Below are 69,793 nucleotides of genomic sequence, written 5' to 3' on the forward strand. Positions count from 1 at the left end.
GACCTGGCCAGGTCATGCACGCGTTGGTCATGCACGCGTTGGTTGTCCTCCCTGTACGAGTGCGAGGCCACAGGCACCTGCTCCAAACCACTCTCCTCTCCCACCCTCCCTTCCCCTCGCAGGGCCGGGCAGGTCTGCCGGGAGGGAGCCCAGCCTCTCCTCCTGCCGCCAAACGCTGGCCCCTGGAAACATCTGCAAGGAAATAGCTGAAGGTATTGAAAGGGAAGGCAGGAAACGCTCTAGTTTTTTTTTTTCTTTTTTTTCTAAATATAATGACACTAATGCTGTTTGTAAAATTAAAAATAGAAAACCAGAGAACCTGCCTTTTTCCTGTTTGCTTTGAGCTCTTGCTTTCCTGCCTGTCTCTGCCTTCTGGGGATCTGTGTGAAAATAAACCCAACAAAAAAGATCTCAACAGCATGCAAAGCAAACCCAGCCAGGTTTGGCATCTGTTCCAGCTTCTCCAAGCGGGGCTCTGCCCCCCCGGGCAGCATGGGGAGCTTCGCTGGCCTACAGCGGAGCGATGCTGCAGGCAGACGGAGAGCAAAAGGGGCCGGAGGGGAGAGGCCTGCCACACGGCTCAGGCAGCCATCACTGCGGGGCTGTGCGCCGCCGTGGGACCAAGCGCTGGCCGTGGGGGAACTGGCTGCTCTCTCCAGGTAGCCCTGGGAGCATGGCCGTGTTTCTGCACCACCCGCGCCCCGGGACAGCTCTGTCTCCCCGGCTGCGCCACCTCGGCTGTGCGGTTCACCTGATGCCGTGCTCCTAAAAGAGCCCGGTTTTGTCTGATCAGCTGCTGACCTTGCAAGCTGCTTCGTGGGAAGCAAAGTCACCCGGACGGTGCAGTCAGTGCGGCGGGAGGGTGCCACTGGTGCGAGGGGAGGGTTTCTGGGGAGAAGCCAGGTCCCACCTGGGACCACCTGTGCAAAATGCACTGGTCCAGCTCCCAACGGCCGAGGGTCTGAGCCCCAAATCCCTCTGCCCTCATGGGTCTCTTCTGGTCAGCAAAGACTCGGGGCAAAATGGCCCGCGGAACCTGGATGCATCAGATCACTGGCGAGACAGACTGGCAGAGCTGTGAGCTCACCCAACCAAGCCGAGCTGCCCTGGGACGAAGCCATGAGCAGTTTAAATGGGCTTTTCTTAGCAGCTGCACAGGCAGACTGCCCAATCCAGCAATGTCCATACCATGGCACTGATTTTATTGAGGGGTGAACCATGCAGCATCTGCCCAACGACTGGGCAGGCCCAGAAGGGAGGCCTGGGACTGCCGGGGCCGTGGGGTAAGTGCTCTTGCTGGCTGGCAAAAACCTGCCTGCACCCACGAAACAGGACCCTGGCACATGTCGCTCTGATATGCCCTGCACGTGCCGGTTTTCAGGCCTCTGAGCAGCCTCCGTCGGTGCAGACAGGATTTTGCTGCCAGTCTCTCACCAGCTCTTTAGGGAGGAATGGCCACGTTCAGCACTTGCATCCACAAATTCAACTCCCAAGCGGCTGATGGGTTCGAGCTCACTTTGGCAGCACTGGATTGAACCGATGCACAGCGCTGGAGAGAACAGGGCTCGGGAGCCTGCTCCCTGCCCCATCCCGCACGGGGAAAAGATTAATGCTGGAGAGCAGCAAAGCGACCGGGGAGAGTGTTTGAACAGCAACATGCCTTTCATTCAGGAGGCGATACCGCACCCCGGGTCAGCGTGTTTTCCTGCCTGCTGCAGGTGTTTAGATGAAAAGCTACATGTTCATTTTTCAGAAGAGTAACCCGGGGTATGCGTGTCTTGGAAGGAGGCTGCTGTCTGATTTATTACAGACTCGGCTCTAGGTGCCCCGGGAGAGTAAGTCCTGGCAGAGGATGAGAGGCGAGTGTATGTGTGGATGGATTGCAGCGAACAAAATGCGGCATTGTAGTACGACTGCCTGGAACGCGCCGAAGCCGGGAACGGGGAGGATGAATGAGTCCTCCGGCCTGATTTGCATTCCTTTGCTTTCCCCATTCCTTTCTCGCACTGGTGAACGGGGCGGGCTGGCAGCCCTGCACACTCGATCTGTCTTTGGAAGCCGCAAGGCAGACAAAGCCCGGAGCAGGGAGCGTTCCCAGCCGGGCCTGGCAGAGCCCCCGCAGCAGCGGACACGGTGGGCTGCGGAGAGCACACGGAGAGAGGGACCTGCTCCTCGGTGCCGCAGGTGCCACCCTCTGCTAGAGCCTCCTCCAAAAAGGGTGATTTTTTGCAAGGAGTGGTTTTCCGTACTCCCAGTGACAACTATTGGATTGACCTCAGGTTGTTCTTTGAAAAGCCTTTCCTGCAGCTAGCTAGAAATGAGGTGTTTAAAATGTCACCAGACTGTTTCGAGTCACTGTCTGTGCCATTTTGTACCACAAAGCCAGTTCTCTGGTGTCAGTGGGAAATTCACACTTTTTAATCTGATGTGACGTGATTTTCAAAACACCTCCCCACGCCAGAAACTTCCCCGAGCTTCCTTCCCCGCTCCAGGTGCTTTCGTGGGCCTGGCATCAGCCACAGGCACTTGGCAGCCAGCCCACCTCTCCTGCAGCTCTGCAGCTGCCCCCTCCCTCCCTTCCAGGCACCTTTAGTCTTTTCAGGGCCTGGCCGTTGGGTCTCTTAAGCCGACAGCGAACGTTCGGGCCTTTCAGAAGCAGTTTATCAGCAGTTTCCGAGCGGGCCGCTGATGCGCAAACATTGCAGTGACTCGTTCTGGGTGGGCGGATAGAGCCCGTCCTGCTCGCAGCACGCCCCGCTCGCTGCCGTGCTTTCATCGCCTGCTCTCCTGACCGTGCTCTCCGTGGCCTCCTCCRACCCGGAGCGCTGCTCAGCCTGGATGGGCTCTGATGGGGTGTGTGCAGCAGGAACAGGATCCGGTCCCTGCCGGGTGCTGGTCTGCAGCCTGCTGTGGCTCTTGGTTACTGGTGACCGGGGCTAAGCTGGAACCATCTATGGATGATGGACCTACAGCCCATCGCTGCGAGCTCCTCCCCATCGTAATGCATTTTATTTGCACAACCGCTCTGTAGATATAGCAGCGCAATTGCCCCTAATTTAGAGGCGGGGAGCTGAGTCACAAGGGCGGATGCTGCTTCCCAAGCTCTCCCCTCCTCTCAGTCTTGCTGTTGACCCAGCAAAATATCCCATCCCACAACCAGGTGTTTTCAGGGTGACTGAGGAGCAGGACATGGCCTTGGCTTCCAGGCTGATGCTGGAGGAGGAAATAACCATACAAAAAGCACTTTAGCCCTAATTTGTGTATTCAAAGTCTCATCTTCTTTCCCCTCCTTGGGCCTAGGCAATGAATCAGATATTCCCAGGCGAGGTGGGGAATGTTCTTGCTCAGGTACTTTTGCAAGTGGATCACGTTCCTCCAGCTCATTTACTCCCTCGGTTGAACTGGGGCATGTGCCCTTGTATCGCCCCCAATCTTGCTGAGCAGGAGGAGCTGAGAATTCAGATCATGGTGCCGAATAGCGACTTGTTGGATGAGTGGGTTACGGCGGTGTCTGATCTTCGACCGTTCAGCCCTGGAGCATGGGCCTGTGCAGTCCACGCCGGGCGTGCGCGGGGCTCTGCTTCCCTCTCGTGGCAGGCCTGTACCAGCAGTGCAAGTCTCGGATGATCTCAGGTGAAGGGCTGGACGTTTCACCTGCCAACTCAAGCCATTGGCTTCCGTGTCCTGGCCCCCCCCCCCGGCTCTCCCCTGCCCGTGCAAAGCCCGCTGCACGGCAGCCCTGCGTGCCTGCCCCCACCCAGGCACCTGCAGGGCCCGTGGTGTTTTGCTTGGTGCAAACACTAGTTTGTCACAACCTTGCTGTGCTCAGAGGTGCTTGGAGGTGTGAGCAAGGCCACGAGGCTTTGCGTGCAGAGCCCGTTTGTTGTTCGCCTTATTTGCTCAGCACCATTCCCAGACATTTACCTTTTGCTTTTAAGTGAAGCCTTTCTGCTGCCACCAGGGAAAAACTTATTATAGCCAGACTTGCATCACGCCTGGGGAATGACTGGAAATGAAGCCAACTTCACTAGAGACAGCTGTCTAAAAATTGAAGCTGTTTTCTCCCCAATAATCTGTTTTCAATTTCTTCTGCAGCCCTTCAAGCCAAGAACAGAACAAAACAAGAGCTCCAGGAGATCCTATAGAATATTAATTGGGTCAGGGCCCTGGATTAGATGAATTAAAGCGTCTCCAGAAATTTCCAGCTCAACACAGCGAGGATCAGTTTCTTTTCAAACATTCTTTGTTCGAGCGGGAGGCCGTGCCCAGTCGGCCCCGGGGCTCCGCGTCCTGCTTTCGCCCCGGCAGCAGCCGGGCTGCCCGCCTGTGCCTTCCCCAGCAGCACGGTCCCCCGCTCGGTGCCAGGAAAGGGCGGACGGGTGGTTTGGGCCCTCTGAACCTGGTCCTCAGGACGGGCTGGGCTGGCTGCGTGGCCGCTTGGATGGGCTGGGAGGCTGCAGCCGCTGGGGAGACGGGGCTGCAAACGCCACCTGCGGCTCTGCCGTGCTGGCACCGGCTTCCCCCCACCTGGCTGCCCTCTCCTCCCTCCCCCTACTTCTTCTCTGCTTCACCTGCTGTATCTTGCCTGCTCTTTCTTCCTCGGGTTGTACAGCACCTGACGCAATAGGGCCCGAGTGTTACTTTTCTGCCAGTGGTCTGTGAGCGCAGTTTGAGCAGTGAATGTCTCCCAGGACCAGGACCCCACTTGTAAGTGCTGTGACCTGCTGTTTGGGACTGCAAAGTGGATGATCTACAAGCACCTTGGGTGGCAACCTTGAGCTGTCACCAGGCAGGACAATTTAGGGCGCTGCTCTTCTTCCCAGATCCTAAATCAGGGCATGAAAATAGCTCCTGCACCATTCAAAACTGCTCATGGGCAGCAGGGAAGGAACGGTGCCAGGCAGTAATAGCCATTTGAGCTATCCGCAATACAAAGGTTGTTGGTGTCAATATATCTGGTGGGGAAGAGAAGATCTCCTTGTCTCCAGCATCGCCCTTAGGGAAAGGTCCTGCCACTCAGTGGGTCAGATCAGCTGGAGAGAGAGACTGGGGAGACTGAGGGCAGACCCTCTCTCAAGGGCCCTGAACCCACTTGACCGCTGGGTTTAACCGTGCCACAGGCCATGGTGACTCACCATGTTCTGCATCAGCATCGCGGCAGCCAAGAGGCAACCCCCAGCCTTGCTTCACGCTTCGGCGGTGCTGCAAGCTCAGCTCGCGTCCACCCTGCACTGTCCAAGAGCTGCAGAGCCACAGCCCAGCACCTGGATTTGGGTGTAAAAGCAGGTGTGTCCAGCCTGGACCAGGATGGAGGTGAAGGTACAGAAGATGGTGAACCATTTAGCCATGTCCACAGACTCTGCAGAGAAGACCGGGCGACCCCCGTCAGCGCTGGCACTGCCATGCTGCAGCATAAGCAGGACGGCTTGGTCAGAGGCCATATTAGTGACACTAATTAGTGAAACTGAGTATCAAACTCTGGTGGGAGGGTGTTTCTGATGGAGGGGATGCACTCCTCCCTCCTGCACCCCCGACACAGAGGTGCCTGCAGAGAGCCTGCAGGCAGCCCATGCCGCGAGCTGCTCCTTGTTCAGCCCATCCCATGAGCTGTGCCCATTCCCATCGAGCCCATCCCGGTTCCCAACGCCCTCCCCGGGTGCTTGACGCCCTCCGAGCCCCAGAGTCAGGGCCTGGACCTGGCAGAAGCGGGGGTGGCTGTCCCATCCCAAAGCACCCTTGCAATGAAGGGCCAAGAATGCCACTTTAACCCTCTGAAAGAGCGCAAAAATCTTGCAGCCCCTCCCTGAAAAATCCTGCGGATCCCATGAAAGAAACAGGCTCCAGAAGGTGCTGGCAGGGCACCCTGTGGAGGCGCGAGACCCGCAGCTCCCAGCCGAGAGCTGGGAGCAGCGGGAGCCTGGAGCAGCGGGAGCCAGGAGCACCCACGTCTCCCCGGGGGCCCACGGCAAAGGAGCCGTGGCGCAACACCGGGGCCGCTGGGATAGGAACCCACTGGAGCTGGAGCTGTGATGTTAGGCAGGGTCTGAGGGGGGCAATAGCACACTGCAGTTTCCTGCTGCTCAGTCCTGAAGGACGGAGGTAAGGTTGGATCCGGCGAAAGCATTCCTCTCTCCTTCTGGCCACCGCAGTGGAGATGGGGGCACGTGGCGCTGAGCCTGTCTGAGAAACGCTGTCCTCAGTTTAACCGTGTCCTTCAGCAGCCTGCGAGGCAGCATCTGGCCAAGCACTTGTAATCGAATTACCGGGCTTACGCCGCGCAGGGCGGCTGAGGGCTGGAGGCAGCTCAGCTCCCGCAGGACACGTGCAGACAAACCCCGGCCTGCTGCCACCTTTCTGGGTTTGGAGCCGTCCGCTCCTGCTGTCCGCAGCTGCCAGATGCGTGCGTGCGTGCAAGCCCCTGGGAGACGGGTCAGGCGGAGCCCTGTTCCCTGGCCTGTCACCGTGACTTTGCAACTTCTGGAGAGCACTTGGACGTGGGACAAGGCGTGAAACACAATCTAATTCCTTCGTGGCCGGAGGAGCCCGTGTGGGAGCTGGCAGGATGCAAACCCGCTCCCGACCCCGAGGCTGCCCCAGGTAGCGGGAGGAGGAGAGCTGCGGAAGCGCCATGGCGTTGGGTCTGTGGGGCTTTGCACACGTGTGACACCGCACGGACCGTGGCTCTCCGCGCCCTGCCTTGCAGAGATACGATCAGAGCTGGCAGCCCCCGTGTCTCCCGGTCCCGAGCTCCAAAAGTGGATCTGAATAGGGTCACGCACTCGCCGGCCACAGCTGGAGTTGTACTCAGCCTTCTGGGTTGCACTCGTATCGCTCTGCTAAAGGACCTCCGTGCAAGAGCCAGGCAGGTCCCCAGGCTTCCCCGTGGCTGCCGGCAGGCTGGGATGTGCTGGGGGGGCCACCGGCAGACACAGCCCCCAACGCAGAGACTACGCAGCTCTGTCCCCCCCAGCCCCTCGCTCCTCCTCCCTGCACCTGCATATTTCTGCACGCAGTATCAGATCCGCGCTGTGCCTGAGGGGTGTCCAAACACCTTCATGACCTTGGCTTAAATGAAGTTCAGTCTGCTGTTTGTTTCGGTATTTCCTAAGCAAAAGCCTTGCAGGGAGGGATGCATGGGGGAGTCGTTCCAGGTAGGATTTGGCATGTTTCCCTCTGCTCCTCCCCTGCCAGCAGGATGGTCCCAGTGCAACAGGCTGCTTCGCCCTGATGAGCCGGCCTGGACAGGCTATTCCAGCTCTCTGGGAGGGTCAGCGAGGTCTGAGCAAGGCTCCAGCACCAGGAAGACCATCTTCTAGCCCCAGCCTGGACACCAGGTTGCTGCGCCTAAAGAGGTTTTTATCTGCAAGGTAACCAGGCTAAAAACCCTCAGAAGCAGCACATTGCACCGGGCTGGGATGAAGCTGTGTGGGTGCAAATCTTGGCTTCTGTTGGTGCACGGTGTCTACACAGAGGGCAGTTACTGCAGCACAGCTAGAAAGGCCTAATCTCATGTCCCTGCAGGACTGTCCCCCTTGCTGCCTCAGTTTCCCCTCCTGTAAAATGGCTCTGCCCTGCCTTACCCGTTGGCTTAGCTCTGAGCGCTCCCAGAAGGTTTTGCTCAGAAGGGCAGCAGCAAGTCCCAGCTCTGTTACACAGAGTGCCTTTAAGAGGAGATGCACTTGTGTATGAAACAGCAAAACCCAGAGGAAGGTGACCCGGCCACGAAGCCAGCTGCCTTTCTGCTGGGACTCAGACAGGGCTGCGCCGGGACCTGCCCGAACACGGCGCGGGGCTGCATCGGGCACCGCCGGAGGTGCCCCGGCTCACGTCCCGCTCCCGCGGGGTCTCTGGGCACCGACGCGGGCAGCAGGCAGGGAAGCGTTCCCCTCGCCAGCCGGACTGGCTGCTTCCACGCTCTCCTGCCCGTCGTCACTGCTGGGTTTGGGTCCAGCCTCGCAAACGGGTCAAGCTTAATAACTCCTGGATAACGAGGCCTTCCTTCAGTGCCCAGAGCCATCAGAGCGGTGAAGGAGGGTGGGTTTCCTCCCGCACGCTTGGATGGGAAAGTCTTGTGCTCCCTGCTGCCTTATCTCGGACCCTCCTCAGGCTGCCTCTGGCTGATAACTGCTGCCCTTAAAACCTGAGGAGGGGCCTCGTCCCGGCAAGGTTTCTGTCTTAGCTGCTGCAGCCGGTTCAGACTTCTCCAAGCTCCTTCTCCCAGCAGCACTGATACGAGGAGGTAAGGGCCGCTGCTGCCCGAAGCATGCGGATGTGAGCCCTGCTTCCATTTCGTGCTTATACCACGCTTGGCTTTTAATTTACACGCTTGATTTTAGGATCGTGAAACAGGCCAACAGGGAAGTACAAACTTATGTAATAAACGGGCTCTGAAGAAACCTTCCCGCGTGCTACGCTGGGGCTCGCGTGCTCACGCCGGAGCAGCGCCCAGGGGCCGTGCGGGCACAGCCTGGCCCGTGCTGTGCCTGTGCAGGAGGTGAGCAGGAAGGGCAGAGCGAAGGGTATCGGCTCCGCTACTCTTTTCCATAGCACGTAGACCTGCGCCCACTGCTCTTTGCCCCGAGCAGCGGCACTGTGTTACTTGGCCTTTCCTCTGCTGTACCACCTTCGAGGATCACCTCCATCACCTGCGTTATCCTGATGTCCTGTGGGCCCCAGAGCAGCCTGAAGCTCCTATAGCACAATTCAAGGGATCCTTCTAGTCCGTAACGGGTAAACCCTAAAATACCTTAGCACGGCCTGATGTACAGCGCTGAATCAGGACCTTAGCCCTTGGTGTTATCATCTTAATCCAGTTAGGGGATCAGCACGGCAGGCTCACAGTGGCCCACGTGGCTGTGCAGACACCTGCATCCTGAGACGCCACCGTGAGCAGGACCACCCGTGTGATCAGCACACTGCGATCCAGCTGAGCGCACACCAGGGCTTCCTCTGTTTGTCTCGGAAATGCCCCAAAAGGGGAAAATGCAACCTGTTCACAGGGTAGACTTGTCAGGGCCCAGAGGGCACTAATAAGCCTTAATTGGCCTGACCAGGCTCACCTGGGGCCCCACCCACCCCTGCCCATGGCCCAGGAGCTCTATTTAAGCCCAGCCCAGGGCCCTCAGCTCCTGCTCAGGCTGTGTTGGAGCAGTGCTGTTCTCTAGCCCTGTCACAACTGTGGGCCCTGTTGATCCAGACCTTGGACTTGCCTGGCCATTGCTGGACCTGACCCTGACCTGCAGATGGACCTCCTGGCTTGGCCTTGGACCTGCCTCATTGCCATTGGGCTTGCCCGGGGATCTTGGCTCTTGGTTGACCCTGGCTGCCATGCCTGGGTCTGGCCTGCACAGGTACTGTGGGGCTGGGTCCTGGCTGGTGGGGCTCCTGTCCTGCCGGCTATGTTATCTGCTTGCTGCCCACCCCTGAGGGAGCTGCTGGCCCTTGCTACGCCTGGGCAATCCCTGGGTACCCTTGGGCTTTTTCCACTGCAGAGATGAATGGGTTTTCTTATTGCTTGCAGACTGGTGTTGTGTTTAGTGGCATGAGGGTTGTGGCTCCTTCTGGAGAGGAGCTGGACACTGTACTGGGTGCTAGCCCCCACTTGGGTCTGTGTGGTGGCTCTTGGGCATAGCCAGGTAGTCACTGGCCCTTTGGGGAGGTGCTCTGCTAGTAGCCAGTGGTTGCCTTAGTGCCCTGGGGGCTGTGGTTGAGTAAGTCCTTCAGGAAAAGTCTGTCACCTGCTCCTGCCAGTGGAGAGCTAAGGGAAAGTATCTTAGACTGTGTGCAATGTGGCTTCTGCTTCCATGGGGGTCAGTGTCTGGTCTGCCCTTCTCTCCTTTGAGAGTAGAGGGGAAATGAATTCCCTTTTGGGAGACAGGGTTGTTTCTAAGCTGGATTTTTTTTGCCTTGGGGCCTCCCATTAACCACAGGGTCCTGTGACTTCTCAGCAGGAAGCAGTGGGTCACAGCTGAGGTTTCTGGTGTTAGCTTTCCCTGGGGCAGAGGTTTTCTCTGCCCTGCTGAAGAGCTGCAGAAGTTGGATGGGAAATGCTGATATAAGAGTTAAGGCTTCATTTCAAAGAAAACTTGCAGAAATAACTGATGTTTGGGCCAAGAGTTTCTGTTCTTGCGGAAATAACCAGTACAGCAATATTGCACACTTACACACAGTGCTTATAATACTTTACTGACAGAATTAGTCTGAAAAAGCTTCCCCCCCACCTTAGCCAATGGGCTGTAGTGTGACACTTGCTCTTTGGGTCTGATTAAAAAAACAAAATGGATGTGGAACAAACTGAAAGTACTGTTTTTTCAAAAACCTAAGCCCAGCTACAAGTGCACTCTTCAGCAGTCTTAAGCTGTTTGCAGGGGAAGCAGGTGCCTAATCACCCCTCTCACAGCTGGTCTTGCCCTGTGAGGGCAACCAGGAAGGAGCAGATTTTAAATATAGTTCTGGGGAAAAGCATTAGAGTATCTACAAAGACCACTTTTACTCTTAATATGCTGCCTGAGGTTTTCTTAAAAACATAGAGAAAGAATTAACACCAGATCCTGGAGCCATGGGCAGGCTGCAGAGATGAGCTGCTCCTTCCTCCAGGGATGGCCCCAAGAAGAGCCTCCTTAGAGCTGTGCCTCTTGCTCGGCTGGACCCACTGCATCTCATGCACTGTGAGGCTTGTCCCTGTCCCTCTTACCCTTGCCACTAGACAGGGGTGGCTTTCACACCCCTGTAATGCAGCACTGGGGGCCTCTCACACCCACAGCCCCTCTGGTGTGTGCACTTGCTCACTCACCTGCTCTGTTCCAGCTCAGCCCTGTCCCAGCAGCCTGGTGGAGGAAGCGGAGCCTGATGGTCCTGCGGCTGCCCCAATGTCCACCCTCCTGCCTGCATGCCTGGGATGCTGCGTCTCCTCCTGCTTGTGCAGACTGGGAGAAGCTCTGCCAACTCAGGGTGGAGACTTGAACTGAGTGCAAAAAATCACATTGGAGCCCTTCCTACCACGCTTTCTCCCTGACCTGTCCATAATCAACCTGAGGCTGCTTAGATCAAATGGATTCCCAGCTCTTCAGCACCACACAGGTTTAGTCAGGACTAAAACTGCTTATTGTTTGCTTTCTGTTCCTGCTAACAGCAAGGCTCTGGGGAGCATCTGTTCTGACAGAGGGGGGTTTGGTCTCTGCTCTCTTGCTTGCTTCAAAAGCACCATTCCCTGAAGCTGAACCAAGCACAGGGATACCTCTCTGCAAGTGACTGAAAAGCAGGACTGAAAATGGAAGGGAGAGCAAACAAGATCTGAAACTTGGGGCGGACATAATTAGCCAGCTGATGAATGAAAGCAAGTGCTTGTGGTGAATGGAGGCCTCTGGCTTCCTGGCATGAGTATATTGCTAGAGCTGGGGAGCGCTGTTCTGGGCAAAGCAGGGATGAGCACTAGGGACTGGGTGCTCACTGGGAAAGGTGTTCCAGTCCTGCTTGTCTGGCAAGGAGCAGAGTGACCACATCTTGTCTGTGGTCTGCATCTCCTTGTGCATGGAGGATCAGTTTTTCAAGCTGCAAGAGCCTTATTTAGCATACTACTGCATTTCAGTTCAAACCACAGCCAGTGTGTGCTACTTAATATGGATTCTTGTTCTTCTTTAGCCTTCCAGACTGCAGAGATGCAGTGTTCTTGATAGGAAGAAGTTGGTTTCACATAAATAGTACAGCAGTCATAGCAACCACCTGATTAAGGCAGTGATAAAGATGGATAGACTGGGTCAGGATCAGGCTAATTAAAATCAGCCTGACCCTGAACCTTATTTTTAAGGCTCCGCAACAGAGTTGCATGCTCTAAACAGTGAGCCTGATGTTGATGTTCTCCTGGGAAGAGCTGAGGTTGTAGCCCACACAGGTACTCAGCAGAAAAATCTTGCTCTACCACTCCCTGTTCTGTGGGGCCATTTAGCTCCATTTGCTTCTTTTTGATCCTTGCTAACAACTTTTCTCCTGATAGAAGATCACCCATGTGTTATTTTTACCTTGTAATGTCCTTTAAATGCAAATAAAGACTCTAACTGAACTGTGTTCCTTCTGTTGTAAATGACCTCTTTCAAGAGGCTGTAACCACAGAAGCTCACTAAAAAGCACCATGTATTTGTGCCAGGGCTGTCTGTGATACAGATATTATGGACTGCAAGTCAGATATCCAAAAATGTGATGTGGGGTGGCATTCTCCAGTGTTTTCAAGTGGATGCTAAAAATGCCCATGCCTGGGAAGTGAAATGGCTTATGTGAGCCAGAGCTCACCTTGCTGTGAGGACAGTGTGGTTTCATGCCCTGTTGCTAATTTGCACATTCAAATATTTGGTTTCTGCCCAGAAACTCATTGCATGCCTAAGTCCTGAATTTAGGTAAAATTCCCTTATAAAGTTTTGGAAGCCTGGAAAATTTCTTTTGGTGGCTCAGGAAATCACAAGCTTTAGAGCAGAAAATACCTGCTGCTTATTCCTGCTGTTTTGCTACAGGCCTGGGGTAGCACCTCTCCTGCGGCTTCATCCCACTGGATTCTTGGGGGCCTGAGCTGCTGTTTCCCTGCTTTCCATGAGAGGAAACCCCAGAGCAGCACTGTTAACTGACCTTTGCGGGTAACTCCTGTCCCCTGCCAGCCACTGCTTTAAGAATATTTTTGACTGTTAAATGTGGCTAATGTGCTTTTAGCTGTACAGGATGGATTCAGAAAGGTGTCAGGGAATTTCTGAAAGTTAATACAAGAAAATAGGAATAAAATAAAAAAAATTTTGAACTTTGTTCCCCAGCCAAACTTTGTGCCTGAGACTGTGCTTTTCTTGCAGGCTCTGCTAGAGTGCACAAATTAGCTTGGGTACTGGGACCTGAGCCGAAAAATTGCTGGTTTTTCTGTGCCTATGTGACAGAAATCCCATTCCTGCTCTTAGGGGCAAAAAGGAGTGACTGGAGGACTGCTGTGCTATTTCCCTGAAGAGCAATGAGTCCGCAGCACTTGCTATGTTTGCTAACTAGTGTCTAGCATCACTTGGCTGCCTCTGTCTTCAGAGCCACTTGCTCCTCTGGGCTCTTTCACATCACCTTTCCACCTTCCTAGCAAATGTGAACTGTGGCTGTGAAGCTGCTGCAAAAGGCACTGGCTGGAGGAGCACCAAGGTCTTCCCCATCTCTGGTGTGCAGGGCCCTGGCGTAGCTAATCCCCTACAACAGGCTTTTACAAACAGTGTCCCTCTCTGCTGTAAACACAGCTGGAGAAGAAGAGGAAACTATTCTCCAACCATTTGTGGTAGTGCTCCCACCTCCAGGCCAGACTGCTTTCTTTGCTTATGTACCAGCATGAGTAATAATGTTTTACACTGATATTGTGACTTTCATCTCCAAGGCTCTCCATGACCTGGGGCCTGGGTTAGGGAGGGCCTCACCTGAGCAGGTGAATTTGAGACTTGCAGAATAAGGCCATCGTTGCCTGGCTCTGCAGCCAGTTCAGAAATGTTGCTGTTTGATTAGCACCCTGCGGGTGGTTTGGGTCTCATCTTCGTTAGACTACTCCAAGGACCTGAGTGACTCCCTAAAGCTCTCTCTGGGGAGCTCTTCCACCTTACAGTTTGTAGTGCAGATTTGCTGTCAGCAGCTCATGGGGCTGAAGGAGCAGTTTGTCCCTCAAGATGCAGGCTGCCCTGCGCATCCCCAAGCACCTGCCTGCAACAGGACACCCTCTGTACCCCCTTGCCTGCACAGCGCCCCGGGGACATCATGTCTAGGTCTGAGGTTTTGTAGGAATAGCTCAGGCTGAGCCAGGGCTGTCCCCCTGCCCTGAAGGATGCAGGAATAAGATCCTGGGAGGGGGGGTTGATGGTCCTGTCTGTTGTGTGGTGGGAGAGATGCTCTGCTGCATCTGGGACTGTGGGAGCTGGTGCTGGAGGCTCTGGGGGAGATTGGGAGGGGAGGAAAGGAAGCAAAGGAACAGCACAGGAGGTGGCTGGGTCAGTAAAAGAAGAAATGAAACTTGGAGCCTGAGATTGCAGGAGCTAAAAGCAGGTGTATGAGGGACTAAAAAAGCCCCAAAGCTATCCGATGAAACACAGGAGACGCTGAGCAGCAACCTTACAAGCAGTGAAGGGGTGAGGGATGATTGCTCCTCAATCTAAACAATTAAATCCATTTTAGGTTATAAAAATATTGTTGTATGACTTGAGACCACAGAAAAATCCTGCAATTGCATGCCGGTTCTGCGAGCTAAGCTATTATTTTATCACATTATATTGTCCTTTGACGTAACCTTCAGAGGAATAATTCTGCCCAGAATTTCAGCTGAAGTTTTGGGTTTGGAGTTCCCAAGCGAAACGTGAGCGAGAAGGATTAGCGGGCTGAATTTAGGAGGCGCCTCGAGGCGGTGGCTAAGGGCCCCAGGGTGCGAGGTTTGGCGGCGGGCACAGGCCTTCGAGCAGCGCCGAGAGGCGCCGGAGCCGCGGGCCGGGCCGGGCCGGGCCGTGGGGCTTTGCCCCCGCGCAGCCGGGGGAGCAGAAGGAAGCGGCGGCGGGGAAGGGGGCGCGGGGGACGCGGGTGCGGTGCGGTGCTCGGCGCTGCACGGGCACCGCTTCCCCCCCCCGCGGGGGCGGGGCGGGGCGGGACGGTCCCTGCCGGGGACGGACGAGGCGCTGCCGGCGCGGCGGGAGCGGCGGCGGCGGTGAAATGGAGCGTGTTTTCGGGGAGCCCAAGGTGAGGCTGCGGCCCCCCGGGGCGGGACCGGGACCGGGACCGGGGCTGAGGCGCCGTGCACCGGGCTGAGGACGCGGGTGTGCCCCGGGGCTTAGGCGCCGTGCACGGGGCGGAAGCCGGGGCGTGCACCGGGAGTCGGAGCCGGTGCATGCCCGGGACTCGGCCTCCGTGCAGGGACGGTGGGAGCCGGGGCGTGCACCGGGAGTCGGAGCCGGTGCATGCCCGGGACTCGGCCTCCGTGCAGGGACGGTGGGAGCCGGGGCGTGCACCGGGAGTCGGAGCCGGTGCATGCCCGGGACTCGGCCTCCGTGCAGGGACGGTGGGAGCAGGGACGTGCACCGGCAGTTGGAGCTGGTGCGTGTACGGGGGCTGAAAGCCGGTGCATGGCCCGGGACTCGGCTTCCGTGCAGGGACGGTGGGAGCCGGGGCATGGCCCGGGGCGGGAGCGGGTGCCCGCCCCGGTGCCCCCCGGCGGCGCGGGCGGCGCGGATCGGCGCGGCGCTCCTCCGGGAGCGTGCTTGGATCTGGGGCCGGGTCCCGCGGCAGGGAGCTCCGCGGGGAGGTGCTGCCTCTCCGCGTTAGCAGGAGCCGCGGGGGCTGCCCCGCGCACCCCGGGCTTCCCGCTGCCGACAGGCGCTGCCCGTCCCGCTCCCCGTTGCGGCGGGACGTCCCGGCGCCAAGCCGGGGATGTGCTGGTGACCTGGCTGCGAATATGGATTTTGGGATGTTTCTGAAGGATCCAGCTGTGTAACCATTACTTTGTTCTAGTAAATATACATTTTACTCTTGGATTTATTTTTTTTAATCACTTAATTCAGTTATTCTTCAGACACCAAGATACCATCTCGGTTACTGCTGGTATGCTTCTCCAGTGTTTCATTTTCACCATTTGCTATATAAATACATCCAAAGTAGGATCATATAGCAACATTTTTATTAATCAGATTATAAAAGAGGTGAGAGGGAAGAAGACAAAACAGGCTCATTTAGTCACAACAGTGTGTCTCGTGGGAGAGCGCTGCGTTAACTGGAGAACGCCCCTGTGCTTCGGCTGTGGTCTCAGGTAAGCTGCAGTACTGGGGAGCAGGTTTTCTCTCTGTTTGGCTTGCTTTGGACTTTGCCTTTCTTCGTTTGCTGGCAGCAAGACAGTGCGGCTCTTCGTGGGCAGCGAGGAGCTGGGCGCAGAGCAGCCGCGGGAGCAGAGGAGACAGAGAAGGTGGCGTGAGCATCGTGGTGGGTCTCACCTGAGAGGAGGCGAGCGCTTGCAGCTTTCCAGGGCAACAAGATTGCCTCTGAAACCCAAAGGGAAGCTCTGGGGCCATTTGTGTCCACTGACACCTCCCCCAGCCGTTTATCTCTGAGTTTGAGCTCACACCAAAAAAGTGTAGCGGAGCTGAAAAAGCCTGTTTATGTGTTTTTAATTCATGTTTCATTCCACTGCTGTATGAGGTTTCCCTCTCTTGGGAGGTTATCCATATGATAGCAGGCAAACCTTGATACTGAAATCCAGGGAGCATTAACGTCTGCTAATGGTTAAAGCCTTTTTCAGGCCACTTCAATTTAGAAAGATGTTCATGGCATTTCATCAACTCCACTAAGAACAGAAAATTATTGGTTTACCCTAGTGATTTTAAATTTTTGGCTGTAGGAAGCATGTTAAGTTCTTCTTTCACTTGTGCATCCTCCTACTTTTCCAATCTAGGGAAAAGTAGGATGCAGAAGAGAGACCTAGGAAAAACTGTGCAGTTTTTCTGCTAAGATCAGTCTTCTGTTGTCTGGCTGCCTGCGATTGCGAGACTTTGGATTTCATGAGTCAGGCAGTCCCTTTCAGTCCTGTGAGCCTGCTAAGTCGGGCTCAACAACAAAAAAAAATCAGCTCTGAAGGCAGAGAGTGAACCCTGTTTGCCCCCATTCATTCCCCAGGACCCTCTGCCGTTGGGAATGAGCAGTGCTGTGCTTTAGAGACGTTTGCTGGTGACCGGGGCAGCTTTCAGCCCCGCTGACATGGGAACGGGGCTTGTCAGGCAGGAGCTAGCTGACTTCCAGCTGTTGCGGCGGATGAAAAGGGAGCTGCTGGGGTTGCAGTAGGGTGACTCTGATACATGACAGAGCAGAAGGGACTGCGGTTCCTTGGGTGCAGACCATCAGCCTTTTTCCTCGGAGGCTGGGATCAGGGGGTCTCCAGAGCTAGAGCAGATATTGTGTCTCTCCCCCGGGGCTCCCACGCCTGCCGAGTGCTCGCTGCTGGCTCCTCTTTGCGCCAGTGCCCAGACCCTTCGCGAGCCAGCCCGAGCTCGGGGAGTTTGTGGCAGAGGGCTCTTCCCTTCTGCAGGCCAGTCTACACGTGCTTTTTGGGGCCACCTGGGTACTTTTCCTTTTGTTTGCCACCAAAACAAGCAGTGACGCGCAGGGGCGGGTGTGCGGCAGTGCTTCGCCCGCTGCAGCTGAAATCCCAGCCTGCTGGGCCTTGCGCAGCACTGCGGGCGTGCAGCACGGGCAGCAGAGCTCGCGCTGGCTGGGCAAATACACGGCAGCTCGCTTGCAGTGCACGTTCCCCCGGTGGTGCCCTGCCTGCAACGAGTGTAGGGGCTACCTCTGCTGCACAGAAGAAACACGTTGCCTCTTGCTGTCACCGGCACAGAATAAGGTGTTGGTCAAGGCTTGTCCACCTGGTACAAGGGCTGCTCAGATGGGCAGCAAGGGTGAATAGCAGCGGTGCGGCAGGCAGCCGTGTCAGCACCTCGGCTTCTCCATCCCACCAGCGAACAGCACAAGTGGGCAGAGCGTGGGATGTGCATGTAGACATCTGGTATCAGGCATGTGCCTTCCCGACAGATGATGTAGCACTGCCGTTGGGTCACTGTTTCCAAAATAAACTTGGGCTGCTGCTCGCTTCGGGCAGGTTTTCCCACAAGCTCTTGCAAGGTTCATTTTATGTGTTGGAGACCTTGTGGGGGCCTGTCCCCCTTCAAGGTGAGGCACAGGGCTGGGGTGTGAGGAGGGGTGAGGAAAGAGCATATGGTGGTGGTTGCATCAGAAGCTAGGCGTTCTTTACCCTTGCTGCGTGATTGTGCTCTTCAAACACTAATGGTTTACAAGAAAGCCACAAAAGGGCAGTTCTCAGCACCAGTGGACAGACCTTGTTGTCAAGGGAATGATACGCACTGGGCTAAGGTATGGCCATCCCTGATATGTCCTTTGTACCTGGGAATGAGGAGGGAGGGCCAGAACTTGCAGTAGCTGGATGTGTCCCTCGATGGTTAAGAGAGCTCCTGATGACCAAATCCAGATGTCAAGGTGCTAGTTCTGCTGTGGCTCACTGGCTTTATTCCGAGGGTTTGGGTGGACACTCTGCCCCTGCAACCCAGTGGCCTTGCTGAACAGATAATGCAGGTATTTGCTCTGGGTGCAAAACTAAAAAAGGGTTCCTTATTGTGGAGAGACGTGAGTGTTTTCCCAGAACTCACTGCCTGAAGCCCCTTGCCATGGCTCTGTTTTTCCTGGAGGAACAGCCACAATGCCAATAAGCTGTCGTACTGGCTGAAGTCTCAGGTGGTTGCACGGAGCCACGGCTGTTAGCAGGAGAAAACAGCTTTAGCTCCTGGTGTCTGCTGTGCAAGACTCGACAAAGCACTTTGGTCGCCCTGCCTGGGCATCAGGATGTGACGTGCTCGACGTGGCGTTTGCCTTCGCCCCAGCTGATTCTCACGCCCATGCCAGCCCGCAGCTTGAGCGCGGTGGCTCTTTGTGCGGGTTGAAGTCTGAGTGTGGGCAGCATGTGTGTCCGCAGGGACCAAAGGCTGCGTTTGGGCTCAGCCGTGTGCTTACTCGTTGCTGTGGCTGCTGATAACTTCACTAATGCAAGGCAGAGCAAATTCTTAGATTACCTTCCTGTCTCTGCTTATCAAATGGGGCAGCAGTAATAAATGCGGTTTTGGTGCTCGAAGTGGAAGGTCTCTGTTTTATTGCTCGGCAGCATTGCCTCATTTGGAGGTGAGAGGTCTCCAGCAGCTCGGAGTGGGGATCGGAGCCCTGCAGTCCCTGCTGAAGCTCTCCCTGCAGTAGGGGAATGCCAAGCCTCCTCCTTTTATTAGTGTCCTATGGCCTAATGGCACTGGGAGCCTTATATTGAGGTCTAAGGACAGAAGGTGCCGGAGGAGGCTGAGTGATTGGTGCCGAGAGGAGTGGTACTAAAGATTGTACCATGTGACTGCTTCCATAGAAAGCAGGAATATTTTTTTTTGCAGTGAAGCAGTATGTTGTGTGGGTCTTGAAGTTTGCCATCTCCCTCTCTCTCTTTTTCTTTTTTGTATGTGTTTGTTGTTGTTGTTTAGACTCGAACCCCCATCCTAGTGTTTGGCAAATCTGTCTGTCTAGAAATTCGCATTTGTGCACTTTGCGAGGGCGGGGGATAATACTGCGTCTCTTCACTTCCCAGCCCTCTTGATCTAGTCTCACGTGTCACTTCTAAAACGAGGGTTGATGGCAAGTTTATGCTGCAGATAACAATTTACATAGCTCCTGATAGTGTGTTTTTATAAGAACAATTTTGGGGGAACACAGGTCTTCCTTTTTGCAGTGGCTGGCATTCATCTTATCTCTTGCCAAGTGTTGACCCTTGTTAACATTTTTCTGCTTTATTTCCTGATTATTCAATAATTGACCAATGACATCTATAATTACTCTATTTTCCTGTTATTGAAACCAATACAAGTAACACGCTCTAAATTATCACCTTTTAGTGTGCTGATAAATAGTCCTGGGCAAAGTCACTGATAGGATTTTGAAATTATGCAACTTCAACAACTGCATGGTTTATCTATTAACATCTGCTGGAAATGGTCAAAATAAAAGGTGAGGTTAGTTTTGCTTTTACCATGCCACTAGGGCTCTGCAGGTTTTGCAGTAATCAGTTGCTGGCTGATTGCATTCACAGTGTATTTAAAAAACAACAACAACAACAAAATTGAACCTAAAAGAATGAATGCCTAATAAGTAAACTCCCTCAAGTGAATCCGCCTGGATGGTGATTTCTTCTGCCACATAATAGGTAAATTGAGCAGTTAACTGGTCTGTCATGATTTGCTGACCAAACCATAGAGTAGGAGAGGAAATACTGTTTGGGCTGACTACAACGGAAAATATTTTGAATGTTTAGTTAACTTTTTCCCCTTCGTTTCACTAAATTAACTCTAATCAAGCTTGAAAGAAACATATTTGTTTGGACTGAAGTACCTCATTTTGTGTTTGAATTTTTCTGAAGCTTGTTAAGTTTCAAATAAAACATGACCATGTTTTAAAGACAGAAAGGTCAACCCAGAATCATTAAAGCTTCTCTTTTCTTTTAAGCTGAAACCATTTGCTAGTATCTGTGCTAATAGGTCAGATGCTGTGGTTTATCTAAAACTTTTCTGGCAGAAAAATGAAAAGCCCTCTCTTTCCACTGACAACCTTGCTGGGAGTTGTCTGTGCTGAGGATACATGTCTTATGGTATCTTACATCTCTTGAACTCATCCTTCTAGCTTCGGACTCCTTTTTAGGAAAACTTAGATATTTTAGCGAATTGCACCAGAGTTTTGTTACGCACCAGCAGGTCGGTAAACTTGCTCTCAGCTTAGCACTGCGGCTGCGCAGAAGAGAGGCTGAAGAGTGACCACACCATGCCAGGCCTCTGCCAAAGGTGGCCTCAAAGGTCCTCCCTGCAGCAGGGGAAGAGCAGTGCTCCTGCCCTGGGAAAGCATTTGAGATCTCTGATCCTTTCTAGTTCTTCATCAGAACAAATGTATTAACTTTCCGATTTGTTGTGAAAACGAAGGCCTCGCTGGCCGCGGCGTACTTGGCGGTGGAGACCTCTCTGGCTCCTCTCCGAGCGTCTGGCTGGCGCAGCCTCTGGTCCCAGTCAGGTCCTGGATCAAGTACTGAGATTCCCATTTAATCTGTGTGCCTTGGCTCCCTTTCCAAACAAACCAGAGGACTTGGGATGAATCTCTGTGCACGCTGAGAGCAGAGCACTGGAAATGCTGCTGGGCACCCGTGTTCAGACATAGCCTGTACGTACTTCTGTAGTTCTGCTTGTTCAGGCATCGTGTCACAGAGCCGCAGTTCAGTGAAACTGTTGGGTTTTTTTGTCTGGGTACTTTCCTTGACTTGAAGCAAGGTCATGCCCTCCACTTATATCTGGGAAAGTCTTGTACTTCAGCTCTCTTCTCGTGTGTTTGTTTTGGATAAAGCATTAAGTCTGCAGCAAATGGCCTCTTACAGCATGGGAAACCTGCAGGGTTTGCAAGCAGTGCCTCTAAGGGAGCTGGGTTGCTCCATTTTGCCTCTGCTGATTTCATCCATCTCCAGTGCAGGCTGTCTGAGGAAACAGGCTACAGATGTGTCCTTAGTCCTTCCTATGTAGGCACACCTCCACTGCTTCTGCTAAATGTCCTGCAGTAATCTGAGTAGCCTAGATCAGCTAGTTGCCAGCTGCAGAAAGGACTCCCTTTGAGCACTGATCCTAAGTAACCTCTTGGAGTTTGGGTTACACAAGAGTTTCTTATCGCTTCTGTGACTGCAGTTTAGGTACCTCCAGATGCAAAGAAATGGGTGGCAGTGGAGGAAGAGCCTCTTCCTCGAGTCGGAGGGGAGCCTTGCTGCTTTACAGGCACCTCGCCTGCAGCAGCGGCAGAAAGCAGATGGCTTGCGTGTATGGACACCATTTAATTTGCTTTCACGTTAAGTGTTTTGCATGCTAGGATGTTTTTGCAGCAAACAATTTGGAAATACTTGGAGTGAGAAGATCCTGTCGATTCAGCTTGCTTGGTTTTTATATCCAGCATGAGTGAGTAAAGCCTGTAACTCCATCAGGAGGTCACAAGGGTTGTTAAAAACCTTAAGGAATGGAGCTTACATGGTTTTGAAATTGGACTTGGAGCCCATGAGTGTAAAGCGTTCCAGGCTTCCACATCTGGTGATGCAGATCATGTCCATAGCCTGTTATTTTCTGCTGCTTCTCAGGACATTTAGTCCCAGTAAGCAGAATTGCATAACTTGGGGGAAAGATCAGATTTTGTCCTTTTAAAATCTTCATCTCCGTAGATTCAGATCGTGTCTTAGGAGTAGGAGAAGTAACAGGGATATCTTCTTACAACCCGCTAGCAGAGGCATGTGTGGAGGCACTGGTAGGTGGAACGAGAAGCGTGACTGGGAGAGGACTTGCAGGGAAGGCCGTCCTGGAGGTGATGCGGGGCCCTGCTTCGCGTGGTCTGAGGCAGTGACTGCAGTCCTCTGGGTCTGGCTGCATGAGACTCTCCCATCACAGTAGTGTGACCCTCTGCAGTGTCACTTTTCTAGTGGAGCTGAGCTGTCCTTGGAGAGCCCAGCAGCATGGAGAGGGTGGTTTGTTTTTTTTTTCCCAGGAGGGAACTAAATTTAGCCTCATTCAGAACTTGCAAGTCAAGGCAGAAGAAATAACTCTGGCTACAGAATTTGAGGCAATAAAAAGAAAAACAGAACTGTCATTCCCATGTACATTATCACTGTGTCTGTGTATTTAAATGAACTGTGGGGTACTTACCATCATGGGGATATTCATGACGCCTGGATTTGCTGATTGTAACGAAGATGCAGGATCAGTACATCAAGCTGCGGTGAGCCTGTTATCTGCATTTTGCTCTCCAGCCAGCACGCATCTCCAGTGACAGCCTCATGGCCTTCCTATGTAGGTGGCCTGAACCCGAGCACTGTCCCACTCCTGTAGCGACGGTCTTTTGCAGCAGCCGTGGTCAATGAAGACACTGATTGTGAATCAGACGTGTGCAGAAAATGGGTCTCTTCCCGTGCCTGGCAGGAGTCTGGGACCCCTGGAAGAGATGGGGATGGGTGTGAGCTTTCGGGTCATGAGCGCAAACTCCAGAGACGGCAATTGGCAGCTCCAAGCAGGGTGCTGGGCCAGCGTTGTTCCTCCTTCACCGGCTGGAAGCAGTTGCTTCAAAGGAGGGCGGAAGGGCCTTGAAGTGGACAGTTAAGATTTGGCCTGCTTGTAGGGACTGCTTGCTTATTTTTCTGCCAGCTTCTCTCAGTTATTGTTTGATACATACCCTGGCACCAGAGGGTTTGTAGATATTAATGAGTAACTGTGGGTGGTTTAGTTATTCATACAAATATCCAGTCCTTCTCTGAATCCTACTAAATTCTTAACGTCCTGTAGCAATTATCTGCATGGAATAATTTGCACAGTGTTATAACTAGCAAAAGCTTTGTTTTTATTTAAAGTTGCTGCTTTTCAGTTTCATTGGCCATTCTCTCCAGTTTTTGATAGACTACGTAAGTGTGCTTGACTTGCACGCAATATTAAAGGACTAGAGAAAGTGCCCCCGTGTTACCCCACATTAATCTCTTCTAGATGCTAATGGCTGAAATCTTGTCCCATGCAGGTGTGGCAGTCGCTCTTTGGGCATCTCAGTACAGAGATGCCCCATTTCATCCACATCTGAAAGACCTGGAGGGAACGAAACCAGTCTTGTAGCCATTGCTTCCCAGTAACTGATCAGTGCTTCAGATTCTCCTTCCATTTAAAGAATAATGAAAGAAAGAAAAAAAGTTATTTTGTAGGCTACTCGCTATCCTATTGCTTAAAAGAAAACAGTTCTGGAAATAGGAAGACCCAGCTGAAACATCTTACAACTAATGTTTTCCTTCCTAGCTTTACTTCCAAATGACATTTGTTAGGTTTTCCTTGACTTTTTTTCCAAAATTCGTTGTTTCAGCAATAATCTGGAAACAGCTGCAGAGTGATCTCAATCACTGTCCCATTTTTAATGAGTCAAAACTGAAGTGTTGTATTTTAAAACCAGCTTGTTAGCTCTATGGGGCATCTTCTGTTCCTTTTATTGTTTACAGCACCTTTTGCCTCTGGAATCCTTGTGCAGGATTAAAAGCTTACATGCTGCGATAATACCAAGTAATTAACAATATAGCAGGCATTGATTCTTGGAAGTGAAGTCAAAGTCCTCATTAAATAACTTCTGAAAAAAATTAATTGATGCTTGAGGGTCTGTGAGTTCCAGAAGGAGCCATCTGGAAGGCAAAGGTATTTGGGGTTTGGTCTGTTCAGTCTTCCCAAACTCCAAGCCATGCAAACTTCATTAGAATAGGCCAGTTTCTAAAGCTGTGTGAATATTACTGAAAATAGATGAATTTCTAAAGATCTGTTAAATGTGTGAGCTGCAACGGGAATAAAAACAAATATTGGGACAATACACAGATGTTCAAAAATAAATTTTGTGATATTGGTTTTCAATCTTTTTTTACTTCCTTTTCATGACTCTCTCCCTGTATTAGCTGCATTTATACCTGTGTTAGCACCAGCTGCTTATCTCTAAACTTTTGCTGTGGCTCTAAGAATACATCACTGATTTCTCTTTATTTTATTGTAGGTAGAACTTCATGTCCACCTGGATGGAGCCATTAGACCAGAAACAATCTTGCACTTTGGCAAGTGAGTTGGCGGTGGGGGAAAGCTCTGGTTAGCTGTGAGTAATTTATTGCTTCAGTGTCTTGAGCAGGGTACCTGCACTCCTAACGTGCGCCTGGATAGAATGACTTCCAGGGAAGGAGACACTCCCTGGGTTTTGCCTTGCCCAAACCCTGATTATCACAACGTGAAACATGTTTTGGCTAGCAGGTTCTAACTGTTCAGTAAAAACACCCTGTTTTCATTTAGTGCATGGGACAAGCAGTCATACAGATCGGTACCTACTCCCGTGCCTTCTGTTTGTCCAGTTCGAAGACAAAAAGCTTGTTTTGGCAGGCCAAGATAGGCCTTTCCCCATGTTTGCAGGCAGCAAACCCGACTGGTCAGACTAATCTCTGCACAGATCGGTCCTCTGGCTGTGTACTCTGGAAAGCGCTCTATTCTCACACCACAGTGTTGCAGCTGGGCTGAACTGATAGGAGGTGTGTGAGCAAGCAGTGACCCAGCACAGCGGTCATCGGTCTGCAAGCTGGACAAGCTAAGAGGAGCCGCCCATGATGAAAGAGAAAAGGTGTCACATAAGGAGAGAGCTATCTGCCTTGGATGTGTACCTAAGAAATGACACAGTCAGGTTTTACTTTATTTTTCATTTCTTTTTCCACGTTCCCAATTGTAAAATTGACTGAAGTGAAAACTTCCTGGGAATGTCCTCTCAGTGGTGGTATCATACCATAGTCTTCGGAGGAAAAATTAATTTGGGTGTTCCTCTTTCACCTGCTGATGCGGGCATTTAAACCCCAGACTGCTACTGTTCAGCATGGCTGTTTGTTTGATCCTAACAGTCAAAAAGTCATGCTAATGTGAGGGTGACCCAGGAAAGCACTCAGCAGTGACTTAATACAGGTTGCTCCCTTGACTGAGCCTGTACTTGCCTTCTTGCTTAAGTATGGCTTATGTGTGGGAAACACCAGGGTAAATGATTAACTGGTGCAAGAACCTGGCTCCATAGCTGGAAACAAAAAAAGCCTCAAGACTTCTTCTAGCTGTGAGTGTTTGAAAAGCTAATGGGCACTACCAGATACCCTCATATCAAGAATGTGGCAAGTTTAAAGATCTCAGGAAACAGTTCATAGGCCCAACTTGGGTAACTTTGGACAAGAAGTCATTTTTGAGGAGGAAAGGAAATGGTTATGGCATCCTGTAAGCCCAGTAGGCTCCAAGGCAATGTGTTTCCAAGAGGAATAATCTTTCTAAAGCTTCTTCTCCAATGGGCAACCAGACATAAACTTTGCAGTGCTGTTGGAATAAATAAGGTAGATCAGAAAAGTCAGTCTCATTTATTGCAGGATGTCCATGTGGGAAGCTGAGTAAGGATTTTTCTCGGTTCTGCCCTTATCACAGGAGTTAGCAGGCTGAAGTACCAGGGTAAAAGTCCTGATGAATGAGAGTTACCCACTGTTCTGGCTTCCTCGGGGCTCTGCTCAGTCCCTGTCACCAACGTAGGAAAAATGCCTGTATGGCCCCCAGGAGGGTCTTGGGAGCCCTGAGGCCCGGGAGATGTCAGCCCTTTGACGGCCCCACATTTCTTTCTTGCTTAGAACTGGAACCTTCGTTGCTCAAGTGTATGCTGTGTTCTAGCATATTTTTAAATAGCCCTGCTGTCTCTTGGAGCTGCCAGCTGGTGGGTTGCAGTTCCCTTGCGTGGAGCAAGTGTGTGCACTGTTCATGGACTTTCGATGGGTGAACATGAACCTAAAAGCAATGGGGCTGCATAGGAGACTACGTCAGCCTGGGCATGGGAAGCTGCTTGTGGTCTATTTTTAAAGGTAAAGAGCTAGAAGTAAGTTTGTCAGATGGTGGCTGACCACATACAAATAACATGAAGCTGTTGGGAGGTATAAGCCCCCATTGGCAGTGGCTTAACTCTGCAGTTTTTAGAAACTTTGGCTCGAATTCGGTCAGGTATGACTCTGAATTTTCACTCCCTGCCTGGCCTGCTACGCAAAAACATTTAGAGCAGTGGCAGACCAGCTCGTGGGATGGAGCTGCAGTGGGCTGAGCGTGCTCCTAGCCAACAAGCAGGGTGACCCGGGGGACAGTAACCCCAAAAGCCATGTGGCTGTGTTCATCAGAGCTCGTCAGACAGGGGCCTAATCCAGTGTCTCTGTGTGTGGATCGTCCCAAAGGGCTGCAGCTGTCAACGGCATGGCAGCTGTTCTTCGGGAAGCGTTTGAAGGAAGTCAGGAAAACAGCATTGCTGACAGGGCTCTGGGAGGAAACCTTCCATAGGCAGGTGGAGGAAGATGCGGACACAGTTACTGGAACAGACGGAGGATGTGTCCCTGGGCTGCAAAGGGCAAGACGGGGAAGAAGGCCCGTGCCTTGGCAGTGGCAAACATCTCCTGCTGAGTGTCAGCAACTTAATCTCTGCTGATTGCGTTTGAACGCTGAGCGTAAGGCTGATTTCCTTCCGGCCCAAGTGGGGAAGTGAGCAGTGTTTGCTTAGCCCAGGAGCAGTGACATTTGGGCTGCTTTCCTGCAGTTTGCTCCTTGGGATGGCTGCTGGCATCAGGAGGCTAAAACCGTCTGTGGTGCTTTGTCTCTGTTAGCAGAGAAACATACTTCAGTCAACTCTAATTCATCGTGGCAGGATTGGGAAGGAAAGAGGATTAGAAAGCAATGTCTAGTTATTATTCCTAATTTATGTTAGCATTAATATGCAAGAAGACAGTGGCAGGAGGCTGAAGCCTGCCTTGGAAACATGCAGCAACCTCAGCAAACAGCCCCGTCGAGCCAGAGCGCTCAGTGGAGGGACCCCGGCTGTTCACGGGGACACTTTGTCTGCCTGAGACGCGTGCTGCTGCCGGAGGTAAAGCAGGCTCTTCTCTCATGGTAGAGTTCAGATGGGCTTTACCATCGCCATCTCTTTGGCAAAAGCAGTCGCTGGGACTGCCGTTCGCTTCCGAGTGGAAGGGTGTCCCCATCGGAGGAAATGCCGCCATGTCCGCTTTCCGCCAGCTGCCTCCGGCTGAGCCTTACTCCTCGGGGCTGCCGGCAGGTAGCCACGGAGAGCCGCCGCGCTGCTGTCCGCACGCCCCGTGCCTGGGAGCTTCTCTGCAGCGTGACAGGCTCTCGAGGCTGCGCGAGTGGAAATTAACCTCCCTGAAGTATTTTGGCAATTCTGCTTCTAGGACTCGGAAGCGCCAAGAAATAATCCAGAGTCTGTTTAAATGAACTCCCTCTGAAGCTGTAAAAAAAAAAAAACGTGCCCCAGCTCTGTTCCTGCTGGGTCACGCTGGGCTCGCTGCATCGCGATGCGCTTGCGTTTGGGTGGCCTCCTCCCAGTGAGGTCCAGGCCGCACCCGTGGGGAGGTTTTGGAAGGACAGCTTGTGCCGCATCGCTTCTGCGAAGGAAGGGTTTAATGCTGCCAGCTCAGGATATGTCTGCTCTACGCAATAAGCTGATTAAAAGTGCGATAGCCTTTCCTGTCAGTGAAGTGTGGCTTCGTTTCTAGGAAAAGGGGCATTCCTCTTCCTGGCAGCACCGTCGATGACCTCTTGAAGCACGTCAGCTACAAAACACCCCTGACGCTTACCCAGTTTCTAGAGAAATTCGATCACTACATGCCTGCGATCGCGTGAGTACCCCGCTCTCGCCCTCCCCGGCCCGCGGTGGCGGCAGTGCCGGGCCTCGGGCCAGCCGTGGCGTCGCGGGGCCCGGGGCCCCCAGCTGACGCGGGCGCCACGGCCCCTTCCCCGTCTCCGCAGGGGGGACCGCGAGGCGGTGAGGAGGATCGCCTACGAGCTGGTGGAAACCAAGGCGAAGGAAGGCGTCGTCTACGTGGAGGTGCGGTACAGCCCCCACCTCCTGGCCAACTGCAAGGTGGAGCCCATTCCCTGGGGCCAGCAGGAGTGAGTGAGGCCGGGGTGGCGCCAGGCCGTGCCGGGCTGGGGGGATCCATCTTGGGGCAGAGGGAGCTTGCCGCAGGGCCGATCTCTGGGCCACGGTCGTGACGGGGGCGGGCGGCCGGGCGGGCAGCCTGGGTTACGGGGTAACCGAGGCCTTCTCTCTCCTCCACCGCAGCGGGAGCCGGCGCTCTTCCATCTCTCTTCCCCATCAATAGTATTTTTTTTCCTCTCGTAATGTCTCTGCCTCGCTTTGGGCGCTTAATTCTGCATGCGTGAGGCAGCTGTGCTTAAGCTCTTGGCTGAAGCCGCTCTGCGTGAGGGAAGCTGGAGTTCAGGCGCGGACTCCCTGCCCGCAGCATGTAAACCTGGCGCTCAGTTCTTCATCTCTCCTTTGCACGCTGCCCCCGCTTTTGCATGTGTCTCCGACTAAATCGATGCCGAGCTCCGCGGCCCCTCGCGCAGCAAGGGGCGATAGGCTTTGAGYGCACTCGCGCCGGCCGTGGCTGCGCGAAGCTGTGCACCATGGCGAGAGAGCGGGTGCCGCTCCTCGGCTGGCACCCGCCTGCGTTTACTCGGACAAACGGCGATCGAACGCTTGGTTCGCCAGAGCGTAACTCCCGGCCGAAACGCAGCCTGCGCGCTCGGCAGCGCAGCCTCCCCCAGCCCCAGCGGTCTTCAGGTCTGTAACCGGGAGCCGCGCCAGGCCTGTTTACAGAGATCTCCGGCTGCAAATGTGCCTGGGCAGCAGGCGTATCTCATTGCCTTGAGGCTTGTCTCCGTCTTAGGAGACTTCTTCGCATGCTTTTGCGCCTGACGTCTTGCAAGTCTGGGCACAGAGCAGTGTGCAAGGCACTCCTCGGCTCCAGGCGGTCCCGGCGAGAGCTCAGCTGCTCCCCTGCCCGGGCGGTAATGCAGGCGGGACCCCGTGGCAGCCTGGGCTCTGCGGGAGCCTCCCGCGCGCCTCGCTGGCAGCGGCGCTGGGCTTTCCCTGAGGTGGGCCTGCAGCTCCTGCATGCTGCCCTGGTGGGTCTCCAGCACTGTGCCCTACTGGTCTGCTACTGACTTCTCTTTTTTTTCCCTCCTCCTGCAGGGGAGACCTCACTCCAGATGAAGTTGTTAGCCTCGTTAATCAGGGACTACAGGAAGGAGAAAGGAAGTTCAACATCAAAGTCAGGTCTATTCTATGCTGCATGCGCCATATGCCAAGTAACGTATTGCAGCCCACCCGCTGCTCTGCTCCCCCTTTCCTGACTTGTTGGGTGTGTGTGAAGTCCCTTGGGTTCAGGTCCCCGCAGAAACGCTGGGACAGCATCAGTCACATGGCTCTGGTTTCCCCATGGGACCAGTGCTGTGGGCAAGTGGTGACTGTTCCTCTTTGTGCAGGGGAGACGGGGCCGGGAACGAAGGCACTTTTCTTAGTCAGGGACTTCGTGCTCTCTGACTGTGAGGAAAGGGTCAGCTGGATGTGAAAGAGGGGATCTGTTGACACAACCAGTATCTGAAGAACTAGCTAAAGGGTCTTGCTAAAGAGACAAAAAGAGTTCTCTTTTCCTCTGCTGCGGGAGATGTAGTTTCGGCTAGTACCTCGCTCCCTGCCCAAGGGCTGGGGCTTTCCTCAAGCCACTTGAAGCTGCTCTCAAAGGGGAGGCCAAAGCAAGCGGCTGCTGGGCCGACGGCAGTGACTGCTGGGATGTTCCCTGGGTCTTTCGGGGCACCCAGGACGCTGCGTGGGGTAAGGGCATGAGAACAAATGGTCACCAGAGGAGGAACAAGCATGAAATCTAGCACTTCCTATGGAGTTGGAGAAATGAAACTTTCCCAGCTGGAGATCACGCACCTACAACAGTATTCTGCTTAGTTGGTCTTACTACGGGTTAGCCAAAGAATTGCTGGTAGCAAACTCTGCTGATTTCAGCTCAAAACACATGTGAAATATACTTAAGTTACATTTAAGTATGTTTGATAAAATCAGTAACCCTGAACTTCTTCAGTAACTGGTGCTATTATCCAAAATAGGCAAAAACAATTTCCTGTGTTTCACTGGGTTGCTGAGCCCTGAGAACATTTTTATCTAGGGAAAAATGCAGTCAAAATGAGTTTGTGTTACAGTAGCTGCCTTTCATAAATGAAGGTTTTATATATATCTTCATATCCTCACAGGTTTCAGGTAGGCTTAATAGGGTAGATGGTGAAAAGATTTGCTAATGAGTATGTGGTTAACTTGTGTCCAGAAATTTGAAAAATGATATCCCTGGAAACTGGAAGATTTGAGAGTGCTTTCTTTTTTCAGCCTTGCACAATCAACACCAAACAATAGTTTGAAAACTTGACCTTTGGATTTCCTGCTTCTAGGAAAAGGACTTCTTTCCTTGTTTGTAGAAACTAGACAACTTTGTGTACTTTACACCTGTTCCTGCAGTTACGGTTCCTGCAAACACAGAAGTGGTAAATGCAGAAAGTGGCTGGAGCAGTCAACTCATGTAGAGTGCACTTGAACAGCAATAGGAATTGCTCTTGTAGACACCTGAAAATGTGGTGCCAGGGCACAAACTCTTACCTGGAGTCAGTGACGTGCTTAACACAAGAGTCTTTAGTGGCAGCATTCAGGACATGCTGCACAGTGAGAAGCCGCCCTGTAATTTATGAAGTGTTGACAGAAAGGCAGAAATGCCAGCCAGAACTGGCTCATATTAAACTTGTCAATAAAATAATGGCTCTAACCTGACAAGTATGGAACTGATGAAACAAGGAAATGAAACTGTATGCATTTTCTTGTATGTTAATATGACTTCTGAATCATATGTGCACAACAGGTGCCTGTTAATTATTAATACTAGAGTTTATCTCTGTTTCTTGGCCTTTTTGCTAAGGGTGAGTGCTGTATCAGCTAATAGATGCCATCTCCTTTCTCAGGGATCATAATCTATCCTGATCAGAGATAACTCTGAGGTAGCTGTTGGGCACTTATTACTCTTGTTGTCACTGAAGCCATAAAGCTACAAAACTTTGTGAGCATTAAAGCTCACTCTTCCAGGTGGCTAAACAGCTCCTTTTTGCCAGATGTAGCATCCATCATCTTGGCTGGGGGAGTCTAGCATGCTTTGCAATGGACTAATGATGCTTGTACAGAGGACCTCCAGAGATCTCTTCCAACCCAAATCATTCAACGATACAACACTTCTGACATACCAGTTCTTCCCTTTCCCCTCCCCTTGCCCGGCTTTTGACTGTGTGAAAGCTCAGGAATGATTTGAGGGACTCCTCCCACACAGCATGTTACTGCACTTGTTCTGAAGAGTTCTGAACTGAACTCTGTCCAGTTCAGCTTACCTTGGGTCAACTGCAGCAGTCAGCCACCACTTCTGATTTTTTTTTTTTTTTTTGAGAGAAAAACATGATAAGACCAATTTTATAGCCAGTGAATGTACTTTCTTCCTTTGAATCTTTAGTAGGCTAGTCTGTGTGCAGCATTTATTTGGCTGAAGATGGCAGATATTTCTAGGATTTTGTTAACTTCTTCTTTTTGAGCGTTAAATTTTAGAAAACACCAAAGAAAACAGCTCTAGCATTCTAATTGTATGTCCAAAATTTGTTTAGAAACGTGCTCGGGACATGACTCTCATGAATGCTTCCTCCTGAATCTTGATGCCATCTTTTCCAGGCTGGTCTCCAGAGGTGGTGGAGCTCTGTAAGAAGTATCGAAACAACTCTGTGGTAGCCATAGACTTGGCTGGGGATGAGTCACTGAAGGTGGACACTTCTTCTGAGCATAGGAAGGCTTATGAGGTTTGTCAAATAGGCTTCTTAAAAGAAATTATAAGAAATTACAAGAAATTATGACATTGAGTTCTTCCTGGTTAGGGGGCATGCAGCACTTTATTCAGACCCCAAACAGCTGATAGAGCTTAAAAATTCGTTGTGGTTATTAAAAATGTTCTGTTAAACAGCAGAAGTATTACTTTGTTTATATTTCTAAATGATTAATTGCAGACTTGCTTGCTTAAGCATGTCGTTAGAGCTAGAGTTCAGAGCGCTACCCCGGAGTGAAGCCGAGTGTCAAATGTGGGGCACAGAGCTTGTGTTCCCCTCTGCAGAGGTGCCTCTGACTCCTGTTAGATGGGGTCTCCTCGTGGTGCTCTATGAAACCGCAGCTAAATATGGATCTGACTAGTCCAGTCTTCAACTGACGGAAATCACCTAAACAATATAGAATAAGTTGAGTGTTTGCAGTTCTTTTACTTTGTGTAATCATCTCAAATGCAAGCATCGAAATGACTTCAGGAAGCTGATCTGAGGTTTCACAAGACCTTAGTGTTTTACAGTAGCTTAAGGGGAAAACTTTGTGCCTCTCTCCTCTCCCTGGTAGGAATTTAAGTTTGTGGAGTTGTTGGTTATATAACTGGCTCCTGTAGGTGAGTGGGAGGCAAGAATGTGGGTGTCAGTGCTTGAAAGAGTTGTGGTTTGAAAACAGGGTGCAGGACTAAAGCGGTAGGGGGTTTTCTCGGGGTCCATACTGCTGTAGCCTGCAGTGGAGGCCCTAACACGGATGTGAATCTGGAGGATGTGGGGAAGAACTGAATGTTATTTCCTATTGGCCTCAAACACCTGTATTTTCCTGTAAATACTTAATGTTGCTGTCTTTACTGTGGTGTTTCCTCATTCGCCATCACCTTGCAGCAAGGCACTGAAGGATGATGCGGTGATGACTGACATCTCTCAGTCTACTAAAATCTCAATGCTCTAAAGTATGAGCAGTTGGAGCCACTGTAAGGCCTGTCTGTACTGCTATGCTGTGTTATACAAGATGAACCGAGCAGTTACAAACTGGCATGCAGGAATCTTAACAGGGTTTTATTAACTGATGGGCAGAATGTTTCATCCTGTCCTGTCTGTGCCTGAGGTATCCCAGTCTTAAGGATACAGATTCTTGTTGCTATGCCAGTGGCTCATTAAGGCTCTTAGATACTGAAGGAAACCCCATTCCAGTCCATCAGCCCCTCTTGGCCTATGTGGTGGTGAAATGCATCCCTGAAAGTCCTGCTGTTGTGCTCTGTAGGATATGTAATAGATCTGAGGGAACCAGACACATTTGTGATGACATGACCAGATGTTTCCCTTGGGCTAGAGTTCCTGGGGTGGCCGCGTTCTGCCTGGGAGCTTTTGGGGACTGCCGCTAGAGGGGAAGTAACAGATAACAGTGAAAACTTGACTGTGAATGCTGGCTGCAGAGAAGGACTGAGGATGCTGGCTTAGGAAAAACTTACAGCTAAGGAGTTAGACAGCAATGTCCAAGGAGAGAGGAGGCAATGATCCTTGGAGGAAAAGCCAAGGGAAGCTGTCAGGTAGCAGCTCTCAGGCACAAAAAGAAGTGTTTGTGGCACAGCATACAGATGTACTTTGCTGTCTTTGTTGTAAGCATGTAATGATATGGAAGCCAAAAACACAAATGGGTTGAAAAAAGTCCCTCTGGGGAGGACATATCTGTATCTGGCCATTAAACACGAGCTCCCTCCTGGATGCAATGGATGGGGACAGCTCAGGGAGTCAGATTTCCAGAAGCCAGGAGGGTGAGCGGTGAAGGATCACCTCCGTGTGCTCTTCCCAGCCCCTTCCCTTGCATCTCTGCTCCTGACTCCTGTTGGGGTATTTAGGGATGGCTGTCTTGGGAGTGGGGGGAGGAGGGTTTCTTGGAAATAAGCAGAAAATCTCAGTGTTGGTGTGAGTCTTCTCTCTAATACTTGTCCAGTGCTTTGACCAGACAGATTTTGTTACTAAAATAATGAAAGTGACAAAACACCAGCTGTTGAGGAAAAATCAACCCTGCCTGGAATTCAGGGAGCACAGCCTGCCTTGCAGGTAGATGTGTGCAGGGCTCTTCTGGGGGCATCCTAGGTAAAGCCTGGCCTCACCATTGCTGGGCCTGGGCATGCAGTAGAGGAGGAAGTGAGAAATCTCTTAAGTAACTCAAAAAACCATGAATAAAAAGCTGTGAAGGAGTGTCTGGGAAGCTTGTCTGATGCAAGCTAGGGCTTGCAGCCTGCTCACAGTCGCTGGCTGCGTGGCCTTTCTACAGCAAGGCAGGTGCCAGGCTTCCCCCGAGGCCGTGGCAGGAGGGAGCTCAGCTTCCAAAGGCCCAGGCGGTCCCTGGTGAGGATGCAGAGGGTGCATCCCCGGAGGTTTGTCAGGACATCCATGGAGAATGGCTTGAAACATGCCAAATCCTACTTGCCTGGAGTCTGCAGAACCTTCCCAGCCGCAGAGCTGGCTGCAATGGCTTGTCCCCAGCCCCTCGCAGAAGTGAGGCATGCGGGCTATGGGTATCGCTTTCTTTCTACCCCGGTAGCTTTTTAATTCTTTGTCAGACTTGGCTGCAGTTGGCCAAAAAGGTAGAAGTTGCAAAGACAGGAATTCCTACAAGTTTTATGTATAAAGGCAAGTGGGTGGCGGAAGGAGAGCTTCAGGTGTGTTCTTCTCTGGAGAGGAGACAGCAGTGAGCTCAGTGTTTATTAAAAGACCCTGGAGAAGCCTGGCTGGGCTCCATGTGGAAGGTAACCAGGCTTTCTAAGTTTCTCTGCTTGTGGTGTTATTGGTCTTCTCCTCTTTTAGCCTGTGCTACAGCACAATCCCAGCCTGGGAGAATGCAGCCCTCGCAGGGTGTGGAGCCTGCAGTTTGGGAGCTCTTAGCCCAGAGCCTTGTTGATCTCGCTTGCTATGCCACCAGGGTGGTAGTCAGTGGAAAAGGTATCTGTTGAAAGCAGTTTGCTGACCTTGCTTTGTGTGATTGGACAGAAATGTTTCCTGTCTTACTTTTCAGGAAGCTGAAAGATGTGGCATTCATCGAACTGTCCACGCTGGGGAGGCTGGACCAGCTGCTATGATCAAGGAGGTGAGAGGAGATCCTGGCCCAAGGCAGAGCAGAGATCAGCAGGGCACTGGGGCATCCTTGCATTGTAAGATGAGCAGCAGGGGTGGGAAGAGCCCCCTACTCAGTAGTATTTTGCAGAGGGAGATGCCCAAGTTCTTTCCATATTCATAAGGGAGCAGAAATCTGGGACCCGGACAGAAATCTAGCTCCGACAGCTCAGAAAAGGATCTTCTGGGAGCTATTTCAGACATACAGGCTGCAGCCCTGGTGGGGCAGGGACCTCTTGGACCAGGCAGAAGCTCAGCCTGTGCTCAGAGGCTGTGTTTTTCTGTGCTCTATAGGCAGTTTACCTCCTGAAGGCTGAGCGCATTGGCCATGGCTACCATGTCCTGGAAGACCCCGAGCTTTATAAGGAGCTGTTGAGAACAAAGATGCATTTTGAGGTAAGGATGTATCCTGTGGGTGTGACTGCCAGGTAGTTGATGTCTCAGAGTGGAAAATTGGCCCTTGCTTGGTCTGTGCTTCAGCCAAGCACCCCGAGTACAGGGTGCTACCTGATACCCAGTACTGACCACATCTACAACGCTGTTGTTGAACCCAGATGCCCCAAAGCTCCATAGCAGAAATGCAGTGACACCTGGTGACATGTTGAGATCTTTGCTGTGTGAAGCCCTGGAGCTCACATCAACTTGCAGGAATTGTGGAGCAGAGAGGAATGTTCCTGTTCATGTTTTTTTTTCATTTCCCCCTCCCCCTCCCTCCTTCTTATTTCAATGGTTTCTTAGCTGTGGTCTACAGACCACCAGTGGTTGGCTGGCAGTGGAAAATGTCCCACCAGCCCTTGCACATTCACTGTAGCAGAGGCTGTGGATTTCTCCCATTCGTGATTTGGGATGTACGTGGTCCTGCCAGCTCGGAGAGGGGCTGAGGGATAGCAGTGAACATAGCTGTTGTAAACCTACATCCTGCTTTACCAGCATGCTTAGCTATCTACATACCCAGCAGTATTTCAGATCTGTATGGCTGATTCTGTTTTTTTTTGTTTAACTTCCACAAACAGGTTTGCCCTTGGTCCAGTTATCTTACTGGAGCATGTCTTCCAGACTTCAGGAAACACCCAGCAGCACAGTAAGGCATTTAAATAATGTATAATCTTAAAGTAACCAACTCAAATCCTAGTTATTTATAGCTGCTTTATTGCTTCGCAAGGGAAATACAAATCTAACCACTTAGGAGAATATGGTACGTCCTTGCTCTTCCCCACAGAGGAATCCGGTGTAGCTGGAGTAAGTGTGCGGCCCCTCTAGTGCGAGGCCTTCCTGTCCTGTTCCAGCCCTGCTCAGGGCTGCTGGGCATCCAGAGCTCCAGCTGCTTCACATTGGGCATTAGCTTTAGTTTGTGCATGAGAGCTGAGGTGGTTGAACCTCTAAGCAACAGGCATCCCTGACACCCTGCTCCTAGCTCTGCTGAAGAAGTAGATCAGTGAAGAGCAGTGGTGAGACAAGCTGAGCAATGTGTTTGTGTCCAGCAATGTAAGCTACAGGGACAACTAGGTGTTTTTTTTGCTTTTACTGCGTTTTTATCCTGAGAAGTGTGTGAACAGTGCCACATTCAGTATTTACCCCATTCTAAACTCTGCTTCTTTACAGATTTAGGAAGGATCAAGCTAACTATTCCATAAACACCGATGACCCCCTCATCTTTAACTCCACTATTGACAAGGATTACAGCATAGCAAAGGAGTACATGGGCTTTACTGAAGAGGAGTTCAAGAGAGTGGTAAGTTGGCCTCAGCTGGGTGCTCTGCAGATGTCCCAGTGCAGCCCAGAACAATCAGCTTTTTTTTTGCTTTTTTTCTTCTTTTTTTTTTCCTTTTTTCTTCTTCTTCTTTTTTTTTTTTTCTTTGTAAGCTGAAGAGTTTTCACTGGAAGTAAGAAAATCATGCATTTTCCTTGTAAGCAGCAGGCATCAGTTGAGGATAGCTGCTGGAGGGGGGACGCCAGGAGCACTGCGGGATGCGGTCAGCTGGCTGGTGTAAATGCAGAGAGCAGGAGGGGATCTGAAGGTTGCTTTGTGCAGCATGGTCTTTAAAGGTGTTACACATGTCTTGGGCTGACTGCTTTGGGCTTTATTGAGAACAGGTTAGAGTGGAAAGTGCCCACTGCAGTCCTCAAGACAGGTCTGAGTGGTAGGGAAGGAAGGTGCTTGTTGCCTTCCCTCCCCCCCCACCCCCTTCCCCTGGATTTGGAATTGCAGGTAGTTGATTTGAAGGCCTGGCCCCAAAGTTAGTTAAGATTCAGCATGTGCAAAAGCATTTGTGGTTTTTGCACATATAACATGAGTATGCAACAAACATGGTATGACTGACATACAACTGAACTGAAAGCAAAGTGACTGTTGGCTTCAGTTTTGGCATACGCAGTCATTTATGGTCTCAACGCATCCTAAAAACTGGCTCTAGTCACTTACCTAAGTCAAACTCCCAACACTTACCCTGTCCTACGGTCTTATCTGAGTACTAAGTAAAGCTTTCCTGGTTAGCATTAGAGCCGTGCTGATTTGATAGCTTTTACTTACATGTCTCTATAGACCATCTGTGATCTTAGCTACTGTCTGGGAATCTTTTCTTGGAATTGGAAATTCAGGATGTACTTTATGAGAGAGCATTAGTCCTGCTCTGAGCTCTGGCTGAAGGAACAACGGAGTCCCTCTCTCCCATAGACATGACTTACGCTCTGGGTCTGGGAGGAGGAGCAGAGGACAGCTCTGAACTCTGCCACCTTGGGTCCAGCTGCTTTGCTGCCAGCTGTCCTTTTCTGCTCTTTAAGAAGCCAGGCTGTTTCTGTGTAATAAAAGAAATGTCCCCGCACAAGAAAGACAAGCATGTTAAATCGCATAGCGAGGCGGCTTTGTCACAGCAGCAGCATGTCGGGCTGCTGCCACCAACTGTTGTGAAAGGCCCCTTATCCAAAGGGAAGCCTGGAGTGTAGGAATGACTCTAAAGTGCATATCCTTAAAAACTCCAAAGCCTTTAAAAACCTCTTTGTGCCTGCCTCCTTCCTCTTAGGATTGTTGCTAGTGGTGGGCCAGAGCAGCTGTCTTGTAAAATGAAGCCATGGAAGTGTATCTTGGAATGGAGAAGTTACACAGTCCCTCTCTTGTTGATGCTCAGAGACAGATGTTTGGATCTGTACAACCACATATTCATGTCTGATGTATCTAAATGTCTCCTTTCTGTTCCTCCTCTGCCTCCCCAGAACATCAATGCAGCTCAGTCCAGCTTCTTACCTGAGAAAGAAAAGCAGGAACTTCTCAATACACTGTATGAAGCCTATGGGATGGTCCCCAGTACATCTTGATGCAACTCTACCAGCCAGCATGGAGCAGTGGCCCTTCTTGGTTGACTCATCTCTGTGCTGGTGGGAGCACCAGGAGGAGGTGCCCAGAGTCGGTCTTTATTACTGGTACCCCTGTAATAACCTTTTTGGCCCTAAGCAGAATCAGGCTATTATCATCTATCCCACCTATCACCCCCTACATACCATGTCTCTCCCAAATGGATATCCGGCTTCCTATACTGCTGTTGTGCAAGCATACTAAAACTGCTTCCTGGCCTGACTTTCCTCCATCTGCCAATTTATCTGTAGAGTAAATGAGAACAGCAGAACCTTCCCTGTTTCCCCCCTGCCCTGCTTTAACTTCAGTGCCCCATTGACCTGCCTTAGCCCTTGTCTGCAGTACAGAAATAACCGCCTTGTGACTGTGGCCAGGGTTAACCTTTACCTTGCTAGGGAAAAGGTGAGTTAACCCTGAAAGGGAGTAAGCAGGCGACTCAAACAGAGGTTTATTCCCAGCGATGCAGATAAGAAAGTTTGGCCACAACTGTATTTACCTATGCTTAGTCTTGTATCAAGAACAAGCTAGAAGCTGGCACACTTATCGATACATAGGTCTGAAGGGCACTTAAAAAAATACTCTTTTTTTTTTTTTTGGCATCCTTTCTTGGATAAGGAGCTCTATGTATCAGGCCTTACAATGTCACTGCTACAGAAGCACAAACCTTGGGCTCAGGGCTCCAGCTGTGCCCGCAGCTGCCCGTGAACATGCTCTCGCGTGCATAGGACGTTGGAGAATTCTTTTACCATTTTGGGCCAAAACCTGCATTCTGGGACTTCCCCCAGTTCTGTACTCAGCCTGGAGAATTCCTGTGAGCTGCATTCTGCTCTTCCGGTATCTTTGTTTAGGACTTACAAACATGTGATTGATGCCTCTTTAACCATGCTGCCCTCTTCTTAACTGGAGGTAATCTTTAGGCACCATTAAAACTAAATGAATAAATTAATGAGCTAGGGCCCAATATCAAATACTGACTCAGGTCTCATCTTAATTGCTTCTCTCATGTAACCACAGCACTGGCGCTAGAAGTCAGATCTTCAGTTTGGTGAAGAATTTATTGGGAAATATTCACCAAAATTCCTAAGCGCGTTTGGTGCATTATAGTGTTTTCACTTAATATGTAATAGAGCCATGCCACCAGAGAAAAGCCCATAATTTTTCTGCTGTCGAAGACCATCTCAACATGTTTGAGGAGGGAATGTAGGTGTGTGGTGTGCTTTAATATCTCAGGTGTCTGCAAAGATGCATACTCCAAAGATACTATACCAAAAGTTGCCTTTGACAAAGGGCTGTGGTCACCATTACTACAGATAGTGTCCGAGACTGACTGCTCCAGTCTCGACCAGCAGCGATCTCGTGCTGGGAATACTTCCATTGTTTTGGGGCTTCCATATTTGTCTTCTAAGTGAGTGAAATACTCATCTCTGAAATACATGGTGCATATATACACCTATATGTATATATAGATATGAGAGAGTGAATTTGTTACTTTTATAAGGCAAAGGATAAGTCATCACTTTTAAGAATGTGATTGCTGTTAGACCCAGGTTTTTTGGATAATTTTTCTCCAAAAGTGAAGAACAGTTGTTTGTTTGGATTCTGGATAGTTGATTGTTAATCCTGTTTAATAAAATAACAAATTTATATTAAAATAGAAATCTTCTTGCCTCTCTGTTCAAGGAACACTGTTTGGAACGGTGGTCCATGATCTGCAGTGTGACCCATCATACCCCTGGTATGGCAAGAGGGTGATAGGGAGGTGTATAGGGAGGATATAGCGCTTTGGCAGCCCAATTCCTACTTTCTCCTTTTACCAAGCCAGAATGCTTTGGAAGTTAATGCTGGGCGAGCAAGGGGGAAGGTACCTGCACTCCCTTGCTGGACTTGCAAATTGTGCTTATTGATGCAAGTTGTTCCAACCTCACAAGTCACTTTTCCTTCAGTAATCAAAGAAACACGTGCATCACTGCTAGAAGTAGCAGCATTATGACTGTGTGCTGTGACTTTTTCTGGCATGTATCAAAAATAGTTTACAATCCCCCCCCMCACACACACACTCTCCTGAGGTTTGGACGATAGTTTGATACAGAGTCAGAAGTGGTACAGTCTCTGGGCTGCACGGTTGTTAGGCTAGTATTGACCCAGGCAGGAGACGGTTTCTAAAAGGCTTTTTGATATTTGGTGTGTGGTTAGTTTTGGGAGGTCCTGAATGCTTGTATTTTCCACTGAAATTAAAGGCTCAGAGCATCTGTGTGGTCAGCAGCTTTGCGAGTCAGGATGTTACTGGATTAGTCTGATGCCCTTGGTCTCTGAGCACAATCAGTGATGGCAGCTGACTTGGCTCTTTTGCAGGGGAAACCTGATGCTTCTTGCCTGTCCTCTAAGGCTAGTTGGCAAACATGTCGCTAATGCCCTGGCTAAATATAATTTCGGAGCAGACGCATTCTGACCAGGGAGACCTAAGATTAGCCTGTGTTCGACTGCTTGGGTCTTGTGTGATGCACAGTCCCTCTGCACTGCCTTTCAGCTTCCTTGTTGTGCGTGAGCCAAAAATACTGCTTAGTGGAAATGAGGAGAGCTGGAAGAGGGGCTTGAAAACCAAACTGTGCAGTCAGCCAAGACCAGGAGGTACCTGCTGTTTTGTCCCTGAGTGTGGGGAAATGGGAGCAGGCTTTTGGATGCTGTTTGGGAACTGAGTGGCAATAGTATCCAGCAGCTCAAGGAGCTGAGTTTGTTTGTAGTTGCCAAAAAAACAGATGTAGCTTCTACCTGGCTGCCAAATTCTTGTTTCCTCTGAGGGATAGAGCTATATACATCTCTGTCCTGGCTCTGCAGCCATCACTTCTCAGAGGCCCACAGACAATTCTCCCTCTTTCTGGCAGCAACTCCTCTGCTTATTTATGGCCTTGTTTTCTTTGATAAGTCTCAAACTTGTAACATTCCGTTCTTTCCTTGCCTGTCAAGGAGATGTTTGTCCTTGTGTCACTATTGGAGAGTATTTCTCAGGCCAGCTCTGCCTGGCCCCTGCCTCAGTCTGTCCAACTGCTTCGGCAGTAGATCCCAGCTGGGCTGTAATTGTCTTCCAAAGTTCTGGCTGAATTCTTTCTCTTTGGGGTTTGGAATTGTACTGCCGTCCTCGAGCTGTGTGCCGCAGAGTGAGAGGACACCTCTCCCCACCAGCACCGCTTCCACCAGGCCGCTCTGCCAAGCCCTAAGCCAGCTTTGCTGTGCTTGACTTACAGGGTGGTAACATGGAGGAGCAGTGCTCTGACCTGTAAATTAAACACCCATGAGAAAAGAGCTGCCTTGCAGCAAAGCTGGGGAAAGACGAGGCCGACTTTCAGCATTCTCTGTGCCTGGCTTTAGATCTGCTTCCAACGGGCTGCTGCAGACATCGGGGGGTTCATGGAACCAAACAGAAGGGACTCTTCTGTCACAGCTCCCTATCTCCTTTTAGCATAAGCTGGTGTAACCTCCCTGCAGCTCAACCTGTTATAAGGCAAAATGGAGGAAGAAGAGAGATCCAGGCAGAAAAACACCTTCAACTTCAATACTTGAAGGCTGTGTGTTATTTATTCCAACAGCTTATATAGTTTTATCAAACCATCTTTAACACAAAACATGTCTCCTAAAAGAGAGTGGGGTGAGATCTTTCCAGAGATAAACCCTTCTCAGCTAACAGCTTGCATGGGTAAGCCTCGATTTCAACAGTCAAAACAGGAAAATTTTTTCTCCCCTCCCCTTAACAATACCTTAAAATGTTAAAACCCAAAGAAAAAGATGCCTGTGGCTGATGCTGCTGGGTCTGTAGGTGGAGCTCGTCCACACGTCTGCGCTTTGGTCCTTTTCTGATAGCTAAGTGGCAGCAGCACAGGTGAGTGGTGCTTGACATGAACACGGCGGGACTGGCCGGGTCCCTTCCCCGCTGCCCACCGTGACTAGGGGCTACACGGACAGTCTAGGGGCCAGTTCAGATCTAAGATGCAAAATGAGGGTAATGCTTAGAAAACACCAAAATCTAAGCTCCTAATCTATGGAAACAGAGAATAAATAATAGTCTAAATTTATGAAGTAAGAAGGTACCTTGGACAGGAAAGTCTGTGTATATTATTACTGAAATTGTGTTTTCCTATAGAGGAAAATTGCAGCTAAGGCATCTTGAGAATGGCTCATATCACTACAACCACTGCAGTGTTCTAAGTTGTTAGGGATGGGAGCAGAAGTCTTTTGGAGGTGCCAGTCCTTGCACAGCGTCCTGCAGCTCTCTGAACCAAATTGCAGCAGAGGCATTTGACAGAGCACTTGTTCCATGTTGGCTTTTGTCTGCAGATTCAACAGTAAATTCTTGTTTAAGGTTTACAGCAAGTCCCTCCTCCTGCCCCATCCCACCCCCTGCACGCTCTCATGGGGAGGGGCTGTTGTCTTGCCCCTTTGGTCTTGCTCCAGGGTCCTTCTCAGAAGAAGTGGCATCTGCTTGGCTTTCTGCAGAAGGGAGGATTGGGAAGAAAGCACGGTTACACTCTGCTGAGGACAGAAGTGATCAGTAATTGCTACAGGCTTACTCAGATTGCCAGCTGAAGAGCTTCCTGTGACCAGATATTTGGCCTAAGAGTATCAGGCTCTCCCTTCAAGGCCCCAGAGTGCAAACACTTCTCAAGACAGAATAGCTGGTGATGTTGGGAGGGAGCCTTGGGAGGTGTAAGGGAGCTGCAAGGATTTTATATGACCGCAAGGTGCGTAGATACAGCAGTCCTACAATAATCTCTTTCAAAGCAGGGGTGTGCTCTCCTTGTCTAAACTGTAAATGCAACTTGTAAGTGCTCCTGGAACGTCTTTAAGACATCGCAGTGGTTAGCCAAATTGCTCTGCTAGAAGAGCTCTAATTTGTTCTTGGTTCTATTATCGACATTAAAGGGTACAGCTAGGGTAACATGTTTCAAAGCATTTTATAGTTACAGATTGTAGTTTAGAGAGGCAAAAGAGAAGGGGCTAAAAATGAGTTTACTCTCTGCGTCTCTGCTGTATTTTTTGGCTCTAGTTAGTGAAAACAGACTAGATGGTTTCCCTACGCTTTGAGCTGAGGGTTTATGCTTCCTGACCAGTCAGCTGGTCAGCATATACTGAGCAGGGTGACATTGCTGCCATGTTTGGGCTACAGGGAAAGATTTGGAGATGGTTGACTGGTTTTTAAAATTATTTCTATTGTTACCTAAAATACTGTGGAAGTATTTTAAGGCTAATTTTCAACAAAACAAAACAAACCTGCCCAAAAAAGTCTAAGGTAGGTCTGATGTGTAATTTGCCCTGGGAATGCTGTTGGTCAGTCCTTGTCCTGTTTAAACACCAGTGCCTCTGCAAGCCAGACTAGCAAAGGGGGTGTCTGGAGCGCACAGTGCTCGTGTGCCGGGGACCCCAGGGACCATCGCGTTCCTTGCAAGGGGCCCTCGGTCTGGGAGAATCGCCGACTGGCCCAGTACCAGCTGAGCAAGAAGCACAGATTAGCCTCCCAGCAGTTTCGCACCTTGCCCCCTGGCCTAGGCTCCAGCAGCTATGCTTACTGGTGTCCGTGGCAGCTCACCTGCTCCTTCGATGGAGAGGTCACTTATGTCCCCTGTCAGCTTGCGCATGCTGATAGCAGTTGCATCTCCTTGGATGTCGTGCACAGCGTTCCTCCGACCAGCCCGATCACAGGAAATAAAGTCGGTGTATGTGGTGGACTCTACCTCCATTGCTGGTCTTGCATTTCCAGACGCCTGCAAATCCCTGGGGAGAAAACACAGTTCTGAGGTCAAGGATGCTCGGCAAGCCTTGAGGCATGACTCTGTTCAGGTTAGATTACTTTATGGAGTTAAATTACAGCATGAAAAAATAGTGGCTGTAATTCTGCTCTGGGTCCTAGAACAGCGGCGACTGAAATCTCAGATAACAACTCAGTCACATGGGGTGTCATGTTGGGTGACCCGCACTGTGCCAGGTGAGAGCAGGTAGGTAGGAAAGATCCGTCTCGGCAGCGTTTTTGGCCCCTATTCTGCCTTCCCCATCCAGAGGCGAGGCAGACGAGGCATTTGTCTCTCCTTTTTAGTTTTCAGCCTTCTCCTTGACAAGGCCACAGCAGCAGCCAGGGCCTTTTCTACAGAAAAAGCATTCGCTCTGCTGCCGCCAGCTTTGTTCTTGCAGTGAGTGAGTGGAGACGGCGTGAACGAGACACGAGTCTGGGGGACGCTCACGGCGGCGCCCTGTCCTTGCTGCTGCCCTGCTCCGACCGCGGCAGCTGGCTCGCTGGCACGCAGACCCTTCCCTGGCATCTCACTTCTCCCTCCTCTGCCCAGCCGCCCCGGGTTAAAGGCACAGCACTCGCCTCACCCAGCGCCTCTTTTGCACAGAGGAGCAGGGGTGGTAGCAAAACCGAAATCCCTGGGACACGGCATGCTGCGGCAGGCGGTTTCCCTGGCACGGCAGAGGACATGGAGGCTGTCTTGATTGTAAAGCCCTGAGTCCCAGTTTGATGTCAGCGTTGCCCCAAGGCCCCCTTCTTCCTCAAGCTGCCACGGGTGCTTTGGATGGAGGCCACTTTTGGCTCTTTGCCCTGGGGGTGGGAGGGTTGAGGCAGCCTGAATCTGTGAGCAGAAGTGATCGGGGCCTCAAACGGATACGAGTGTGAAAGCTCTAGCAGGCAGATGAGTATTTCATAGTTCTTGGGCTTTGGATCTGTACTGACCTCAGCTGGCGTATTTGTCAGATGCATGTACCTAACTGAAAAAGGGGTCAGTGAAACTGCTTTGAGATAAGCGCTACCATGTGAAAAACAAACCTCCTGCGAGATTTTGGATCCCTTCGCCCTAGGCTTATTTCTGTGCCAAGCACAAAGAAAGGGTTAGAATGGCCACTCGTAGCCCCGAGAGTAATGCTGCGAGCCAGCTCTTATTCCAGCCTGATTGGTATTTATGTTGTCGGTTTTCATTTTAGCTGGTGGTTTTACTTGCCAGCATTTGTACAGTACAGACCGTCCAGGGATCTCAGCAGCTCTGGGAACATATCACAGGCATCTTGGCTCTCAGGCACAGAGCTAGTTATTACATGCTGCCTTTGCATTGGAAATCTGGTGCTCTTGGTTCCTTCCCATGTTTACAAGGCATTTAGTTTGTTTATTTGCATGGAAGTTGGAGATTAATAGTTTTCTTATCTCTGATTTTCCCCACTGTAAAGAATATCCTTAACTACTGATGCTGCGAATACTTGGAGGAGGTTCTGATGAGAAACATGCTGGTGTCCAAAGAAAAATTCAACTTCTTGCCATTCACTGCTTTTGTATCTTGGGGTTAACGTCCCACAAGAGGCTGAGAAATTCGCTTAGCTCCTTTACAAACCCTGCATAAAGTTGCTCTTCTGAGGTAGGAAATCTGCTGTGTTCACACTGCTCCCTGCCGGGAGTTAGATACACAAAAGGAGACAAACCCTGAGACTGGACCTGCGCTTGCTTGTTGTCCCCCGTGGTAGGGACAGCCCTGCGCTGTGCACGTGCTGGTCCTGACCTGCTCTCCTGCATTTGTCCTTGGAGAGCAGGTGGGGGTCACGCTCGGCGGGGCTGAGCCCCTGCCAGCAACGCTGCCCCGGTAGCAACTTCTGCTGCAAACTCGCAGGCTCAGGGAGCCTTTGGCAGCAGCAGGCTGGCGTGTGTCAGTCCAGACGTCCCTGCAGCCAGGTGGTGCTATGAAACAGTGCTTCTTGGGCTTGAAAACTGAAAAACAGTTGTGAAACTCCTGACCGATGAGATGTTTAAAGGAACAGGGCTAAAAAATGACTGCTCTTTACAGAGCTTTCACCTTCAGCTTTGCAAGTACATCCTTCCCTCTAAGTCCTAGCTCCTGCCAGTGGGAAAAGCCACACCATGGGGACTGGTGAGCTCCCTGGGTGGAGTGCACAGCACAGTGGCTGCATGCCACCATCCACTGGCTCCGCGTTGGTAAGCCCTGAATCCCTCCCCGAAGCTGGGGTGGTCCCATCAGCAGCGCTGAGCCTGGGCTCCCATCCGACAACCTCGTCCTGCAGCCAGCAGAAATGACTTGCTCCCAGCGTGGAAGGGGAGAGCCCTCCGGCTCCAGCGTGATTCGGGCTCTTTGCATGGATTACCAATGAGCACTGGATATGGATTTAGCCAGCAAAGGGGTAGCCAGTCTTGGCTGAAGCATCTCTCTTAGATGCTTATTTGCAGATGCTGGGAGAGCCATCTGGTGCCACAGGGGTGGTGGAAGCTGGAAACCACTAGTGCTACTCTACTATCACTTCAGAGCTGCATGAGGAACCGAAGTGCTACTGCATGCTAAAAGCCAATGTTTCCTTCCCTGCAGGGCCTGCATTGAACACAAGATGCCAGACCCACAGCTTGTAGCGCAACCATGCAGCAACCTCACTCACATTATGATGGTAGAAAGAAAACAATGGAGAAGATGTGATAGGCCAGGATAAAAAGAGGTTAAAAACCTCCCCTTGTTCTGAGATTTAGCAGGGTGCAGTACCCTCAAACCTTCATAAATCCAGCATGTTTCAGCAGCTTCTGGGACTCCTCTCTTGGTGCTAATGCTAGCTCAGGGAACGCTGGCGTCGGCTCACTGGTAGGATGTGGGACATGGCCCACTGCAGACCTTCCCAGAGAACTTGCTTCTTGAAATCCAGCCCTTGCAAATGTCCCCCTCCTCTCAGGGCTCAGCATCCCTCTAACACATGTTTAACTGAGCAAGGGGAAGAGCTGCAGTCTTCACCCCAGAAAGAGATCCCAGCTGTTGTTCTTTCCTTCATCTTCCTTTCTTCACAGGCCTGTCCTTCCCAGGAAACGGCACCCAGTCTGGATGCGGCAAGCTGGCTGTCCTCAGCGAGCGAAGAGCCTTTCCCTGTGACGGGATGAACGTCTGTCAGTCCTCGCCAAGTCTTACTTTCAGCTCATCGGGACCCAGAGGCTGCTGACCCTCCACAGCTGCTCTGAGTCTTTCTTGGTTGAACGCTTAGCAACGCTGATGTGTCTGCAGCTGAAATCAAAATTGGAGGGGGCAGAGGAAATGAATATATAAGCACGAATTAACCTTCAGACTGAACGGGGGAGAGGAGAGCCTGGGAAAGCCTGCAGATTCAGGACCTTGACTCTGCATTAGAGCGTGCCCGTGGTCAGCCTGCCTCCTACCGCTTCCCAGGCATCCTTGTTGCCTCAAGAACTGTGCAGTAGCGGTGGGAGAAATGTCACATGCTGGAATAAAGAAGCTTCTGCAAGAGCGGGCCAAACAAGCATGCGTCTATCTCCTCAAACCATGAAGTGCAACCAGTTCAGATGTGGGCTGTGCGGGGGCCCTCCTGCCTTTGCACAGGGGCTGCACTGCCTGGGCTTAAGGGTGGACTCCACAAATCAGGGGCAGGAGCCCACAAGCCCGTGGGATGAAACTGTTTCCCGGTGTTGCTTGCTGTACCTGTCATAGGTAGATCCACTTATCTGCGGCAATACCATGCCAAATGACTGAATGTCCTACCACGTGGGAAAAGGAAGGGACCTTTCTAAAAAAAAAAGAGAGGGGAAAAAAGAAAAAAAAAAAGAATATGTCTGCAAAAGCATGTCCTGGTGTGGGGGGGTTTGGGTTCGAGCTCTGCTGGGTGCCGGCCGGGAGATGGCGCATTCGATTTATTTTCCATTGCCGGGCAATTTTGTGCTTGGTGTTTAGGATCCCACTGCGAAGAGATGGAGAGGGGCAGATTTTGAGCAGAGATGTCGAATTTGCGCAGTTCCTGCGGGGGTTTCAAGGTGGGCAGCCCTCAAAAGCCTTGCGGGCAGATCCCTCCCCGGCTGGCAGAGGGTCTGGCCTTTCCATCCCGGGGAAACCGTTGCACTGAGCAGGTAGTGGGAGTTGTCACCTCAATTTTCTGTGTAAGACTTGATTTTTCAAAGAGCATTTCCACATTTCCAGGCAGGTGCAGAACAGATCAGTGGGTTTTAGTCAGTGGAAACATCTTTTTACATGTCAGTGACAAGAGAGGAGCCAATTTCCCTCTTACCCACGTAGTTCAGTTCGAAACTGCGTCACCGTGGGCAGTCATTTAGCAGTGGTAGTGGCGTGCAGAAAGTGCCGTGTTTCACCAGCTGGCTCCTCACCTTCTGGTTTTCATATTCCTGTGGGCCGACAGGGGAGGGAGGAATCTGCAAGCTCTCGCCAGGCGTTCCCAGAGTAAGTGCGCATTCGGTTTTAGCAGCACATTAAAATGCAGTGTACAAGTATTTCCAGGGCACCTTCTCTGCTCGCTTGCCTTGGTGAAAAAATCTGGCTTTGCCAAACCTGCTACTTCGTCTGTACTTGTTTTTCCTTAGTGTTTTTACGAGGACTGGAATGAAATAGAAAATCTGGAGTTGTAATAGCCTCAGTTCCGCTGGTCTGGATTTGGCTTTTGGAGCTTTTTTGTTGTTGCTGTTGGACCTCAGCTGGGCTCACTGTCATTTTTTAGGGAACTCGTACAGCAGCTGAAGGAGCAGCTGCCTCTGCTCTTTCGGGCTCTGAAATTTTGTGGCTTAGATAAACTAGCCCTACTGGGCCCCACTGGGGCTGAATTTTACCCACTTAGATGGTGTCTGGCAGGTAATTAAAGGGTTAAACGTTTCTGCCACACGCTGGTGTGCAAGAGAGCCAGAAACTAGGGCATTTCCTCTGAGTCAGCTCGGTGCCCCTCTCCGTGCACCTGACAGCTCGGCAGCTGAGTCCCGTTTCCCCTCTCACCTGCTGCTCCGTAAGGCAGTCCCCGGGCTCAGCGGCTAAGAGCAAACACGTACTGCAAATACTACGAGTGGTGGACGAATGACCCGGAAACGTCACGGGAGGCTTAAACTCAGCCTAGAGCTGCGCACCTGCAGAGCAAACACAAGCCCCGTGACGCAAGCCAGAAGCCCGGGTCTAATTTGGCGGGATGGGGTGGATTTTAGTCGCGCCCAGCCCCGGACCCGGTGTCAAGGAGTGCCTTTGCAGGGCGTTTCGCTGGCCCCTGGTCTGCCGCCTCTCGTCTAGGTAAAACCGTAAGCTTTTTACGTCAAGGAAGAGCGATTTATGGGCTGCATCCTGATACCGGCTATCAGCAGACCACAGACCTCGGCCCGCTCTCCCTGCGCCGCCGGCCTCGCTCTCCCCTTCTGGCCTGCCTCTCTTACCTCTCGCCCGCCTCAGGCTTCTGCCCTCCGTCTAACCCGGCCTCGCAGCGAAGGCAGAGGGCCCGCGTGTCAGAGGAAGACCTGTTCGTCTCCGCGTGGCATCGGCGGCACTTTCTGGCGTAAGGCAGCTTGGCCTCGTGCTTAGACATTCTCGCCCCGAGGGGAGCCAGCGCGGCCCGCGTGCTGCAGGGAGGGAGGAGGCGCGGCGGTTAAGCTCGGCCTCGGCTCTCCCTGCGTCCCTGTTCCCTGCTGCCGCCCTGCTTCGCTTTACACAGASGGGGGCTCGGGCCCGGATCTTGCTTCCCCGCTTCCCCGCCGTAGCGCTGGACGGGGTAGGTCCGAGCAGCTGCTGCCCCCCGTTCGCTCCGGGGCGACACGGAGACCTGCCCGTCCCGCGGGGGCAAGCGAGAGCGGCCGCAGGGCTGCTCTGCTCGACGCGCCGTCCCCCGTCCCGCCGGCGAAGGGGGCCGTGTGCCGGGGCCAGCGCGCACCGACGGCGGCGGCGGGGCTGCGCAGAGCCCCGCGGCAGCACCGTTTCGCTGTGCGGGCGGCGCTGAGCCCCGAGATGCCCCGGGGCAGGCGCTGTAGCAGACTCACGTCCCGGCACGCCGAGGGCCCCGCGTCCCTGGCGGTTGGGAGCCAACGGCCGCGGGCCTCGCCTGGCGCCAGGTTCTGGGCAGAACGGGGCCCCGGCACCCCATGGCCACCGGCACCCTGCCTCCCGCCGGGGCTGGGGACCCCGCCGCGGCCCCCGCCACCGCCGCTGCCGCCGCCCTGGGGCTCGGGGCTCCGCGAGGCGCAGAACCCAAGCCAAGCGCTCGCGGTGGGGCGGAGGGCAAGGGCTGCGCTTCCCGGCGGTGGGATGGGATGGGACCTCGCTGCTGGCCCCCGCACGTATGAAATCTAAAGCTGCGAGGCCACGCTAAACCCTACCGTTTTTCCGGGGTATGTTCCTGCCCCACGCGGTGTCACGGTTCCCTAGGGGAACGGGCTTACGACCGCCTATTTCTGTTCAGCACCACATCCTGCTTCGCGTCCCTTCGCTGCCAGCCGGCGGGACAGGCGCTAAGCCGTGCGGTTGTGCCCGAGCTCTCCGCGCGGCGCTGAGCTCCCCTTGCCCTTTCATTCCATGGCACACTCGCTATTATTAGCCCTCTYCCGCTGGGGCCAGACCCATAACAACAGCAAAACATACTCAACAGCCCTGCTGGGCTTTTAAAATATTTACGGCGTAAGATGGTTTACTGCAGAGGGGGGCCTGGTAGAGCACAGAGACGGGAGCACCAGGATTTCTGTGCTCCCTGTGGGTCTGCTGTGAGGTTCCCTGCTGTGAGAGTCTCATCCAGGGAGGAGAAAAAACATCACGCAGGGCAGAAGCCAGCACTTGAGGTCAGGGGGTTTCCACCAACTGTCTGACAACTTCCAGCTGGAATTTCAGCAAATTTTCCACTAGCTCTTGTCTGGGAACAAGCGTGAGATGTGCATCAAAGAAGGAGGGCTCTGTACCAGGGCTGGAGAGCGCTGGTAGAGCTGCGCTCCTGTTTTCAAGGCCTAGCTACGGCCCAAGACCCCCCTGCACTCGAGCTTAGAGCCACAGCCAGAAGCCAAACTGAAGCTGCAGAAGTCCTGTGTGGAGCCCAGTCTTCCTAGTTGTTACATATGTGAAAAGTGTTGGTAAGGCTGGTCACAGACTGGCCTACGCTGACCCAGGCACAGAGCTCCCTGCTTTCCTGGCAGGCATACATCCTCCAAAACGTGGGGACGTGGTGGTATTTGTCAGACTTGACGTGGTCCGAATTGCCGAGCCCCAGGTTTCCTGGCTGGGAGAGAAAACAAGCAGGACGAGGGCTGAAGTGTGGTTTCCCACCAGAATACGTGTGTCCACCTTAGTACATGTGTCCAGCTCATTTGTTCGGAGGCTCCTTTCCAGAGCAGAACAGCRTGAAAGAGCCTCACCAGGAACCCCTCGTGTCGCCAGAGTTGGAGTTATACCTCACTGGCTTTCCAGGATTTCTCTCCCTCTCCTTCAGTTAGTGGCTGAAGAGATGTCAAAGTTGGGCTGTTGGGCATGTCTCATTGCCCTTTCACCCCAGTACCTCTGCTGTCCCAAAGTGCCTCCTGCTGCTCCAGGTCCTCCTGGCCATTGCCTTGCTCCCAACTGATGTAAGAGATGCTCCAGCAGAATTCAAAATTACGGACAACCCTTGGCGTCTAGGGCAGGATGGCTCCCTCGTGCATGTGCGCAGCAGTCCCCAGGGGAGCAGGGAAGGCCTGGGGGCGAAGGTGGGGAGGTGGGAGGCCATCGCTCAGTTGCTCCAACTAACAGCACCCTTCACTTCATTAGCGCAGTCTGTGTTGATCTCTCTGCTGGCCAAGGCTCTGGCTCCAGCCCCGTGCGCGTGTTAGTGGCTGCACGAGGCTGTTAGTTACGTTCGCATTAATGGTAAAAGGCTCCAGCTAATCACTCGGAAAGGCAACAAGCAGCAGCCTGCTCCAGACGCCCGGCAGCGCGGCTGGGCCCGGTGCTGTGCGCATCGGTCTAGTCTGGCCGTGCAGCTCTGCCGGTTTGCACTAGCTGAGACTCAGCCCTGTGCAGGGTGCCTAAGGCACCTCTCCACCTGCACTGGGGCAGCATCACCTTCAGTCTCCGCAAGGGACAGGTGCTTGGTGTAAGCTCCCCAGATCCTCAGGGATAGTAGGAATCACAATATCCCTTGGCAACCAAGGTTTTATGAAGCTCTCTGCTCCTCCCTCCCCCCAGCATCCAACCTTGGCTGCATTTTAAGCCTCTTCTGCGCTTCTCACCAAGTTGATTAATGGAAATAATTGGTCTCTTCATGCATCTGGAGACAGTTGCCGTGACAGCAGTTGTATTTTTGTTTTTTGTTCCCAGGTTGAGCTTGTTTTTCACATCCCACAGCTTCGAGGTGCTAATGAATCAGGGCACTTAAGTTTCTCCACCCCTCGGAAAGCCGCACGCTCCTCTGAGCATCGGGGGAGGCAGGGCAGAGCGAGCATCTGCATCTGGGAGTTAAAATTAACTGTCTGGCTCAGAACCCGCGACAGATAAAGCCACAGGACGAAGCCAGTGCAGCCCCTTGCTCCGTGCAAGACGAGTGCCGCGCATCGGGGGGATGTGGCAGCCTCCGCCGGCCCGTGCCAGCAGCGAAGGCGGTGGAGCAGCCTGCCAGCCCCGTGGGAACTCCCCACCTCTGCGGGGCAGGGAGCCGAGCTCCGGGAAGGGCCCCTCCGGGGAGAGGGGCGGCAGCGTGCTCGTCCCTGCCGCTGCCACGCGCAGCCACAGCTCAGAGCAGCCGTCGGGCCAAGCCGGCCCCAGGGCAGGGCAGGCTGGCACATCTCTCTCGCTGCCTTTTTGCCTCCTAAAGCCAGGCCTCGTGCTAGTGCTGGGTCAACGCTGGTCTCTGACTGTTGCACAGCGAAGAGAAGCAAGCCAAAGCCCTCGTATTCAGCCAGGGAGCTGCTGCATGGCCACTTAGCGCCTTCCTCCTTGTGAGCCGGCCCTCCGTGGGCCCCTGCGACCCTTGGAGGGTAGGCTTCGAAGCCGTAAGGAGTATGAAGGTATCAGTGTGTTCTCCCAGCTTCTTATTTACCTGCCTTTTCATGTGAACCTGCTTTTTACACAAACAGAAGTGATGACTGTGTGGAAGATCTAATACTGGCTGAATTTGCAAGACAGACTAACCACAGAGCAGTCACTTCACACGCCTCGGCTGTAAAAATCTCACAGCTGCTCCTCTCACGTTTTAGAAGGGCTCCTGTATTGTCTCCGCTTATGACGGGCACAGACATCCCCATCACATCTGGGCCATTTAGTGGATCCCTTTTGGATGTGGATGGCCTGTGGATGCAGATCCTCCTGCCTCCCCCCAAATCACGCAGGCCCCTGAAAGAAAAGTCCCTGCTGTATTTCACATCAAAGGCTGGAAATTACCCAGTAGTCCCACAGCTCTTCTGGTCGCACCAGGGTATTGCTCTCTCAGTGACCATCACCTACTCAGCCCACCGGCCTGGGGGCTCTCACCCACAGCACAACCTCCCCTTCCCTGACAGACCCTCCCCAAGCAAGGAGCAGACACAGCTGGGGCATATTTTCTAGCACAGCTGCCCTTGCCATGTATAAATGGAGGGAGAAGGCAGACTGGCTCTTGATGGCTTAGCTGTCTTTTTGGGTGCAAGAAGAGCTTTCTGCAAGGGGAGAGGTAAGCAGGGCTGGGGATTTTTTTATATGCTAAAGAGGGAAACAAATAAATTGTGTGCAACTTTGCTCTGTTTTCTGAGGGCAAGAATTGATCTCTGCTGTTGTGTGAGCATGATGCTTGTATGCCTGGGAAGGGGGAGTTTAGCTTGGGAGAGGTGTTACACAGGCTATAGCAGCAGCTAAAACTACATAGCTAGCTTGGGGAGACTGCTTAGCACGGGGTCCATAAAGCTGATGGCCACCTGTGCTGGGCCTTCCTCACGCAGGCTTGTACAAGCTTGTAGAAAGTCACGTTCAGCTTCCACGTAGTCCTTCTGCCTAGGTGCAGTGCAAGGGCCTGAGTGAGAAGCCATGAAGCCTCCCGAGATGCGAGAGCCCTGGCAGCTCTCAACAGTCCTAAAAATAATCAGGGCATCTCTTGAGAATGTCACCATGGAATAAGGCAGGCTGATCAGCAAAAATGGGCTTAGCTCCGCTCCCTGGGGCCTGTCTGACCTGTTCCTCCACACCACTGCACAGAAGAAAATCACTGGCATAACTCACAGCCTAGAGCAGGGGTGACGTTTGCCTGGAAAGTTGGGGGGGGGGGAAAATCTGTCTTCTGGAGCTATGACAAGAATTAAATGGCTGAGATGCTGCTGTTGGTGCTTTACATACAATAGGAACGAAAAGTGTTGGAGTTAAAAGCAGGCCTGCAGTGAGATGTGGCTAAGCTAAGTCCTTTGGTGTGGCTCCAAAGCTGCTGTTAAATCAATAGCTCCTTTGATCGCGCTAACTCGCTCAAACCCCCACCTGAACAGGGAAGGCGGCACTGGGCCTGCATATACCTTTCTCTGTGCATTTCTATGGTGGGTGAAGAATTTTTGTACATCTGTGCTAGATAGCAACTTCTGCAACCTGCARGCAGGTTAAATACCCTCTCAGTAAGTCACTGGGGAGAGGACACCTAGACAGGAACTGAAGTGGTATTCTAGAAACGTGCCTGTAAYGCTACATCAGGGAACCTCAGAGTGGACATCACCGAGTTATAGCCTCAGAACAGGGGAAGCTCCCAAGAAAACAAATTGCCAACTATTTTATTGTCCACTGAAATGCAGCCTGGGCGTGGGAGTACATGGGATGTTCCTCAGATCTTGCTGGGCTGACTGTGCATGCCGGGCAAACCCCACTGATGTGGCTATCTGTGGGCAAGCRTCATTCCCATGCAAGCATCGGGGCAGCCCGTAAGAAAGCAGGCTTTGCGCAGGACGCGTTTCCTTCCCGCTGCTCACAGAGCGCACTCGGTGTGCGGTAGCGCAGTTTGCTGACGAGGGAGAGCCACGCAGCATGGTTTGCGTTAGTGGCTGCCCTTAGCGTCAGCGTTGCAACACGACTTTGTATAAGTACGTTGCCATGAAGTATAGAAAATACAGCAGGAAAGTCATTACAGCAGAATTGCGGATGTTCATTTCCTCTTAGCTCTGGGTGTCTTTCTAGCAACTAGTAGTTCAGAATACAGGGGCAGGTCAAATGACTTTTTGCAAAACGGAAAGGAAAAAAACCCTTTCCTGCTTATATAATACTTCCCTGTGAATAAAAACCATGTTGGTCTGCAKTGTGAATCCCTACCTGATTTAGTTGACTTTCCTTCTGGACATGACTTCAGATAAGCTTCATACACAGCAGGGCAGCAGCTTCTGGGGATGGAAGAGAAAATAAACATAAGAAAATGTTGCCTGTGCTTTTGTTTGGAAGCACAAAGCTCAGTTGCTTTTTCAACTGTCTGAGTGTAACAGCAATGGGAACGTGGGGTCTGGCAGGGCTTTGCCCAGGGGGCTTAGCAGAGCTGGGCTTGGTGAGCGCCCAGACAAGAGCTGCGGGACTCTGGGACAGTAGGTGTTTGCGAGGCCCATGCTCGGGAGGATTTGCACTACTAGTGGTTTGGCCTGTTAAGGTCTAAGAACAAAGAAAGTTTAGCGAGAGGCCTGGCTTTCACCAAAGAAGTTCTCTTTGGTTTTACTTCTCCTTTTCTTCGCTTCATTTGGGTGCGCTGGGGGGCCTGAAGCAGCTCACTTCCCCTGCTCCGGACCGCCGGCAGGCTCGGYGCAAGTCAGTGGCTCTGTCGTGAACGTTAACAAATGTTGGTTGGCACCTATGTTGGATTTGAAGAAGTGAAACTTCCACGTCTGGCTGTTTGAGACGAGGGGAAGTTTGATCGGTACTTCTAGTTGCCTTGCTTAGTTTATCTTGCGTTACTTGGGTTTCTTTGCTGTTTGTGCTTGTGTACAGCTGTGCATTTTGTCCCCAAACCCCACTCAGAGACATTTCCTCTGTGGCCTTAACATCTGTGGGTGAATTGTAATCTCCTGACCTGCAGAGCCCAGCCAACAAGACACTTGCTTATTTTAGCAGCTGTTTCAGCTTTCAGACTTTTTGGAACATCATGGACTGTTTTTTTCACTCTGTCCCAGGAACAAATATTAGCAGAATGAAAAGCAAGAAGTTAACTGTTTAATAATATAAGCAGTAACTAGTTCTGTCTAGCCCATCAGTGTAGCGTACCCCTCTGCTATTACGTCCCATCAGTTTCCAAACCAGAACAGATCGAGGGCCTTTCTCCTTACTTTTGACCCACTTTTTAAAGTGCCTATTTGGAGGAGCCGAATATTCCTTGCCGGCTCCGTCCCTGCTTCAAGGACAGGGCACTTGCTGCTTTTGTGTGTCCGTTTCCCCATCTGTTCAATGCAGCTATTAATACTTGCTTCCCTCACTAGACATTTCAAATATTTGTAAAGCACTTTCAGACCTGCAGATGACAGGCCTACAGAAGTGGAAAATACTAATTATGATTGGGACAACATCCAGACAAAGACACAAGGACTGAATGATACAATTTTGTTAGTGTTTACTGCATTTACAGTGAAGGGCTCATTGGAAACACCAGACCGGAAAAGAAACAGGATTCCCACAACTCTGGGAATATGTATAGCCCTTTTGGGGCACCAACCAGGCAAACAAAAGCAGGAAGGAAGAAAGCCAGCTTTGACGATCCATGACTCTTTATTTTCCTCCTTTGCATTCCTGCCTCCTCCTGGCTCATGTGTTACACAGCCCAAACAGTTAAAACCTCAGCACTTCAGATTTATTGCAGGAAAAAAAAAAAGCCATCAAAATATATGGCCCTGTGCCAAGAGAGGCTTAAAGCAAATTGGAACAATGATGCTCTGAGCTAGAAAAGGAAGAGTCATCCCTGAGACAGCCTGTTCCTGACGTGATGTGAGGGGAAAACCCCATAGTCACTCAAAGGAGTGGACTCAAGAGSGAAACTCTCCAGCAACTGGTACTGGCCTTCCAACACTGCAGCCTTGGYTCCAGCTGGGTGTTTCTCCCCACAGCCCCGGCTTGGGGATTTGGAGTTGCTGTGTCTGCAAAAGTGACGGTGGACACCTTGCTCCATCGGTGAAGGCTCCCATGCCGCCCTGGGCAGGCCTGGCCCCACAGCTCCCACTGCGATGGGCAGAGCTGTGAAGGCACCTCTGTGCGAAGGCTCGGGCCAGGCAACCTCCCACRCTGGGTGTTTAAGGGTGCTGAGGTGGTTTAGTTGGTGCAGTGCGACTAAGGATGGGCAAACATATCATTGTTAAAGAACGTTTTACACTTCCTAATCTGATGCCATAACCCAGCAAGGTACCATGAATTATTTGGGCACCTCTGGAAACATGCATTGGATAGCTAAACATCCATTCCTGATCAGGACAGAATTACAAGGGCATTGTCATCAGCAAAATATACATCATTTGGCACTCAGATTCCTTCCATTTTTATCAACTGTTGCTCAAAAGGAACAAACATATGAAACAAATGCAGTGTTCTCAGCATTGTTTCAAAATGACTGCACATTCCAAAAGACCCAGAATGTGTTTTGGCAGAATTCAGCATTATTCTGTACAGCAGATGATGTGGTGCTGCTTTTGATCCAGAAAGGAAATCCTTTTTGGTTTCAGCCATGGTGATGGTGGCAGAGAAAAGGTCATCCTCATATCTCTTGACTCATGGGTAGACAACAGGCCAAATCATTGCTGATTAGAATATGAGAATTGTCCCCCCAGAGCAGACTAAAAGACTGTCTCATTTAGTATCCTGTCTACAAAACAATAGCTGGCATTCTTGGCCTCAGAGGTGCAGGCAAGCTTGTAATTGTAATGCAATATTTTTCATCAGTTACTAATTGCCCTGAAACAGAAGGTTTTATAATCCTTAAAAAACAATATCTTCTTAATTATAACCAGAGTAGTTTTATTACCCAGATAAGTACATTATCTCTATTTAAAATGCCTTCTGAAGTCTTAGTTCCAGGGATATCTAGTGGCAATGAGCACCACAGATTAATTGCACATTGTGGAAACAGTAATTCCAGTAAAGTTGATGACATTCCACTGAGGATAAGTTTGGCCTATTACATCATTGCAAATATCAACAAATGTTGGCATTTCAGGGCTTGCCTGGGAGTTCCCGAGGCAATGGCTTGTGACCAGTAGTACGTCTGCATGAAAGCAGGCATGGAGAAGCAACACAAAGAGCACCATGCTTCTAGGGAAGAATTTAAGAACTTGTAGTGCGAACCAGAAACCAGTGGTGCAAAAGTACATATCCCTGCAGGCTCGAATGGAGCAAAGGTTTTGCAACAGGGGAATAAACAGTTCATAGTCCAACAGGGCTGCTCTAGCACAAGAGGTCTCAGACTGAGTCCTGGAATGGTTTCTCTAGCTATCTGTATCTTCTGCCTTGAGTAGCTGGGGACAAAGCACACGCCATAGCCTAGCGCTCCCAGTTAGTTTCAGTCTCACTGGCTCATACTGGTAAGCTTTTGGTAGCAGCTCCCTTTATGACTTGGCTTTCTCTAGTCACAGATTAGAGTACTGGAAACAAGTCTTTTCTCTCATTCTGTCTCAGAAATGGATACTGTGGTGAATGGTTTGTCTTGGTCCTCTGAATCGGTGCCTGTATACAGCTTTAGTCACACTAAGGAAACCCTTAGCAGCAGAGAAACCAACAGATCTTGGCTTTGAATGTGAAAATGAGAGACTCTGAACAGGAGCATAGAAAGGCAAACAAAAAGCTGGGTTGTGGCTTCTCATGTTCCTCATTGAATTTGGAGCTGTAGATTCAACCCAGCAATTCTGCCACAGATCTGTGTGACCCCAGGAAAATAATTTGATCTGTTTAGTTTCTGTCTATAAAATAAGAGCCTGTGATGGACTGCCCGGACAGGCTGGAGGGATTAACTCATGGCAGAATCCTCCAGTAACCAGCCCTGAAATGAGGGAGGTCCCGAAAGTGTTAGCAACTCAGAAAACATTTTTTGTAGTTATATTTTTGAGGTGAGGGTTGTGTGGCTATGTATATTGCTCTGAGTGGGCTCAAAAGTAGACTTATTTTTCTTTGGAATAAGAAAATGAGGAAAAAATATGCAAAACCAAGTGCTCTAGCTCAGTGTGTGACTTTACACCTAGTTAGAAATGGCCACTGTGAGTACAAAAATGAGTGGTTGGAAAATGCATGCCTATGAATATTCTTGGGTTTTAAGGTCTCCACTCTCAAGCTACCCATGGTGGAAGCTTATCTACCATATTTTAATGGTCTCCAGTTCTTTGAGGCATCCGAGTCTTCACACTGTTGGAAAGCATCCTTGAAAATGATGGCAGGGAAAACCAGTGTGTCCTTGTGGAGCTCTGCCTAAAGGAACCAGAGTGCTCTGTTCTGTGCTCAAGATATTTTAAGCATTGTTGCTATAGCCATGTTTGTAAGTGGTCATTTAATCTGTCTGCAGCATGAATGAATCGAGCCATTGAGGAGCTCCTCATGTATCCTTGTTTCCCAAACACTGTCCCTCCTGAGAGTGGAAATGTGAGGATTTCCCAGCTGGGTGGCCACACATTAGCAAGGTGGCCCTTTTCAGCTCAGAGCCTGAGAAGCCAAAGCATGCCTCATGGCTATCCAAATTGGGCACGCCAGCCTGCCCACCAGCGAGCAGGGCAGAGCCCAGAGTTGCCTGGGCTGCCCCTGCCTGCCCTGTCCCTGCCACCAGGGCAGGTGGCTGCAGTGGGGCTTGGAGCTGTCACCTCTCCAGGAGTCCTCTCGCACTGCTGCAGCGCTGCATCGTCCCCTCCGTGGCTACCTCCTGCCTGTTTGACGCTCTCAAGTCCTCTTACGAGTTTGTCCCATCATCTCAGCCACCAAGGGCATTGCTTCTGGGGAGAAAGGCTGCACTTGGCTCTCACTTTGTGGACTCATTTACCCCTTCTGAGCAAATGGAAATGTTTCCTAAACACCCCTTTAGGGCCAAGGCATTACATTCACGTAAAAGCTCACTGCCACCACTTCCAGCACCTCGGGGGAAACTAGAGAGGCGAGAGGAAGAAAGACAGCTCGGAGGTGGAGGAATTCTCAAAACCTCCCGGGACTATTGCCACACTGCTGTTCTTTTTTTATCCCAAGTCTTTGCCTTTTAAAACATTTGCTTGGAAAGTTAGATGCCAGGGAGTCTCAGAGCCYGTTTCTGCTGACACGCACGGCAAAATTCCCATTCATGCCGGCGCTTCACCTAGGAGCCTCGGGAGCTTTGCAGTTCCTAATGATCCTGAGCGGCGATTCATATCGCAGCCTGCACAGAAAGCCCTCCGGGCACAGCGGCCGCCCGGCTGTCTCGCAGGTTGGCATTTGCTCGAATGAAAACCAGAAGTGCCTCTTATGTTGCAAGGAATTTTGTCTGGCTAGCTGCTCAAAATAAATGGACAAATGTCAGAAATGAGGCCAGAAATCCCCAGCGGGGGCAGAAATCCATGCTCCATTGTGATTTCTAAATGCTGAATCTGCTCTCCCCGCTTCCCCTTCGCGGCCGGTCCCAAACGACATTCTTTCCAAAGTGACATGGTAGCCACCTCCCTCGGCTCAGCCTACAAACTGCTGCTACAGACAGCAGAAAGCTGAGATTCAGCTAAGTTTTCAACCTACGGTTTGTGGGCAGCAAAATCTCGCTATTCGCAGTCAGTTGGGCAAAAGTTAACTCTATCTTCAAGCCAATCGCCCGTTCGTAAGGCGGCTGCAGCGCCCGCGCGGTCGGCTCCTCGCCGCGTCGCCAGGTAGGTCTGTCCTCGGCGGACGGACCCGCGCCCGCCGGTGATGCACCGCAGCGGCATCCGCGTCCCTCGCGCTCGCCGCGAGCCTGCGACTGTACTTACAGACGGACCGGGGCTCCGGCGGCTGCTTGAATCCCAAGGTAGCGAGTCACGCCGCTAGCAAAGGACCCGGGGCTCGGAGCAACCCTCCGAGCGTATCCGCCGGGTCGGGCGAGCAGCCAAGGCGGCCAGGTTAGTCACAGCCCGTTTCAGACTTGCCGTTTCCTTGTACTCGGAGCTGCTAAATGAAGTTGCGCTTCTGGGGCCGAGGGGCGTGTTCTCGGCTCTCGCCAAGTGAGTCCCTGCCTGCTGTAATCCAATGCTCGTCCTGATGATGTCAAGCGGCTACTGCTCGGCTTCTACCTTACAGCAAGGCGGGAGGGATCGATTTCCTTCTCACAGGGATCTTTGTTTAGCTTTGCCTTGTAACCTCATCTCCCGGCAGCTGCGGGTGCCCAAACATCCTTCCTTCGATTTTCAGCGCTGGAGCTTTTGTTGCGAGATGCTTCCCCCTCGCCGCAACTGTTGGAGCGGCCCCCCTACCCCCGCGGAGGCTCCACCTGTTAGCTGCTGCCCTGCGCCGGCAGCTCCCGAGGTTTCTTTAGCGCATTGCTCGGATTCACTTCTCAGCTGCGCCTCGCTATTTAGCCTGCGCGGTGGGGCCCGGCCGAAGGCACCCTCGCACCCGATACGGTGCGAACGCTTTTACTGGGCTGAGTGCGAGGGCAGCGCCTCGCAGAAAAATAGCTTTGTGTCTTTTTGGAGTGCCTTCTGCTCCGCGGAGTCCCACAGGGTATGATATGCTTTGTAAAAGCCATGTGTGCTTCAGGTCATCTGCCCCTGGCTCACAGCCTTATTTGGGGGTGAAATGCAGAGCTGGTGTCAGAACGGCACCCAAATCTAAGGGGGGAAGGTGCTTAGGGCAAGCCGGTGCTGTATATCGAGCACATATCTTTGCATCCACACTGCTGTGATGCAAAGCCTGGGGGCCCTCGGGGAGCTCGGGACCGTTCCAGGAGCAGAGGAAGTTTTGGCTGCTTTTGCCCATATCAGAGGCCCAGGAACGTCCCTCTCCCTATATCCCGTCTGCCTTGGAGGCAACGCCAGGTGACCGACGCCAAAAGAACAAGCTGACTGCAGCACTGTGTCTCTGGTCTTTCTCCTGGCCCATATTCTTACATAGCCTTAACAGCATGGTGGAGAGGTGCATGAACACACAAATGTGATAGATATTACTGTCTGTGCAGTTTGCTACTGCCCAAATGCTGCAGTCGGAACYGTGGCCCCTTAATGCTAATGGCTTTGCCAAGAGATTGCAAGACACAGTCGGTCCCTGCTGTAAGGACGCAAGGAGCCACAACCTTGTAAAGGGGAGAATAAGTGGCCATGTCTCAGCTGAGGAGCATGAAGGATATTTGCAGAAGACCTGATTCAGTTCCCACTAGAGCCATGGGAGCTCTCCCTTTGGGCTGAGTGCAAAGCGAGCAATTTGGGCTGTGAAGACTTGGCTCTCCCAACCTGCCATCTTGCTGAGCAGAAGACAGATATAAAACCAGGCTTTCTCTCATCCTGAAGCTCTCACGTGGCGGATGGGCCTTGGAGTCATTCAGCCCCAGGCTTGCCATCTGCCTCCACGCCAGATAGGAGAACCAGCACTCTGCCTCCACCCCAGGCTGGGCTGCTCAGCTGGACCTGCTCCACCTCCCTTGGCCTCCACCAGTGAGAGTCTCCGTTTGTGTGCATCAGAAAACGAGCTGCTCGTTGGGATAGATACCCCCACCCCCTGCCATCACGTGCAGGAAGAGAGAAAAACATACCAACAAAAGAAGCAGGCAGTGCAGGAAACACCCTGACGACTCTAATGAGGCACTGAAGAAGGAGAAAAGACCTCAATAAAGCAAAACATACTCATGCTCAGTGTAGCTGCTGAGCCCCCAACTGACCTAACATAGCTCCGTCTCTTAATTCTATTTTGTTTCAAAACTGGCATCAGGAAGCCAGTTTGATTATCAGAGATGTATCATTTGACAGAAACTAATCTCTCTGGTGCTTCTGAGTCATGCATTATTACTTACCTGAACATAATGGTAATGACTTCACCACAGAGTGCAAGGTGCTGCCTATCTTCACTAGGGGCACAGCTGGTGGAGGAGGGCTCTGCCACACTAAGTCAAGATATCAGTTCTCCAGACCATTGCCTCAGGAGATTGCTCAGCTGGTCCAGCAAAGGCTGAATTTTTTTTGTGTTTATTCCAACTCATATTTGAAAGAAATCCAGAAGACAAAAGCTCTTACACTGACACTTAGACGGCAGGGTCTGAAGGCCAAATGTTGTCATGTGCTTGTAAGGATACAAATGCCTACTGCAACAGCAACCCAGGCATTTTCAGACTAAATGATGCAAAGCATGCAATGAGTAGCAATGATGATAACCAAGCACTTCAGAAATCTTGGAGCATGGTATACTGACTTTACTTTTTAAATAAGATTTCTCTTAACTATTTGTCCTGTTCAAACCTCCTGATCCTGTGTGTCTGGTCCTGGGAGCAACCTCCCCAAAGCATCCATCAGAAGAGTCCTTCCTTTCCTCCACACACATGTCCTTACAGTGACCTCCTCATCTAAGACTATCTCCACAAGGGCTGGTTAAATATTTGCAATCAAAACTCTCTTTGAGTAGAAAAATACAGCTTGGGGTGAAACAATATTTTCCACAGAATGTATCTTTTTCTTACAAGGAAGAAAGTCCTGAGATGCCAAGAAGTTTTCAGTTTGTCTGAAATCATAACACTAAGATAAAAATGTATGGTTTTCAATGTATTTATATTATTTTTAAATGAAAGTTGACATTTTTCTCTTGAAATGCACCCTAATTTCTAGATCATTCTCAGGTTCACCATCTCTTGTCCTATTGCTTCATACAGGATGTAGAAGACTTTGGTGTCCCACACACCCCGAGACATTTATCCTGAGGTGATGGCTATAAATAAAAGAATAAACGCTGTTCCTATCCCACCATAAGAGAACACATTATAAATGCCTGGCGTGGCAGGCGCTGCATGATAGATTATATTACAGGGTTGAGCAGACCAGCTCAGCTAAAGCCACAATCAGCCTTTAATGGCTTTCTGTACTTTTCTATGGTTTTTACTCCAGTTGACTAATACGCTTGCCTTTGGTGCTGTTTTTGCTGTTTCTTGCATCCAGCTGTGGTTATGCTGTGGTTATGCTGTGCTATCCTGCATGGTGCAGGGCTGCTGTTAACGACGTTGCCGCTCTGGCCCACAGGAGGTTCGGTTTTGCTCTGCTGTGCTGCCGCTGCCTGCTGCGGGCTATGCAGTTGGTCTGCAGGGAGTTGCAGTGATTTTTGTTCAGCTCTTCGATGCTCTGCATCAGGGAACAGGGTCAGAGACCAGCACCACAATAAAGCCCATGGGTTGACTGTTGTCCTTTAGCTTGCGACCAAAAGGAAGAAGGACAAAGTGTGAGCAATCTTTTAGGACAAGTGTCAAAATTAGTTGAGAGAATCCCTAAGGGTGATAATGTTAAGAAAACAATCCACAGAGCAGCGCTGCAGCGCTTGACTGTGCACTGCGTGTTCCAGCAAGAAAAACAAACAACACAAAGAACCGTCCAGGAACCTCTGAAGCCCAAGGAGACGATCCGTCATTTCAGGAAGAAATGACCTGATTCTGACCTGGACGTTTTGCAGGCTGAGCCTAGTTTCCCTCAGAAACTAGTGCCACCGTTGTTAGAGCAGCACTGCAACGCTCTCCGATTATATTATTTTGGCTTCTCATCTAAATGAAGCATTCTGCTAAATTTCCCAGGCACAGAGCTGTCCCTTAACTACATTCGTGTCCCTTGATGGGATCAAGATTGCAAGGAAACATGGAATGGTGAAAAATAGACATGGGAAAAATGTGGTAGTTTGATTTTTTCCAGACTTCTACCCCCCCAGCCCCCCCCCCCATTCTTTAAATAAACTTTTGATCAGAAAATGCATAGCTTATTTCAACAGTCTGCTGGGCTCATTAAAGAAAGTGAGGATGTCTTAAGCCATCAGATAACATCTTGCACTCTGGGAACCATAAGAAGAGAAGAATCCAAGAGGTAAAAGCAGTTTTAGTGACAAACTACTCTTCTCACTGTCCCAAATCCAAAAGAATGGGCACCGTTCATCGTGGATTAAGGAAGAGACAGGGAGTATCAGTATGTCTGAATGAATTATTTGATGTTTGAGCCAATTTAGTTTTTATAGAAGTTATTAATCCAGAAAGGTTCAGCAACAAGTGAAATATAAAAAAAAGCTTGTAATGAGGCTAAACTCATTAGCAAACCATCTCTAGGGTCGCCTTTATTAATGGCCAGGGTCTAACGATGAAGTCTGACTGTGGAGAGCTCTCACAGCACGGCAGCACGGGGAATGTGTGGACGTGCGCAGCCTGAACAGGCCACTTTGGACGTTCCCGCAAAGCRGCTCAGTGCAGGGTTGACATGCCAGCAGGGCAGAGCACTCTCAAAAACTGTTTACTTTGAGCTGAAGCTATTTTTAGCTCCGGTAATCTGTGCAGAGATGATAAAGCTTTTCACTGCAAAGTGAGTGGTTGTGCTTTGCTTCTGGGCAATTTCACTCCACAAGTTCATCCCATCCCCCTTGCCTGCCACTACTCCCTGGGAATTTTATCTTTCCTGCCTGTTGAGTCAAACACGTCCGAAAGGCTTGTCCCAGCTAGATAGCTGTTTGGAGTCTCAGCCTGAACTTATTTTCTTTCTTTTTCCCTAGGGAATGTATTGAGTTTGGAAAATAAAAGAACTTTTTTTTAATAGTCTCCAAGTCTGGTTCAAAGCCTTCGCTGAAAGCAAGTCTTGGAAATGCACCCTTTAATCAGTCATTTCTGTAAAGTTCCTTTCATCCAAAGGCTCTTGCAAAATAAGTCACTGCCGGTTACCTCTTTGCAGCTGCAACAATACAAGCAAGTCTCAAATTCAGATCTCTTGGTAAGCCAGAATCATCATTCAATGACAGCACTATCTTATGCCATGTTTTACCCAGAAGTATCCCAAAGCCTGTTACAAACTACCTTACACACTCTATAGAAGAAGCACTTTACCTGCTGCTGATAGGAGAAAGCCTGGCAGCTGGTTAGCAGCGTAAAGAACACAAAACAAGCATAAATCCTGCTTGTTAAGGGATTTGTTTGTCTAAAGGGATACAGAAGCTTCTTCAGTATAAACCCACAAAGGTCACATATTCAGCACATGCTTCATCAGAAAATCATCCCACTGGCAAAAGCTTTCTTGTTGTGACACAAGGTGAATGTCAACATCTCTGTTCAGGGACATAATTGGAGAGGAGAAGAAATGCAAGTATTGATTAGACAGGTTCATTCCTGGTGGCTTCTGCTTGCCAAGAGGAGTTAGACATAGAAAAAGAGCTAAAATGAGTGTCAGGATGAGAAGGTACTACAGGAGTTGTATTACTTTAGTTACTCAGAGTTGTTCAAGAGGGCTGCTTGCGACTGACTTTGTGTCTTGCTGAAAGGGAAGCAGGAGTTCCTCAAAGGTCCACACACAGGCATTTCATCTTTCTCTCCCTCTGTTTCTGCTAAATGGGATTGTTAGAAGACGTTAAGTAGCAGGCTAGGTTGGCAAGCGTACTTCTCCTTTCTGGAGAGCAAAGAGGAATGCTAATAAATGAGAAGAAATTAGTTGTCTCTGTCAGCTTTATAATATATGCTGGAGCCACCCAGCCAACAGTTATGATTTTTCCCCAGTGTTTGGCAGCCAGACAGATGTGCAGAAACCCTGCAAATGTTTTGGTCCTGACTTGTGCTCTCAGCTAAAAGGGCTTTCACATGATTTTATTCCATGGACTCTGACTGGGGTACTTCTAGGTTGTAGTGGTGACGGATCAAACTTGGGCAATTAATCCTCTGCTGTGAGTCACAGGACTGTTATCTTCAAGCTTCAACATATACACTCACTCTCTACCTAAGGTCAGGAAAAAATTCAGCCTAACCTCCTGGCATGATGCTCTGCTTTCCATATCGGCTCATTAAGGGATGCATATGTAACTAGATGATGCTCTGCCTTCTYATGAAGCAGCTGGCTGCTACAGCAGACAGGATAAGCTCAGCACGGCAATTCCTACATCCATGTCCTTAGACACGCTGCAGCTTATCTATTCCAACTGTTCCCAAGGCCATAAAGACCAAGATCAGTGAGGTGCAGTATGCCTGCAATTGGGTCAGTGGGAGTTCAGGGCACTTCATAGGAAGGACTCCCTGGTCTGGTTGGGGAACAAAATATTCTGTTTGCGTTAACAATGTACGTGAAATAAAAACCAGGTTTGCCTAGTAACCTGGGAGCATTTCACTGAGGCAGTGGATGCAGCCCTCTGCTCTCGCCACAGTACTCGGTGTGATCCGCCACATATATTGCAAGCCATCAGTGCAACTGTCGTGCCATTATTTTTGTATGGACAACAGTTGGCCGTCCTGCTAAGGCATGTTCAAGGGAGCAAGCTGCATAACAAGCTGAATAGCTGCCAAAAGGCCAGCTATATAGATGGATACTCTGCAAGCTGCCCTTCTCAAGCCGGACATAGTTGCTGGAACTTGAAAAGCTGACTAGCTGAATGAGCCGCTAAGCAAAGGGATGTCGTATCAAACTTGTCTCGTATTGCAGAATTACTACCCCAAAAGGCCCTCAGCTCTCTCCATCACTATGGCAACCAGCAAGGAAAGAGATCTCAGTGTTTGGACAAGAGGTGTGTGCTTCACAACAGCACTGTGTGCTTCCCTGCAGAAATGAGGGCTCGCGCAGAATAACCAGGAGGAAAAATCTTACGTATTTTGACTTAGATGCTTTTTTAGTTATTATTTATCCAAGTCACTAGGTGCTGTACTGTATCATTAACAAAACTATTAAACCTCAGCACTCTTAAATGATGAGTTGAACTAGAATGGAGCTAGTTGGGCACCTAGAAAAATTCCTTTTTGCCTTTTCATTGCTATGGGAAGTTCATCCTCAGCTCTCTCCAACAGTGCCACCAAACATGCTACTTTTGTTCTGAATGCAGAAGGTCACCCGCTTTTCAGCATCTAAACCAATCTGGGAGGCAAGTCCCAGCATGCAAGGACCCACACAGGGATTGCTCTGCTAGCTGTCACCTTGCTGGTTAACAACTGTGTGAAACAGAACCAGAATTAAAGGAACAACAGACCCCTTTTCCCTTCTTCATTTGCAGGAAGGCAAAAAAGGCTCATTGAATCTACTGGTTTATTAGAGAAATTTAAGATGCAAAATTAGAGAAACCTCACAGACTTGATATTGCAATGTTGCCTGCTGGAGGGAGGAGCGTGGGATCCTGCTTGCCGTGGGAATGATTGTTTCCTGAACAACAGCAGTTCAGTCTGAAGACCTGCTGCATGGAGAATCTGGTGCGTCTGGGCTGAATGGGAGGTGTATAGTGCACTAACCAGTAGTTACACTGCACAGAGAAACCTCACGCAAACTAAAGAGCCTACTCCATTCCTAAGCTGGAGTAAACTACTGTGCATTAGGAATCTTTACCCCAGGAACTAATGCGGAGTGACTTCTGTGCTGCAAATCTCAYCTTCATTTGCTGCATACTGTCTTCCTCACATAAGCAGGTCATTTAGGCAGGGCTTATGGTATGCTCACCACTCCTTGTTCACCGTTACTTCAAAGTGGGACACCACCACAGTCCGAACAACTTAACTATGCCTCCTGGCTAGGGATATGGCCCAGCAAGAGCCAGGACTTGACGCTGACATTGTCACGGCCAATGATGGGATCCAAACAAGCTAAGTTTGGGAAGCTGCTAGGAGTCATCTTTCATCATTCAGCATTTTCAGTTGAGTTCATTTAGTTCCAAGCTGGGTAATTACAGCCTCATTATTATCTTTTTTACACTGAAGAAAAGACAGCAAGCCAGGCAGAATAATTCCTTTCGTCACAATTGCCAAGATGTGATAGTACATCTACCCCATAAGGAATGCGTCACGGTATCACTTTTATTAAGTGTAAATAATGGCTCTTCTGTTAAGCAGTATTTTAACATTATTAGGATCTAAGCATGAAAGGGTAACTCAATTTCAACCCCTGCTGCCAGATAATAGAACAGAGATTACCACTGCCAACCCAGTCAGTGCTGACCCGGGTGTGCCAGGTTTTGCATATTGTTATCTTCACTGAAATTAGGATCCTGCTACAACCAGACTTTCATTCTAAAACCAAAAAAAAACTCATCTAAAAATAAGACATCAAAGTTCCCATGACAGTAAGTAGAGGCCCGGAGCACKGGAGTGGTGATTTGTTCTATCTGAAGACAGATCAGATATCAGTGAGCAATTCATCCAGTCTGTCCATCCTCACTGGCTATAGAGAAAGCTCAAAAAACTAATGTAGACTAGATACTTACCTTTAAGGTGGCTGCAGGTGAGTGAGATGAAACCATCCCAGCAGTGAAATGAAAAGAGACATCTCATTTATACTGTTGCGTCTTGCCAAAGGTTCTGTATTCTTGCAAAGACCATTTCCCACCCTAGAAATAGCTGGTAACACAGTCAAAACTTCTGAAATACACACTGACACCAGCATGTCCATTTCTACTTTGTTTTGATGACTGTTGCATGAAATTATCTGAGGACTAAAACAATACTAAATACATGTTTGGAAAGAAAAGCTTTGGAAAGAAAATATTTATGAGAACTGCATTACCGGCCTGGGAGGGTTTCACATCAGCCCTTAAAAACATAGTAACAAATTTAGTTATACCAAAATGCATTTTAATTAAGAATTGTAAGCCCTCCTTTGGAGTCTGACAAAACACCTCTACCAGTATTTCAAAAGGACAGCAAATTT

The 69,793-nt window shown here is 50.9% G+C and overlaps 2 protein-coding genes across 2 annotated transcripts; one reads left to right on the forward strand and one right to left on the reverse strand.

Moving 5' to 3' along the window:
* The first annotated feature begins 14,689 nt into the window (after window positions 1-14,689).
* ADA (adenosine deaminase) lies at window positions 14,690-40,377 on the forward strand. Its single transcript, XM_026057292.1, has 11 exons — window positions 14,690-14,721; window positions 24,145-24,206; window positions 27,698-27,820; window positions 27,951-28,094; window positions 29,182-29,297; window positions 31,753-31,877; window positions 34,906-34,977; window positions 35,298-35,399; window positions 36,017-36,084; window positions 36,606-36,735; window positions 38,214-40,377. Exons 1-11 carry the CDS (start codon window positions 14,695-14,697, stop codon window positions 38,313-38,315), a joined length of 1,071 nt encoding a protein of 356 aa, XP_025913077.1. The 5' UTR covers window positions 14,690-14,694; the 3' UTR covers window positions 38,316-40,377.
* Window positions 40,378-41,557: 1,180 nt separating this feature from the next.
* PKIG (cAMP-dependent protein kinase inhibitor gamma) lies at window positions 41,558-61,461 on the reverse strand. The gene is made up of 4 exons (XM_026057307.1): window positions 60,965-61,461; window positions 55,353-55,420; window positions 43,931-44,115; window positions 41,558-42,834 (listed from the first exon to the last, which is right to left on the reverse strand). Exons 3-4 carry the CDS (start codon window positions 44,079-44,081, stop codon window positions 42,755-42,757), a joined length of 231 nt encoding a protein of 76 aa, XP_025913092.1. The 5' UTR covers window positions 44,082-44,115; window positions 55,353-55,420; window positions 60,965-61,461; the 3' UTR covers window positions 41,558-42,754.
* Window positions 61,462-69,793: the final 8,332 nt, after the last annotated feature.

Source organism: Apteryx rowi, unplaced genomic scaffold (genome assembly GCF_003343035.1).
Source record: "Apteryx rowi isolate R43461 unplaced genomic scaffold, aptRow1 scaffold_0, whole genome shotgun sequence".
Lineage (NCBI taxonomy): Eukaryota > Metazoa > Chordata > Aves > Apterygiformes > Apterygidae > Apteryx > Apteryx rowi.

Coding starts and splice junctions, on each gene's coding strand:
- ADA (XM_026057292.1), top strand. CDS start 14,695: ATGGAGCGTGTTTTCGGGGAGCCCAAG. Junction 31,878..34,905: donor AGCATAGGAAGGCTTATGAG/GTTTGTCAAATA, acceptor CTTACTTTTCAG/GAAGCTGAAAGATGTGGCAT. Junction 36,736..38,213: donor AAGAGGAGTTCAAGAGAGTG/GTAAGTTGGCCT, acceptor CTGCCTCCCCAG/AACATCAATGCAGCTCAGTC.
- PKIG (XM_026057307.1), bottom strand. CDS start 44,081: ATGGAGGTAGAGTCCACCACATACACCGACTTTATTTCCTGTGATCGG. Junction 42,835..43,930: donor CCTCTCCATCGAAGGAGCAG/GTGAGCTGCCAC, acceptor TCCCTTCTGCAG/AAAGCCAAGCAGATGCCACT.